This window comes from Benincasa hispida, chromosome 12 (genome assembly GCF_027475165.1).
Source record: "Benincasa hispida cultivar pf3 chromosome 12, pf3_genome.v1.1, whole genome shotgun sequence".
Lineage (NCBI taxonomy): Eukaryota > Viridiplantae > Streptophyta > Magnoliopsida > Cucurbitales > Cucurbitaceae > Benincasa > Benincasa hispida.
In genome coordinates, this window is record NC_143489.1 from 6,447,668 (window position 1) to 6,519,403 (window position 71,736).

The 71,736-nt window shown below is 32.0% G+C and overlaps 6 protein-coding genes across 13 annotated transcripts; 3 read left to right on the forward strand and 3 right to left on the reverse strand.

Annotated features, from left to right (window-relative positions):
- The first annotated feature begins 1,430 nt into the window (after positions 1–1,430).
- On the forward strand, positions 1,431–10,623 carry LOC120067187 (Peptidase M1 family protein). The gene is made up of 30 exons (XM_039018665.2): positions 1,431–1,563; positions 1,895–1,987; positions 2,450–2,533; positions 2,691–2,735; positions 2,921–3,061; positions 3,150–3,225; positions 3,407–3,483; positions 3,778–3,891; positions 4,014–4,088; positions 4,188–4,295; positions 4,384–4,596; positions 4,697–4,758; positions 4,904–4,931; positions 5,025–5,111; positions 5,221–5,246; positions 5,355–5,418; positions 5,506–5,586; positions 5,756–5,851; positions 6,288–6,344; positions 6,521–6,630; positions 6,756–6,836; positions 6,921–7,104; positions 7,381–7,529; positions 7,613–7,751; positions 7,882–8,028; positions 8,113–8,194; positions 8,288–8,463; positions 9,828–10,055; positions 10,209–10,280; positions 10,363–10,623. The coding sequence occupies exons 2-30, from the start codon at positions 1,910–1,912 to the stop codon at positions 10,441–10,443; spliced, it is 2,961 nt and encodes a 986-aa protein (XP_038874593.1). The 5' UTR covers positions 1,431–1,563; positions 1,895–1,909; the 3' UTR covers positions 10,444–10,623.
- Positions 10,624–12,385: 1,762 nt separating this feature from the next.
- On the forward strand, positions 12,386–14,159 carry LOC120068559 (BTB/POZ domain with WD40/YVTN repeat-like protein). Its single transcript, XM_039020375.2, has one exon. It carries the CDS (start codon positions 12,543–12,545, stop codon positions 13,968–13,970), a length of 1,428 nt encoding a protein of 475 aa, XP_038876303.1. The 5' UTR covers positions 12,386–12,542; the 3' UTR covers positions 13,971–14,159.
- A 17,428-nt stretch (positions 14,160–31,587) lies between these two features.
- Positions 31,588–33,514, forward strand: CYP86A7 (cytochrome P450, family 86, subfamily A, polypeptide 7). The gene has a single exon (XM_039020373.2). It carries the CDS (start codon positions 31,729–31,731, stop codon positions 33,340–33,342), a length of 1,614 nt encoding a protein of 537 aa, XP_038876301.1. The 5' UTR covers positions 31,588–31,728; the 3' UTR covers positions 33,343–33,514.
- Positions 33,515–35,520: 2,006 nt separating this feature from the next.
- LOC120068081 (aquaporin PIP1-1) lies at positions 35,521–38,279 on the reverse strand. Its single transcript, XM_039019776.2, has 4 exons — positions 37,717–38,279; positions 36,593–36,888; positions 36,342–36,482; positions 35,521–35,853 (listed from the first exon to the last, which is right to left on the reverse strand). Exons 1-4 carry the CDS (start codon positions 38,042–38,044, stop codon positions 35,758–35,760), a joined length of 861 nt encoding a protein of 286 aa, XP_038875704.1. The 5' UTR covers positions 38,045–38,279; the 3' UTR covers positions 35,521–35,757.
- Positions 38,280–48,149: 9,870 nt separating this feature from the next.
- SPPL2 (SIGNAL PEPTIDE PEPTIDASE-LIKE 2) lies at positions 48,150–59,248 on the reverse strand. Of its 2 annotated transcripts, XM_090308476.1 has the most exons (15): positions 58,533–58,975; positions 58,013–58,077; positions 57,750–57,908; positions 57,538–57,649; positions 56,758–56,877; positions 56,427–56,578; positions 56,137–56,319; positions 55,979–56,013; positions 55,008–55,164; positions 54,837–54,890; positions 49,915–50,007; positions 49,680–49,822; positions 49,032–49,102; positions 48,763–48,846; positions 48,150–48,537 (listed from the first exon to the last, which is right to left on the reverse strand). In XM_090308476.1, the coding sequence occupies exons 4-15, from the start codon at positions 57,629–57,631 to the stop codon at positions 48,413–48,415; spliced, it is 1,311 nt and encodes a 436-aa protein (XP_090164602.1). In that variant the 5' UTR covers positions 57,632–57,649; positions 57,750–57,908; positions 58,013–58,077; positions 58,533–58,975; the 3' UTR covers positions 48,150–48,412. The 2 variants fall into 2 exon arrangements, with proteins under 2 accessions (XP_090164602.1, XP_038875796.1); XM_039019868.2 differs by lacking the exon at positions 58,013–58,077 and having other exon boundaries at positions 58,533–59,248.
- A 790-nt stretch (positions 59,249–60,038) lies between these two features.
- MURE (ALBINO OR PALE-GREEN 13) lies at positions 60,039–65,902 on the reverse strand. 7 transcript variants are annotated; one of them, XM_039019866.2, is made up of 7 exons: positions 63,914–65,895; positions 63,524–63,640; positions 63,148–63,323; positions 61,897–62,042; positions 61,365–61,607; positions 60,279–60,326; positions 60,039–60,182 (listed from the first exon to the last, which is right to left on the reverse strand). In XM_039019866.2, the coding sequence occupies exons 1-5, from the start codon at positions 65,793–65,795 to the stop codon at positions 61,589–61,591; spliced, it is 2,340 nt and encodes a 779-aa protein (XP_038875794.1). In that variant the 5' UTR covers positions 65,796–65,895; the 3' UTR covers positions 60,039–60,182; positions 60,279–60,326; positions 61,365–61,588. The 7 variants fall into 7 exon arrangements, with proteins under 7 accessions (XP_038875794.1, XP_090164601.1, XP_090164599.1 ...); XM_090308475.1 differs by having other exon boundaries at positions 63,148–63,444; positions 63,914–65,894; XM_090308473.1 differs by having other exon boundaries at positions 63,159–63,323; positions 63,914–65,893.
- Between the last annotated feature and the right edge of the window lie 5,834 nt (positions 65,903–71,736).

Below are 71,736 nucleotides of genomic sequence, written 5' to 3' on the forward strand. Positions count from 1 at the left end.
AACTCTTCAAGCTCTCAGTCTTTGAAGACTGCTCCCAAGCACTAAAGATCTGAAGATCGAAGATTTGGAAAACTAAGATTCCAAACTTTTGAAGACTTCAAAACTAGAGCTTTAAGAAAAATTGGAAGACTTAAACTAATTATAGCGTTCAAGAGAAAGAATTAAATGAATATATAATATAGGTTATATCTTTACGTACTACAAATCAATATAAATACAAAGTTCGAGTTCGACAAATTAAATTTGTCTAGTTGACGAACAACAAGCCAATATGCAAAGGAGTTGCATTTTTACTTCATTTGTTGCCCAGGAAGAACGTAATCACAAAATGGATGAAAGGTTCATTGTTTCTTTGTTTACTTTTATTACAAATTAAATCTTTAAGGCTCTTATGATAATAATTTTGCCTTTAGTTTCAAAATTACCAAATTATTTACAAGAAAAAGAATTACAAATTTGGTATTTCAATTGATGAATGAAACGAGGACATAATACTAAGAATCTTTAAATGATTTTAGATTTTCTTAAAATCAATTTAAACATCAATATTTCGAAGGAGTAATTTTGGCTATCACATCCAACTATATTAAAAAATTAATTTTTTTAACTGACTTTTTTTTTTAATATGAGTAAAAAATAGATAATAAAAATATATAAATTTATGGATAAGAGTACTCTGTAAAAATAAAAAAAAATCAGATAGTTATCAAATATTTCTAAAAAAAATATTTTTATTTTTAAAATTTAACTTAAATTTTAAATGTGTATAAAAAAAACTGAAAATCATAGTTAAAAATGGCGAAAAAACAAACTTAAGTTTAAAAATTAGAAAATCAAAACAAAAGCCACTTATATTTTACCTTCTCAAGTTTTCTTTATCCAACTTACATTCTCAAACGTAATAAATTTTCTAAAAGACATAGAATCCATTTTGTAATCCTTTTATTTTTGAAAATTAATCATATAAACACTATTTCTACTTTTAAATTTTTTTCCTTTGTTATTTATTTTTCACTGATGATTTAAAAAACAAAACCAAAATTTGAAAACTTAAAAAGTAACTTTCAAATTTTTTTTTTTTTGAATTTGGCCAAGAATTCAACTATTGTACTAAAACATGGTAAAAATATGGATGATATAGACTTAATTTTTAAAAATAAAAATAAAAAACAAAATAATTAACAAATGATTGTTATTGGATAAAAAATTTTCGGAGGAAAAAAAACACCCTTTTTTGAAACTTCCTTAACACTCCCTTACACTTAAAATACCAAAATTTGCTATTTTGATAGCCCAATGACCCAATAAATAGATACGAAAAATCAGTAAAAGCTTATCCCCAAATCCCCAATTACAAATTTACAACTTCATATATATATATATTCCAACGTTTTATCTATTAAAAAGGGAAAAATATATATATTTTATTCCCCCCATTTTCTTATAAATATCTCCGGTTGTGCTGCCCTGTTGCTTGTTCATCGTAGGCTTTCGAAAGGGAAAAAGAAAGTAAAATAGTTGAGACGAAAAGATCTCTGCTTTTCTGCATTTTGATCAATTGAGGTAACTGCACAAACCTTGCTTCCTTCAATATTTTCATGTGGAGGTTTAATTTTTGAATTTTATGTTTGTATTTATATGTCATTTTTATTTTTTTCTTTAGTCATTTGTTTTTTATCCAGATTTTGGGTTATCCCTATATCCTCTATATAAGAGCGAACTGGGTCTTTCTCCTCTGCTTTCTTATTGAGGGTATTTTTTGATCTAAGAGTTTTTGGGGCCCTATTTTGGATTGGTTTTGGTTTTTGATTATCTGGGTGTTGATTATTTTCGTCAAAGGTCTTGTTTAATTTCTGGGTTTGTCAAAAGTAATTGATATTAGTAGCTCGTTCAGGATTCTTTTAGCTGAATGGCCCGGTTGGTTCTACCATGCAAGAGCGTAGGATTGGCAAGGAATAACCTCTTGGGTTTGATTTCATCTGCTCCTGTGATTACCCATTTCCCAGTTTGCTTCATTTGTTTTTCTTTATGTCTGTACTTGTATACAATTATTGCAAAGAAAATGCTGGGTTGAGAATGTAGGAAAGTTCATGTTACCATCTCTAATATTTGAACTACTTTATCTTATCTTTGATTGTTTGCCTTATCATTTGAAGTTGCAAAATAGCTTGGTCTAATTTTATGTTACAAACATTTGTAAATTGTAGTCTTAGTCTTAATAAAGGTATCTATTATTTTTACTGGGGTTTCTTAGGCTGCTTTCTATGTTCTCTGTGCAAAATAGTCTTTCTTTTGGCTGCATATTAGTTCATCAGATCCAAGTAGGATTGCATACATGAATTACTATTTATTTTGGTTGGCTGCATTCCAAAATTAAACTTCGAAGTGGGAATGTTGAACATGTACTTACACTTCATTTTCGTCTGTAAAGAAAATTACTTTTTTGCAGGTTCGAGCTGCACACCATCTTGTTAGTTCATTTGGAAGTTCAGTCAAACATAGCACTAGACAGAGGCCCTTATTTACTTCACAGGTTCTGGCAACTATCATCATTTTTTGTTTATTTATCATTGATAGACACGTTACCAAACTGAATTCATTTTGTTCGTCATATGCATTTCATACTTAGGGTTTGTAAGAAGTATAGGACATTTCTAAAGATTTCATTTATTTTGTTTTTGACTTTTCAGGTGAAATCTGGACTGAATTATCGCTTTCCATATCATTTGCCATCTGTAAGCTCTTATAACATGATAGAGAATCACTCTGCATTCCATTTTCTACACACTCTGATTATTTGATTCTACTAATTAAGTGTCTCCTTTTGAAAGTACTAGCCATTTAAGTTTCTTGCCTTTCAGAATGTATTAGTAGATTTTTCAAAATCTTAGCCAATTATGCTCACCATCCAAATTTTCAGGGGCCTAAACAAGCTAGTAGGAAGCTGATTTGTTCAGTTGCAACAGAAGCATTGCAAGAAAAAGCTGAAGAAAACAAAATGGGTACACCTAAAGAGATATTTTTGAAAGATTACAAGATGCCTGATTACTATTTTGACACGGTATGCAAACTTTAATTTAATTTTGGATTTGAATTCTATCACCATGGCAGTTTCTTATATTATTGAGTACAATAAAATTTTTCTATAGGTCGATTTGAAATTTTTGTTGGGTGAGGAGAAAACAATTGTCAATTCAAGAATAACAGTGTTCCCTAGAGTTGAAGGTACTCGGAGTGGCAACCTTTGTAATACGCTGTTAATCGTTGTTGTTATCTATGATTTTTTTTTTCAGTATTTCACCTGTAAATTTGAATGAGATATCTGATACATCAACGTTCACGTGGTTCCTCTAGTGTGAAATAACCTAGTAATCAATTCAAATTTTTTCTTTACTTTTTGGTTCAGGATCCAAATTTCCTCTGGTTTTGAATGGTGATGATGTGAAGTTGATTTCAATCAAGATTAACAATGAGGAGCTCAAGGTAGATGATTGTATATTTAATGTGTACTCAAGTGCAAAATTTCCCACTTGTGTCGGACCCCTCTCTTTTGAATTGGAGTTTGTTTTAGTATCGTGTGTCGGACCCCTCTCCTTTTTGTTGAGCTTGGTTTCTACAGTTACAATGATGTGTGTCGAGAATATTTTGAACTGCCAATGCAGATTGCTCAAATGAATTTAGTTGCCTGTATATGATATTTGATGTAAATTCAATTCCCAATTTAATATTCTTATGGACCTATTGTCTTTATTTCATCTCTACGCGGCCAAAATTTAGGAGGAAGATTACATTCTGGACTCCCGCCATTTGACAATCCTATCACCGCCAACTGGTTCTTTTACTTTGGAAATTGTCAATGAGATATGTCCTCAGAACAACACATCTTTAGAGGTTAAACATGCATTCATTGATAATTCTCTCTCTCTTTCTCAGTTTATTTTTTTTTTAAAAAAATTATTATTATTATTTTCATTACAACTCTAGAACTTACGTGAAATTGCCTTTGGATGAAGGGACTCTATAAATCAACTGGAAATTTCTGTACACAATGTGAAGCTGAAGGTTTCCGGAAGATCACATTTTACCAGGTTGGAGGAGTTTGTTGTGTTCTGTTCAATTATGTCTATAGATCTGTAATTTAGATCGTCTGGCATATAATTAACTAATGCACCGTGAATGTTGAGCAGGACCGTCCAGATATAATGGCAAAGTACACATGTCGCATAGAAGCCGATAAGTCATTGTACCCAGTGCTGCTGTCTAATGGAAATCTTGTAGATCAGGGTGATTTGGAGGTGAACCTCATTTTACACAACCCCATGGCATTTGCCATTTTGTAATGATGCCCATGTTTAATGCTTATCACAAGCACTCTTTCTGCAGGGTGGAAAACATTATGCCCTTTGGGAGGATCCCTTTAAAAAACCCTGCTACTTGTTTGCTCTAGTAGCTGGCAAGTTGGTTAGCAGAGACGATGTTTTTATTACTCGTTCAGGTAGGAAAATCTCCTTGAAGATATGGACCCCAGCTGAAGATTTACCCAAGACTGAGCACGCCATGTATTCCTTGAAGGCAGCTATGAAATGGGATGAAGATGTTAGTATTTTCATATATCAATAGATCTTTCATTGATTTACATGCAAGTAATGTACAGTATTTAATGCAATATCATTTTGTTTTCATATGCTGAAAACAGGTTTTTGGATTAGAATATGATCTGGATCTCTTCAACATTGTGGCTGTTCCAGATTTCAATATGTGTGTTCTCTATATTGTCATTCCTTTTCTTTTATTGCTTTTGTTTCTGTTCATTTTGTCACTGTTTAACTGACTCTAGATGACTTCTTAAAAAGTTTGTCTCATTGCTTATTTCATTCTGATGGTCTCATTTTTAATTAACCAGGGGAGCCATGGAAAACAAGAGTCTGAATGTATTGTCTCCTAAACTTTGTTACTTATGTGACCACGTTTATAATTCAAAATTCAAAATTTTATTCATGTCATTTTCTTTTCTTTGTTAACAGATTTTCAATTCAAAGCTTGTCTTGGCATCTCCAGAAACTGCTTCTGATGCAGATTATGCTGCCATATTAGGAGTGATTGGCCATGAGGTTTGTCATAAAAGTTGTCTCTCAAGAACTGGGAATCATATTTTCTGTAGTACTAGTGCATGGTTTTAATGATCACACGTTCACATGAATTTTTTACATTGTCTTGCAGTATTTCCACAACTGGACTGGCAACAGGTTGTTTCACGAACGAATATAATCACGAAATTTAATTGTCATTTTTGTGTATGCCTTTATTCATTTCTTATTTCCTGATGATATTCCCATTCCTTTATATTTATGCAGGGTGACATGTCGTGATTGGTTCCAGCTGAGCCTGAAGGAAGGCCTTACTGTTTTCCGTGATCAGGTATGATATTTATCCCTCGAGATATTAGCAACTTCAACAAAAACACCTAATTGATCCTTGAAACTCTTCTTGTTGCCTCAATCATAGGAGTTTTCATCTGACATGGGAAGTCGTGCTGTGAAAAGAATTGCTGATGTTTCAAGACTTAGGAACTATCAGTTTCCACAGGTTTGCCTTGTGTATCCGCATTTAAGATTTCCATAACTTTATGCGTACACGGACATATATCATACTTATATTTTCTCTGACCAACTATTTACTAAATTCCAATTGCTAATTGTTTGATGTAGAAATTAGCACTTAAAGCTCATTTTGTCCCTTCATTTTTATTCTGCAGGATGCTGGTCCCATGGCTCATCCAGTTCGACCACATTCCTATATCAAGGTTAATAGTTATTTTGATGTGAACTTCTTTTCTCTATATGCATATTTTGTTTTGATGCATGTCCTAACGTTTTAATCCCAACATTCTACAGATGGACAATTTTTACACAGGAAAGTGTCATTCTCTATGGGTTTGCACGAAATTCTAGCTATTTGTTTGTTCTTTCCTTTCCATTTTCGGCTTCTTTTGAAATTTTTACTGATATTACTTCTTTTTGAACCTTGGGTTCTCAATTTGCCTCTTCTATCAAGTTATGATCTGACACGGGTCCTGTACCAACTTGAACATGCAGTGACGGTAGGCTTTATCATCGAGTCTTCACATGCTGTTGAGTTCATTTTCTTATCTTTCTATGAAGAGACTATCTAATAACTGATTTCTCTTTGCAGGTCTATGAGAAGGTTTGTCATTTAAGCATAATGTTTCCCCTTTTTCTCTGGGTCAAGAAAGATCGATAATGAACAGTTAATGCTTGTGACCATAGGGTGCTGAAGTCGTGAGGATGTATAAGACCTTATTGGGAAGTCAAGGATTTAGAAAAGTAAGGGTTGAAAATACTTTAAATTTTTCTGAGTACATTAGATCTTTAAAATTCTTCTTTCGCATCAAGAAAATGTTCGAGATATAGTATATAATCCTTGTGCTCCAAGAATATCTTTTTTATGTGATAGCTCTTAGCTTTAAGAAGTTGGTTGATCAAAATTGTTTATATCACAGGGCATGGATCTTTACTTTAAGAGACATGATGGTCAAGCTGTTACCTGTGAAGATTTCTACGCCGCAATGCGAGATGCAAATGATGCCAATTTTGCTAACTTCTTATTATGGTACGACATTTCTTGAATAGGTTATGTTCTATAGGTTGTACAAATGTGTCCTTGAGTTCTAACTTCTTACTATGGTGTTTATAGCTATTTTGCTTCATTTTGAATTTTCTTTCATGCAAAATCAGGTACTCTCAAGCTGGGACCCCTCAAGTCAAAGTTACATCTTCTTACAATACCGATGGTCGTACGTTTACTTTGAAGTTTAGGTATATAGTCCGTTCGATGTTGTTGACCTTCTTGATCTTTTTGTAGTCATTTACAAGTTATTCTAAGTGGTTAAAATTCCGTAGGCAAGATGTCCCACCAACTCCTGGGCAGCCAGTCAAAGAGCCAATGTTTATCCCTGTTGCTCTTGGTTTGCTAGACTCATCTGGTAATAACTTGCGTCTTTCCTCCATATATCATGACGGGGTGTTGCAGTCTTTATCTGAAAATGATCAGCCAGTCTACTCCACAGTCCTCAGGCTGACTAAGGTTAGCAGAGAAATTTCATTAGTCTATAATTGTTTCATTTACAAACTGCTCAAGAGCTATAACTGTTGGTGATTAGATTTATATATGGCTATGGTAGATTCCGTTTGCCCAATTAACGTAGTTGAACATGGCGGCAAGCTTAGACTACCACTTGTTTGTTTTTGCATTTGATCAGGAAAAATAAGATTGAGTTAATTTCGTTTGCTAAGAACTGGAACATTTAGGAAGTAGGACACCACATTTTCCTATATCTATTGATTGCTATGCTTGATGCAGAAAGAAGAAGAGTTTATCTTCTCGGATATACCTGAGCGGCCAGTTCCTTCTTTGCTTAGGGGCTACAGTGCTCCTGTCCGTCTGGAAACTGATCTAAATGATGATGATCTGTTTTTCCTTCTTGCCTATGATTCGGATGAGTTCAACCGGTCTGTGTATATATAAAAAATTGAAAGTTAATTTGGTAATAATAATTATTAAAGCTCTTCTTTCCTTTCATTTTGTGATTTAGTTGGGAGGCTGGACAAGTGTTGGCGCGGAAACTGATGCTCCAACTGGTGGCTGATCACCAACAAAATAAGACATTGGTTCTTAACTCGAAATTTGTTGAGGGTCTGAGATCCATACTTTCTGACTCAAGCTTGGATAAAGTATGTTGCAACTTGGTTTTGTACTTGGGTTTCTTTGAAGTTCCTTATTTTCTGTTCTTTTCCTAAGCCGGGAAGCTGGGTAGGGAGACCCAGTACAGATGATGAAAGTTAATGACCATTGGTAATCCAGGAATTCATTGCCAAAGCGATAACTCTTCCTGGCGAAGGGGAAATAATGGACATGATGGAGGTTGCAGATCCTGATGCTGTTCATGCCGTTCGTACTTTCATTAGGAAGCAACTGGCCAATGCATTGAAAGAAGAGCTTCTCACTGCAGTATGGACTTCTCTGAACCTGCAATTTATCGAATAAATCTGAACTATTGTTCTGTATATAAAATTCTATCATTAATCTTCACAGGTAGCAAACAATAGGAGTTCAGAAGCATATGTGTTTAACCATCCTGAAATGGCCAGGCGTGCTTTGAAGAATACTGCCCTCGGTCTGCTCAGGGAAACTAATTTTATGTTTGAACTACTGGTTCTGTAAACTTTTCAAGTCAACTAATATCTTCATTTTCTTTGATGATTTTCAGCATATCTTGCATTAGTTGAGGATGCAGAGATTGTCAATCTTGTGCTTAATGAGTATAAGAATGCCTCGAATATGACTGACCAATTCGCAGCTTTGGTGGCTTTAGCTCAAAAGCCAGGTGAAACTCGTGACGAGATTCTTGCTGACTTCTATGCCAAGTGGCAGCATGACTATTTGGTGAGTCATTAATTCTTCTCTTCCCACTTGATGGTGTAGCATAATTCTTTGTTGTTTATAATTCTTAATTTATGTCTATAAAATGGAAGATTAAATCTCTTTGAAAATCAATATTAGTTGAAGGGTCCTATAAAGTAAATGTTTTTTGAAGTGTTTCTTAGAGTTTTAGACTGTTTGACGCTTGCTTGCATTTATTTTTAGTATGAGAGTTAGGAACAGTAACATCCAAGATTCCGATAGTGGAGAAAGTCGGCTTTATTTTGGTGGGTATCTTGTGACAATGCTCGATAAAAAATGCCATGTTCTTCTTTTAGAAGAATTATAAATTTAAAACGAAAATGAAGAAACAACTCATAATTGGTAAGAAAATTCTGCAAGAAAGTGAGTGAGAATGTTGTTCGAAAGAATCTGAATCAGATTCAGAGAAACAACTATTCGAACGGTTAGTTCTCTAGAAGAAAAAAATGGTAAAAGGAACAACAAAAGGAAGAACAAAGAAGTTAGATAGTGAGTCAAAATCTTCCAAGAAAGGGTCTGAATCAGATTTAGGAAAAGAGGCATTCAGACGATTTTTTTGGGAATAGGAAAAAAGAAAGGAACAGACAACATACGGAAAGAGCTTTCAATGATCTTATTTCTCCATGATTCAGAAGATACTTCTTGCAATGATTGCAAGGATGTGTAATTTTGAGGTTGACGGAAACGTGGGTCTCCAAAAATAAAAAGGAAAAGAACAAGAAAAAAAAACATAGAAATTGAAGCTGGATGGAGACTCTGAGTTAAGAAGCAATTGAGTTATTTAAGTGGGTTTTACTTGGTGATGATTTAAGGAAAACATAGAAATTGAAGGAGCTGAATGGAGATTTTCAGTTTGGATACTATGTTTTTTCAACAACCCCTAAGATCAACTTTATGGAATTATAGTTAGTTTGGACTTTGATGAGCTGTCTGGAGTTTTCGTAAGCTGAAGAGTCGAAGATAACGAATTCGGTTGGAGTTGGAGCTTTTAAAAATCATTAGAAGTAATTTTGCAGTAATAAGTCCCAACTTCTGTTTCTTTTAAACTCAAGATGAGTTATTTATCAAGAGGGAGGGAATTGATGGAAGATAATTAGTAGTAGCGACTGTTGGTAGTTTGTAATTCTTAGTTTGTGTTTATTTTTGTTTGCCATTGTTTGCTCTATCAGAATTAAATTTATTGCATTAACATGCTTTGAATATAATCAAATTGATGGATGATTTATCCACTTATTTTATAGGATTATGACTCCAAAAAAGAATTAGTTTTTAGACTCTTGGTTGCATCATTCTAAAAGGTCTATATAAATTATTGTGACAATTGTTTTTCTACAATTCTCTGTTAGGTTGTTAATAAATGGCTTGCTCTTCAAGCCATGTCAGACATTCCTGGTAATATTGAGAATGTTCAGAACCTCCTAAATCACAAGGCCTTCGACCTGCGAAATCCAAACAAGGTATACTCTTTGATCGGAGGTTTCTGCGGATCCATCGTCAACTTTCACGCAAAGGACGGATCAGGCTACAAATTCTTGGGTGAAATTGTCCTGCAACTGGACAAAATTAATCCCCAGGTGAGTTCAGGATCAGCACTCCCTTCAACCGTTGAATCGGTGTAACGATCTCTCAATTTCTGATTAAAGTTTTTCCCTCCATCATCAACCGAGTCAAGTCCTACTGTAACTATTCTCTCTCACAATATCTGACTGATGTGTCGTTGATTATAGGTTGCCTCTCGAATGGTCTCTGCCTTCTCAAGATGGAGGCGTTACGACGAACACCGACAAAATCTTGCCAAGGTAAATGTTGCTTTTAAGATTTCAAAGTGGAATTTCGTCATCAGCTGGCTAGGCATTTAATGATTTTGATGATATTTTACAGGCACAACTGGAGAAGATATTGTCTGCCAATGGACTGTCTGAAAATGTGTTTGAAATTGCATCAAAAAGCTTAGCAGCTTGAAAATATATCATAAATCTATTCAGGGATGGGAAAGTAATCTATAGGATTGATGGGTTCATAATAATAATATCACCACTTGAGCCTCCTCAATGTAGAAAAGAAATGCTTGTTTGAATCTCAAGTGCTTTTGGGTGTGGTGGATTTTAAGCTATCTATAAAGTTTTCTTTCTTTTTGATCCATTCTATTCAGCCTTACCATCACTAAATAAGAACCTCCTTTTTGCCTTGGTTTTTGGCCTTAGTTTTCAGTATATTTTTTTTCCACGACAATTGGAAAGAAGTCTCATAGCAAGCATATTTGAAAATTATATTTGCAAATTTGTCACACAAATAAATAATTTGTAAATATGTTAAAATTGTTTTATTTTTCATGTCATGTAGATGTTTATTGGTGAGTCTTTATGGTAAGTGAACATGCCATTTTTATTTGAATTGATATTCATAAAAATTCAGCATATGATTAGTAATATTAATAATGAAAAAGGTCAAATCTTAGTGATATAGCTTTTCTAGGAAAATTAAATTTTCTTGTTGATCGAATTTTTAAAATTATCATTATATTGAAATGTAGTATTTTTATCTCATCAATGAGTGTATATTAATGTTTACCTTGAAATAAAGGTATTTTTAAATTTAGAAAATTGGGTAGATTATTTACAAATATAGTAAAATATTATTATCTACCGTGTTCTATAATGTTTATCACGCTCTATTGATATATATCGTTGATAGACAATTGCTTTTTGTTATATTTGAAAATATTTTTAACAATTTATCATTTAAGACAATTATTTTTTAACAATTTATCATTTAAGACAGTTATCCTAAAACAAATTGAACAAACAATCACAAACTTTTATTGTTTTGAAATGGTAACATATATAAGTTTTAAATACTACTTTGGCTACTCTACTTTTGGCTTTGGTTCATTTTGGTTTCTATACTTTCAAAATTTTCATTTTGGTCCTTACAATTTCAGTTTAGTTCATTTTGTTCCATGTATTTTTAAAATATTTATTTTGATCATTGAACTTTCAAATAGTGACTATTATGGTCGGTGCTTTCATTTTTACTATTATGGTCAGTGTCTTCATTTTTACTTTATTTTTAAGGAATACTATTATGGTCGGTGCCTTCATTTTTACATTATTTTTAAGGAATCAAAATGACGTCAATTTTTGAAAGTTTTGTTTAGAGACCAAAATGACCAAAAGTTAAAAGTACAATAACAAAAATAAACATTTTCAAAGTAGACCAAGATGAACCAAAGTAAAAAGTATAGACATCAAAAGGTATAGGAACCAAAATGAACAAAAGTGCAAGAGAGGGTATTAACCAATAATAACAAATAATGAAGATATGATTTTATTTTTGTTTTTTAATTATTTATTTAATAAAAAAAAGTTAGAATGGCGTATATCGACATATGCGACCTTTCCCATTTATATAATATTTTTAAAATATTTTAACTGATAAAATCTTAATCAAGCACTACAAATTTTGATAAAGTGTAGTTAGAAGTGTTTAATTTAAAAAATAAGTCATTTTTGGAAGAAATTGGAGTGTTTGACAGCCACTTTTCAAGTATATTTTAATAAGTTTTTATCGTGTTAAAATAAAAATATATTATTTAAAAAAAATGTTTTTTTCAATTCAAACGGACCTTTACTCATTTACAAATACTTCTAAAATCAATGTGGAGATTGACTTTCTTGATCAAATGATGCATGAACAATTTGATAAAGTAATTATTTTATTCTATTAATAATTTAGGTAGAAAGCTAAATTTTTCTTTAAATCCAAATTGTGAAATTTATCTGAAAATCCTAACTATTTAATTAAATTTTGCAGAGAATAGTTCTTCAAGTTGGTTGATTTTTTTTAAAAAAATAAAATAAAACGAAAAACAAAATCTAGCGAAATTAAAGGAAGAATTCGAGAATTCTTTTCCGCGCAGGAAAATAACACATTTGAACCTCCATGAGTATAAATTAATATTTTCCTTTTGACTTTTGTGGAGGTAAAAAGTCAACATCTTTCCCCTTTTTATTTTCATCAAAATTTTGTCCCTCTAGCTTTCCCGATCAATTTCATCGATAATGTCGCCCCCTTTTTCTGGTTCAATTTCTTCTTCTTCTTCTTCTCCGATTCTACCGCCGCCGTTAAACCCTGAATCTAACATCGTCGCCATTAATGTCGGTGGCCACCTCTTTCAAACCACCAAGCAAACCCTAGCCCTAGCCGGTTCCAAATCTCTGTTATCAACGATCTCCGATTCATCGCAATCCCTCGTCCCGTTTATCGATCGAGATCCCGATCTCTTTTCCCTCATCCTTTCCCTTCTCAGAACAGGTTATCTTCCCTCCAAAGCCAAGGCGTTTGATCTCCAGGACCTAATTTCAGAATCCCAGTTCTATGGAATTGAATCCCTTTTGATCAATTCTCTCTCTAATCCTTCTCAATTCGAAGCTTTCAATCTCGAGAAATCCCTGATTTTGCCTCTCAATGGCCGAGATCCTCCCTCGACGATTGCCGCGACGCCGTTTGGATCACTCCACGTCGCTCACGGAGGCAAGATCACCTCCTTCGATTGGTCGCTTCAGAGGAAGACAACAATTCTGACGCATTTCTCCGCCATTGATTCTCTTTTAGCCTTGTCGCCATCACTAGCCGCTGCCGGCGCTACCGACTTCTCCGGCCTGCAAATCCTCAATCTCGAAACCAGCCGCGTGGAAACAATTCTCGATTGGGAGAATGTGACCCGATCCTGTTCCACCGTGCAAGCCATTGGAGCCTCCTCTCAACTTCTCTTCACCAGCTTCGAATCAGGTCGAAGAAACTCAAATTCCATAATGATATACGATTTACAAACCTTCAATCCAGTTACTGAAATCGGTCGCAATGAGATCTACGGCGCCGAGATCGATTCTGCGATTCCAGCCACAATGTTGAACTGGGTTTCAGGTTATAATCTGTTAATGGCTTCTGGGTCTCACAGTGGGCCTTCTGGAGTACAGGGGAACATCAAATTCTGGGACATAAGGACTGGGAACGTAGCTTGGGAGTTGAAGGAGAAGGTGGATTGTTTCTCAGACATGACTGTATCTGAGAATCTGTCTGCCATTTTCAAGATTGGTGTGAACTCTGGTGAAGTTTACAGTGCAGATTTGAGGAAGCTTGGAGATGAGAATCCATGGATTTGTCTTGGGGACAGGATGAAGGTGGTGAATGGGAAGAAAGCTGGAATTGGGGGGAAGATTGAGAGTTATGGAAATCAAGTGTTTTGCAGCAGAGAAGGAGGAAGTATAGAGTTATGGTCAGAAGTAACAGTTGGAAATGGAGGAAGTAAAGGAGGATTAGGGTTAGGGTTAGAGGAGAGAGTTTTTAGGAAGAACTTGATGGGGAGAGTGAAGGATTTGGGAGGTGGGAAAGTAACAAAATTAGCATTTGGTGGTAATAAGATGTTTGTAACAAGAAAAGATCAGCAATCAGTGGAGGTTTGGCAGAGTTCAGGTAAGGGATTTTGAAGCTTTTTTTCTCTTTTTGGTGGTTGGTTTTAGTTTGAATACTTTGTAAATGTTGATATAAATTATCAAAAGTTCAAAAGTGGGTTCTTTTTTGTAGTTTGTATAGATGAATTATTGTAATGAGAGTGTGTTTTGAGGCATCCATTGTAGTATTGATGAGCTTATAAAAGCATTTTGATATCATAGAAACTTGTAGTGGAGTATTGATGAGTGTCTTTTTGAGTTCAAAGTAGTTAGCAGAAGGGGAAATATGAAAATAAATGTCTCACACAAAGTTACAAACTAGCCAAGTGCGGATATCCCAATTTTAATTTCCCTAATGTCAGATATGACCTGAATTTTAGAAAAAAAAATGGAAACTAACTTTTTGCTAAGCTGAGGATTGTTAAATTGACCATTTGTGATCGTGGATTTCATCCGTCACGAAATGATGTAACTTTGAAAGTAATTTCATATTTGAGAAAAATCATAAGACCACATTCGTCTTAAAATTGCGATGTACCTTAAAATGGTGTTTGGGGATCTCATCAATTTTCGGTGGGTGCAAACTCGCGATCGCAAATAGATATTAAGGAGAATCTAATATTGGTCGGTGGAAATATTAATGTTCGGTAGGGACTTTGCAACCATTAGGCTTTTTAACAATAACCCTAATGCCGCACCTAGTGTCATTAAGAACCCAAAACGTGTCAACAACGACAGCCCAACTTGGAGTACCAAGTCTTGGGCGCAACAACTAAACTTGGTCTAGGCTTCAAATTCACCTGCAAAATCTTGGATGTAATCAAAGCTCCACTCACTTTTCATACGGATATTAAGGATGGATTTCTGCACAATAAAATTAGGGTTTTCTATACATATAACCTAAATGTACAGGACTAATTATACAATTATCTAAACTTTTCTATTTCTTATATGAATAACCTAATTGGCTATTATTTTACACAAAATTGGACCCAATTTACCTTTGTCCTCCTTACTATTCACTTTTTTTTTTTTTAAAGATATATATAATAATATGGATGCCAAAAGAAGAATGTATGAGAAGTTTCTTGTAATTATGAATTTTTCAAAACGGTAATCTTTTCAAAACCTATACAAGTAAAGAAAATTTCTCCAAAAAATCCAAAAATGGATGCCCTCGTGAACGAAAGCAAGAAGTTTCAAAGAAAAAAACAAGGTAAATTTAATATATACAACATTATATATTTAAATTTTCCAAGAATAAACGAGTGGTATATTTGATAATTGCTCACTTATTCAAACATCATTTGTTGAACAATATATGCGATATACATTTACATTTTTTAGTATATTTCTAAACACGCCAAAAAATAAATCATGGTATATACGATGTGTATTTATACTTTAGTATATTACTAGCATCTTCAACATATATTTGAGATTTTAAATAGAAGTGACCGATTTTCAGTTAAGAATATTGAATAAAATAACTCAAATCTCCTAAATTGAAGTAAATATTAATTTAAAATATTATATATTAAATGAATATCAACCAAAATTAATAAATAAAGAATCTTAAATTAAAAAATAATGTTAATAAAAAAAGAATTAAATATTTTAAAATTTGTATTGATGAGATAACGTAATTAAGGATATTTCAAAAAAAAAAATCTATTTTTAGAGACAATAAAATCCTTGTATGACTAATAATAAATCCGGAAATGATATTCTTTTTACTTTATACTATGAAATTAAAAGATGGATAAGAATATCAAAAGATTAAAAATTTCCTAAAGTATTACTAAAATATATAGTTATTTAATATTACTAAATTTTAGTATATTTGTGAAATATTACTTATATAGTAGGCCAATTCCTTATCTCATCATCCAAAATACTAAGTTAATTACTTGTATTAAATATATGGGCCAGTCGTAGTCCATAAAACCCAAACTATCTCATACGAATTCACAGAGCCCATCCTCTACGTTAGTGTTAGCTATTATCCCACGGGGATTTGGATCAATGACCAAAAAAAAAAAAAAAAAAAAAAGGAAAGAAATTATCTTTTAAAAAAATGGCTAAATAGATTTTTATTTGTGAAAATGACTAAACGAATAATTGTAAAACTATTTAACAATTAATAATAGATAAAAATACTCTACTATCGAATCCCTATAATTATGCTCTATTTCAAACAACTTAAAACAAGATCTAATAGACCCAACCATCCCAAATCTCATAAATTTGCATTTTGAATATAAGTAAGTAAATAAATAAAACTATTTAAATCAAGTAGCAAATCCAATCTGATTTAGTCTTTAAAAAAACAATATCTCAATTAATATCACATAAATAAAAATAACTTATAGCAAAAAATCTAACTGACATAATTAGACATTAATAGTTGAAAATCCAAACATTTAATTACAATTAATAACTCACAATTTAACATGAAATAAGTAAATACCTTTATTCAAAATAGCTATTAGATGGAGTATGTTTCATACTAAGCCCCAGAAATATCACTTAAAACTTTGTTGTTACACATACTAAAAACAACTCAAATTTTTGCTAGTGTGAACCATGCAACTACCTTGTAATAACTTAAATCTAGATAACTTAAATTATACATACATACCTTGTAATAACTAAAATAATTGATTAGATTGAAATATGCAAATGCAGATATTATGTACTAATAAACCATTGGTTGAACGGCAGAATGTCAATGGCCTTTTTTACAGTTTACACATTAGATTCGCCAATACCAAATTCACCCTTTTCTTTCACAACCTCTCATGTCGCCTACTCTCACAATTTTTCTATAAAAGTATCAATTTTCATCAAATCTCCAATTAATCTTTCATTTCAATCGCCATCGATTTAAAAATCTCACAATTTATTAGGTACAAACACCCAAAATCAATGGTACTCGAAAAAAAAATCCAAAATCAATTTGTAAATCTTAATGTAAAAGAAAAATGACATAACATACCTTAAATTGAATAGGTTATGGAAATGGCAACCCAATGATTAAATTATCAAGATCATTTGGGACATAAAGAGATATAAATTTTGTTAAAATATGATCACTGGTATTTTTCTATCCACCTAATAATTCATGAAAAATGTTTGTGATTCACTTTTTCTAGGTAATTTTGAAAAGATATCTGTAAATAAATATGGTTGGAGATTTATTTTATCTCTACAAAATCTCCACAAATTCTAGGTGAAAATTTATTTAAACAAATCTACCTAAATTAGTGGAGATGTACAATTTGCCATATTCAATTAGGGTTAAAATAGAGAAATCAAATTAGAGTGGAAGGCCCTCAACATAGCAGAATGGACATAAATAAGAATTTTTAAAAACCGGCTAAAATTCAAAATGGGTGTCCACTTTTAGTCATTCAGTACGATTTCTCTAATTCTAGTGTAGACCGCCCAAACGATCTAGGATTATTTTGGGCTACTTCGATAAATTTTAAAGTTTCATTCGAAAAAATTGTAAAAGATTTTCAAAATTATAAAAATAGCAAAACTATATAATAAAAAATATTAATTAGTAAATGACAAAACACCCTAAAACAACTCAATTAAGTACAAATGAAAATACAAATATATACCAAATACCACAAATATACCTTACTAGACATTCTAGAACCACAAATGCATAATATTTAAATATTCTAGAAGAAAAATTAAAATTTATGGAGGTATACAACAATGGACTTCCTCCAAGGTGAGAAAGAGTAAAGTTGATTTTACCTAAAGTTGTTGACAAGTGAATATGTGAAGGAATTGCAACTTCATGTCCATGTGACCATTGGAAGTATGATTGATTTTGCTCATTGGAATTCATTGTTGAAAATGATGTTCAATATAGAAACAAAGGCAGAAAACATGTGCAAGCAAAAAAAAGTCGGCAACTTGGTGAAGGCAAAGAGTTGTTGAACCAACAATTGAAGACATGAGATTGCAAATGAGAAAATGAGATTTTGGGGCGACTAAGTAAAGAAGATGAAGAAGATGAGATTTAGGGTCTTTTTGTTGGCTTCTTTTAATAAATAATAATAATTATGATGATGATCATAATAATAATAATTATTATACTAATAATAATATTATTAATAATAATAATATTAATAATAATAATAAACTGAAAAATATATATACACACTCACATGTTTCAAACATTTAACCTTTAATTCCCATTTATACTTTTTCTTGTTCAACAAGTCATTTTCACAGGTTTGTATATGAAAGATTGAAAACAACAAAAAAAAATATATATATAAAGGAAAAAAATCAAATTAATTTGATAACAATATGTATAAAATAATAAAAAAATATATTTTGATAAATTGAATTTGTAACAAACATATAAACAAATCAAAAGTTAGTTGGATAAAATTATAAATTGGAGAGCAAAAATTTTTGTTTATTCTGATTAAAAAAAAATTGATAAGTAGTTAGATAAATCTAATTTGATAATAAAATATAAATTCAAATATAATTCGGGAGAAAAATCAGAAAGAGAGTTCGTTTACTTACAATTATACTGTATTCATAATTTCATTTTCATAAGCTTCAACAATTACATTGTATTTATAACTCCATCGACCACAAAAACCTATGAAAGTGAATACTTATTCCTTTGTCAAAAAGATAAATTAATGATATAATAATATAATAAGATGATAATGAATAATTAAAAATATAAAAAATGATAAAAATTTAAATGAAATATATAGTTTATTAGATGATAATAGTATAAAATATTTCGTAAAATCCTAATTAAAATAAAAAAATTAATCCGAATTTAGAATAATAAAAAATGAATAAAATAATATAAAATCTAAAGATGTATTATAAATTAAAATCCAAATGATAATAAACAAATTAAATATTGATTAATTCTAAATTTTTTCGAAAAGTGGTTAAATCAAATTAGAATAAATAGCTAATTTGAATCAATTAGGGGAGAAAAAAAAGAAGAGATTGGTTTATTTTAAATTAATTTGTGAAGTAGTTATCAAAATCTAATTTTAATATTAAAAATAAATTTAAATTCCAAAAAAGGAAAAAATGAGGAATAGATTGGTTTATTTTAAATCAAATTCTAATTGTAAAGTTATAACAAAAACAGTAGCTTGTTAAAGAAAAGCGACCAACCATGCAATCAATGCATAGCCATTTTTTAGAAAGTGATATTTCTTTTCCCAAAACGTTAAAATAATATAAAAAATAGCATATACAACTAATTTATTAAAAATGTATGTATACAATTATGAAAAACAATATAGAGATTTGAATAAAATATATGGATAAGAGAAGTTTAATAATATATGGATATTTCAAATATAAATTTGGTAGAAAAATCTGAATATTTTATTAAGGTGATAAAATATTTCAATTAGAGGGATAAATTCGAAGAGTGGTTAAACATAATTTAAAATAATAATAAAATATAGAGATTATGTTAAATACATGAACAAAATTAGAATGGCAGTTGTTGAAGTATAGCATAAACATTCTAATTCATTAATTTTTGTTGTAAATAAATCATGCTCATACAATAATAATAAAAGAGTTTCAAGTCATACCTTTATAGAACCTCTTGAAACACGAATTCAGCTACAAATCTTCTCCAATTCTTATTGTGAACCACCTCATCCTTACTATTCTCTTCGAGCCTTAGATTGAGTTGTGGGACTCAAAATAAGCTTGAATGAAGTAAATTTGGAGAAGAAGCTCATTAATGCAACTTGAAGAACAGTTCTTCAACCTTACAAGTTTTCAACAAAACTTCAGCAAGTTCATCAGCTATTGCATGCACGATTTCCACTTCAATCTTCTTTATTATTGTAGGACATTCATGTAAAGCAGAAGGCTGCATGAGGTGCAGCTCATGCTTGAAGAATGAACCGAGTTTCTAGTGGACAAATGAGTGAGCTAAGGTGAGTGGAGAAATCTCATTTTTCTCATATTTGTGTTTTCCAAACTTTTTCAATATCAAATTGATTTCCAAAATCAATTTTAATTTGAAAATTGAAAACTTTATTAATTTTACGAAATTAATTTCATAAATTAATTTTCTAATAAAATAAATAAATAACTAAACAATTTAATTAATTCTAATTAATTTAATGTCAAATATTAAATTAATTTTACTCAAATTTCACCTTCATGAATCCCTATTCATGAATTTAAATCATATTTAAATATTAATTAATTCTCCATTTCCGTTTAATCCTAAAATTAAACGCGCAATTATAACACATATAATTATTAATTCCCTTAATTCTAATTTGAACGTTTCAAATTAACTTATCACGCTACTCTAAGATTAATCCATTTACGAGTTAGCAGAGAACCTCATTGACTTACAAATCATGTGCTCCAACGATCCGAGATTAATTGGCTAAACTCTTTACACCGAATTAATCCTCATTCGTTAACTAATGGGTCACTCCACTAAAGCTCATAGTTACACTCCCCTCATTGTAGATATATTATGTTCACATGATTTAACCATAATTATAAGTTGACCTTTCATAGGTTGTTCATAATAACGGTTGGGTAAAATGTCTGTTTTACCCTCGAGATTACGTCTTATTCCTTAAGTTCCTACTGATCCTCTGATGAATAATTGGTTTGTGATCAAGTCACTAAACCATATCCTTCTCAGCTGAGAGGGTGAGACCCCTTGTTCAAGACCTGGATTCAGTAACAACCTTTCTTCTATCCTTAAATCGGGTAGGCGTGAATTCCGTCTTGCACCTTATGTCTCCAGCTATTTACACGATCTTACCTCTGAAATGGGAGGCTTATTGAGCCGGCACTATTGAGCCAACTCTCACCTATGCAAATCTAAGGATAATTCTGAATAAACAGGAGTTCATAGTAGCTTAGGATTAAGATCGAGTTACCTAGGTCATCTAAGTGAAACAGTCAGTCTTATACAGTAAACAACGTTATAAAGTAAGAGTGACTTATTTCTTGGTCGATCTTATGCAAACTCATTCCATAGGATGCCCCCACTCCTCATGTCAATACATGAACGAATCTGGATCACTTCATTTGTAGTATCTTTACAACAACTTGTAACAGCTACGGAGTAGGCCGCATTCAATAGTGTTACCAGAATAAGGTACCTAACTTTAATCATGTACTATAGACCGTTTTGGCTTTTTACTCGAACTTGATCCATCTCTATGTCTCTATATAAAGTTTAAGTATTCATATAATAGCCATGGATCTTAGTTTATTGGATTTAGACTTTTACGTATGCAATTTATAAAACAATAATAAGTTTATTGACTATAGAATATGTTTAACTTTTAAAAACTACGAGTTTTAGGACATAAAACCCAACAATTGTCCTTGAAAAATATCAATAATTACCCTGTATATATACCGCGACCCTGTTTTCTATTATGGAATTACCTAGTATTTGTAGTTTTATCAATAACAACATTTACGAAAAAGGCAAGGGCAAATAAGAGATTTAGAAATTTGTGGCCATATGCATGTCACATGAGTTGCCACAATTCTTATCCTGGGCGGTTTTGCCATTTTTCATAATGAAACCTCAAATTCCGCCATACACTCCAATTCCCCTTTTCGATTTTTGTTTTCTATTCTGATTTCTAATATTTTGAGAAACATGTTTGTTTGATATTTTCTGTATTCAAAATTTAAGAACCATTTTTAAAATTGAATTAGGACTAAATTTCAGAAACTATGAAAATTATTTTATAAGTACATTTTGAAACCTCAATTTTTTATATTTGAATTTTGAGCTTTGTTTCAATTAGTTTAGTTTTAAATTAATTAATAAACAACTGACAAAAGGAATAACAAATTTTAAATTTTAATTTTAAAATGGCAAAAATGTTTCAAAATTTTAAAAATAGCAAAGCGAATTTAAATAATAGAAAACGTTAGTTAGTAAATGATTAAACTACCCTAAAAACAATCAAATTAAGTACAACCGAGAATGCAAAGATACCATGATTCAAAAACAACTCGAAAACCACAAATACATCTATCTAAACATTCCATAATCAAAAATTAAAAATCACCCAATATAGTCCCTGTTCGCATGAGAATTCAAAATAAATTTATTTTGTGGAACTTGAACTTTGTATTTGTATTAATTTTGTGGAAAGTGAGTACAATCTCTAATACACGGTATTTTAATACTTTCAAAATAAACTATAAACTTTAAGCTAGTTGATCTTCTTGAACAATCGGCCTTTGGGCTTGTTGATCTTCTTGGGTGATCGGCCTTTGGGCTTGTTCATCTTCTTGGGTGATCGACCTTTGAGCTTGATGATCTTCTTGGATGATCGACCTTTAGGCTTGTTGATCTTCTTGGAGGATCGGTCTTTGGACTTGTTGATTTTCTTGGAAGATCAGCCTTTGGGCTTGTTGATCCTTTTGGAGGATTAATGTTCGCACGAGGCTTCTGGAGAAACTTGCTTCGTGGAGTTGAACTTAAGTTGGTGTTGATATTGAAGTTGATTTGATGCGATGTGGTTCGATCTCTAGTACTTGATCCCTTGATTCTCTCTCAATTAAATGCGTACGCTTGATTTAAGGAAGCGAAACGCGTGATGATTGTGGAGTTGAAGTCTTGGAAGAATACTTGTATCTCCGAAGGACTTCAATCTTTAAGGGTCTCCTATCTTCTAAGAGTGCAGCTTTAGGAGTCTTGGGAGTCTTCTGCTTATTGATGAATTCTCTTTGGACTCTCTAAATGTAGAATTGCTTGTATCTTCAAAGGACTTCAGTCTTCAGGATACTTGTATCTTCGAAGAACTTCAGTCTTTAGGTGTGGTCAGCTTCAAGAGTCAATGAGTCTTCTGATTGTAAAGAATTCTCTATAAGCTCTATGGAGTATAGAATTACTGACCTCATTCAAATGAGGAGAACTTCTCTGTTTATAGAATTCACAAGTGGGCTTAGGCTTGGCCCTTGAGTTTGAGGAGATTGAATCTTCAGCTTGTAGGTTGTGAAGATACGATCAGCTTGTTGAAATCTTCTATTCTTCAAAGCTTCAAATAGTTCAGATCTTCAGTTCTTCAAAATTTTAGAACTTTAGTCTTCGAAGTTTGAGAAGCTTCAGTCTTCAGCACTTGAGAGCATAAGTCTTGAATCTTGGGAGCTTAAATCTTCAAAGCTTTAATGTCTTCTGATCTTCAGAGCTTTGATATGTTTTTTGATCTTCAAAGTTTAGTGTCTTCTGATCTTCAAAGCTTTGGAGGAGTCATGTTCTTCGAATCCTTAGAGCTTCAGACTTCAGATCTTCAGAGAGCTTTTGCCTCTCCTCCTCCCCCCCCCCCCCCCCCAAAAAAAAAAAAAAAAAAAATGAAGAGATAATGCCTCTATTTATACAGATTTCTCGTGGGCCTTACATGGGCTTGGGCCTAATTACTTTACTAGATCAAAATTGGGTTTGGGTTAAAGTTGAGCTTGGGCCCATTTGTTGTTGGGCTGAAATACTGGGCTTGAGCTTAATCTTTAATTTAGCCCAAAATTTTACCATGGGTTTGAATTGGGTCGGGCCCGAGCGACTTTAATTACTCAGCCCAATCCAACTTATAATTTTTCTAATAGGTTCAGGCTTTCATTGATGATGTGGCAACTCGTGATTCGCCGAAATTTCTAATTCAACAGTCCCTAATGATTGTGGCTACTAATAGGACGCGTGCGTGTGAAGGAAGCCAATGACCAAGTGACAGTATTCGTCAAAAGGTTATGGATGTCCATAGCAATAGATTTCTTCCAAGGTGAGAAAGAGCAAAGTTGATTGTGCAAGTGAAGTTGTTGTTGGTAAGTATTTGAAGGAATTGCCACTTCAGAACGATGTGACAGGACAAAGAGAAACCATGATGGACAAGCTTAGAGACCCTATTGGATTTAGGATTGTGTTCGATCCCAAATCAGTTGCAAGAAGTTTCATCATTTTCATTCCATGTGATCAGTTTGTTTATAGGATCTTGAAGACTAACTTTAAACACTATCAATACTAAAACGTCATAGTTGAGAACGATGTTCAAAGAAGAAACAAAAGTAAGAAACACACATGCAAATGATCAAGGCTGACGATCTGGTGAGGGTGGTCATCAGAAACTAGTTGAGACGATGGAATTCAAGAGGGGGTTGATCAATGATAGTAGGCATGAGATTGAGAAGGAGATATAGAGATTTTGGAAGATGGCTAAATGAAAAAGATGACAGACTTGAGATTGAGTGTGGGGAGAAAGAGATTGGCGGCTAACTATATATATATATATCATTGTAAGACCCTGCAAACAACTAATATTTGATCAATCTCATGCCAACGCATAAGTGAATGATGTTATCTTAAGAAATTAATAATTAGATTGCCCAATAATAATAATAATAATAATAATAATAATAATAATAATAATAATAATAATAATAATAATATTATGGTTGTCCAATTAAAATTTTATAAATTCTAAATCTTTTATCAACTTAATTCAAAATTTTAGATAAATTTAAATTAATTATCCTCTCAATTATACAAATTTTGGCTCCAAAAAAAATAAGATTAAAGGGAAACAAAATCTAGAACTTTGGATGTTTAAATCTCATAACTTTGCAGTACAACTATATTGTATGTGTCAATGTAGGTTAGTTAAATCTCGTAGTTAAATTTATATTAGTTAATTATGAGGACATACTGACATTGGTGGAAAAAATCAGCAAGATACAATATTATGTTATAATCAGTAATCAAGAAGGTTGATGATTAAAACCTCATCAATTCACACTACAATTACATTGTATGTGTATATATAGATTAGTTAAATCTTATAGCTTCATATTACTATTACATTGTATGTGTAAATGCATATTATTATTTATCAGAACATACTAACATTGGTGGAGAAAAATTAGTGAGATACAATCTATAAATTGAATACTTATGCGTCAAGAAACAAACTTTTTTTAACAATGTATTTCAAATAGTTAAAAATGATATAATAATATTAGAATATAGTATGAGATAAAATATGATCAGAATATACACAAAAAATTGAAAACAAATGAAAAATAAACAAGTCGAAAAAGGTAAATTTGAATATAAATTAGGGAGAAAAATAAGAAAGTTATTGTTTATTGGATTAATTCAAAAGTAGTTAGATAAAAACTAATTTGATAATAAAATATAAATTCAAATATAATTTGGAGGAGAAAAATCAAGAAGAGCATTCCTTTATTGTTTTTTTATTGAATCAATTAGGTCAAAATTTGATAACTGATAATAATTACACTATATTCATAACTTTATTCTTATTCCAACTTCAACAATTACATTGTATTTATAACTTCATTAACCACAAAACTAGAATCCACAAATGACAAATAAGGAATTCGAAAATTACCGATTACGTGATTCGTACATGATTTGCCAAAAATCTTATTATTTTTTTTATTTTGACATTTTTCAAATGAAACCCAAAATCTTACTACATACTCCAATTCCTCTAGCTATAATCTTAGTGTAGACCTCCTAAACGATCTACAGTCATTTTGAGCTGATTTGACAAGTTTTCGTTTCTTGTTCTCGTTTCATATTTTTAGAAACAGACTTGCTTGATAGCCCATCTCATTTCCTGTATCCAAAATCTAAGAAACATTTCTAAAATTGAATTAGGACTGAATTTCAAAAACTATGAAAATTATTTTATGACATTTTGAAACCTCGATTTTTCATCTTTGAATTTTGAGTTTTGCTTCTGTTAGTTTTGTTTTTAAATTAATCAATAAACATTAAAATTAAAGACAGAAAGTGAGTATTTAGTGAAAAATCGATATTAAAGATATAAAATTTAAATTTAGGAACCAAATTGAAGTAGAACTCAAATCTCGAAAGTAAAATTGTAACATTCTAAAACCCAGATACTAAATTGAAACCAAACTCAAAACTTAAAAAACTAAGACCCCGTTTGGTATTTTTTTTTTTTGTTTTAAGTTTTTGATAATTAAGCCTATTTTCGCTCTATTTCTTATAATGATTTATATCTTTCTTAAGTACAATGGTTGAATTCTTAACCAAATTCCAAGAACAAAAACAAGTTTTTAAAAACTACTTTTTTTAGTTTTCAAATTTTGACTTGATTTTTTAAACAATTGGCAAAAAATAGATAATAGATGAAAGAATTTTGAGGTGAAAGTAGTGTCTATAGACTTAATTTTCAAAAACAAAAAATAAAAAACTCAAATAGTTACCAAATCGGACCTAAATGTATAACATTTTAAAATGAAAACAAAATTCGGAACTTAAAGATCAAAAAGGTATTTTTTTCTAAAAAAAAAATAAATAAAAGATAAAAAAGATAAAAGATGAGTAAAGATACTCTTTCCAAAAGAAAAGAAAAATAGATATCAATCATTAAATGGACTAACATGGGATCTAGAAATGGGGATTGAAGTTGTTATCTCTCATAAATGCTTTGAGAAAAAAGGTAGGTAACGAGTGAGTAAGGAACCTTTAATTGGAGGGTGCCTCAACTATAAGTTCAGCCTTTTTAATTATAAATATTGACTTTTACTTTCCAACACATTTTTTTAATAGACGAACACCATTTTATACCTTTAAATTTTTAATCATCTTATCGACTAAAATTTTAAACTAATAATTAAATTAATTTACCTTCTAAATTTTCGTAAATATATCAATTTACACTTTCTTTCAATTTCGTTTGAAAAATATTGTGTGAAAATTATAATTGTTTGAATTATATTCTTAGATTTTTACAAGTGAACAAATTTAGACTCTCTTTGAATATTGTCTTTGAAAATCGTGAATACTTCCACTCCTATGCATTTGTAAACTTGTTCAAATGTTGGATGTATGGTGATTTTTAAGAAAAAAAAATCCAAACGGAGAGACTGAATTTACTTGCTTATGAAAACTTAAGGGTTTAATTGATAAAAGTATAAGCCTCACTTGATGTTTATCTAAATATAACATAATTGAATATTTAAATTGATACATTTACGAAAAATTTTGAGTCTACATTGATAAAATTATTAGTTTAGAATTTTTATTGATACAACTTTCAAAGTTTATGAGTATAGTTTGATATTAAAATAGAGTCAAGGATTTATTATGGTATTAAGTTTTTCAATCATCAAAATTTTATTTTAAGAAGTTATTTTGGGAGATCTATTTGATAATTCTAAAAAAAAAAAAAAAAAGCCCTTATTCAAGTAAAAGATAGAAGTATTGTTATAGTGCCCATTAAGTATGTGTTTGGAGCGTTTAATTTCGAAAGTAACTGATTTTTGAAAAAAAAATTGAAGTATTTGACAACCACTTTTTGAAACATTTTCAGAGTATATTTTAACTTTCTTTTTTTTTATCAAAAGAATTTAAATAAAAACGATTTTTTTTAAAAAAATATTTTTTCCCCTTGTCAATTCAAATCGGACCTAAAATTACTATTAACAAATTATTGATTCTCAAACCAGAAAAGAGGGAATTTGTTTTCTTTAATTTTCAATTATTGTACGATTTTTGTTGGAATAAACACAAATATGACCTATATTATATGGTATCACATTATTCTTTATGTGATGTTACTTTATTCGTAAAGTACAGTCTAAATGGACAATTAATTTCGGATATTACGTTTATTCATAAAAATAATTCAGACCAAAATGAAATAAATAAAAGTCCTCCATAATTATGTAAAGTACATGTGTACAATAGTTATATTTTTTCCTTAGAAAAAAGAAGGATGTACATAAAAAATTTAAAGATTACATCACAAACACACAAAACCAAACTCAGAATAAGGAGAAAGAATTGAAGAAGAAACTCCCTCTTCCAAAGTATTTTTCACAAGGGAGTGAACCAAAATTTTGTGAAAATGTTAACATGGAAAAATGAAATATCTCCGGACGCTATAGCCTTAGCCTCATTGATAAAGAAAGAAACTTCTGATAAAGCAACATCCTGCCCCATTTGGCAGCTTAACCACCTCCAAACAATGAGATTCGACCTGAATATGTTGTAAGTTGATTGACAAAACCTCGTCAAGACTAACATATATTGATTGAGCCTCAAGGACATTGGCCTCCCTACACCTAAGAATGTATAAGTTACCGACAAATCAAACTCGCCCCCGTATGGTCTCGAATCACACAACCTAATCCCTCATAATGATTCATAAGATTTACGGTGATACCAAAATTCAACTTCCACATAGATTTTGGAAGGGGAAACTAACCTAGATGAATATAATTATAATTTAATATGCATGTGAATATTCATCAATTAAGAACATCTAATTTTCTTCCTTTAAAATAATTCACTCCTTGTTGTACTAAAAAAAATGACGCGAGTTAGGGCCCGTTTGGATTGATTCCTTGTTTTTTTAAAAAAAAAAATATATATATATTTTTATTTAAACACTTTTGATCAAAACTGTTTAAAATACATTTCAAAAACTATTTTGAGTGATTGTCAAATATTCCAATTTTTTCTAAAATGACTTATTTTTTAGATTAAATACTTGAAAATGTATTCTAAATACAACCTTAATTAACCCATTTTGAAATTTGTTATTTAAATTGGCAAATAGTAGTGTTTATGCCTATTTCTTTAGAATAATTTTTTAAAAAAACAAAATCCCTTTATCTTTATGTAAGAGCGCCTAACTAAAAAATAATGAAAAAGACTATTGAAGAATTTTTAGAAGCTTTGACATAAATTAAGAATGGTAACATTTTATAGCACGAGCAACAAATCGAATAAATAGATATTTTATAATGTGTCTATATATACGTATATATGTGAACATTGATTTTTGTTTATTTATATATATATAAAAATGGTAGTGGTGAAAGGTTAACCTTCAACCTTTGTAACAGAGCACATATTAGTACATAAAATCAAACTCACTTTGGCATTTTCTTTCTTTTTTATCTTTCTAGTACAAGGTATATTAATTTTCTGTCACGTAATTATATTCACTAGTACTTTTTGGATTTTTTAGGTTTTAAATCCACCCATTGATTTTTAAATTTTAGTACTTTTTCGATTTTTTAGGTTTTAAATCCACCAATTGACTTTTAAATTTCAAAATATTACCCTTTCTAAGTTTTGAGTTTAATTTTTATTTACCGTCTAAATTTCTAAATTATTACATTTTTCCTTTAAATTGTAAGTTTAGTTTTTATTTGGTCTTTAGATTTCAATATTTCATACTTTTACATCTAATTTTTCATTCACAATTGATATTTGGTGCTAACTTTCAATAATTATAATGTAGTCATGAATTGAAATTTTAAATTAATTTTAATAGTGGTAAAAATTTCTTGAAAACTAATTACTTATAACTATTTAGAAAGTCAGTTATTTAAATTAATTGTTACATATTATCATGAGGATCAAACTTAGTATTTAGTGGGAAAAAAAGATTATAATTCAAAATTCTAAGATTAAAATGTAACCAAATGAAAACAAATAAAAATTACACTTGTAGATAAAGATATAATATTCTAAAATTCAATAACCAAATGAAAACTAGACCGATAGTATATTAAAAATTCTTCCTTAGGCACACCAAGGGTTTTAATTTTAAAAATTCCTCCCAATCTAAATTTAAAATACTTAGGATCATTCAAATTTAAAATGTTAGAATCACATACAAACATTATTTGGCACACACATACTATACCTACTATTATTTTATTATTTTATTATTTTTTATTATTTAAATCTAAAGAAAATCGATTACATTAATTGAGTAACTTTTTGTTAGCTGAATTATATTCCAGTAAGATAATTTCATTTTTTATGATAGACACAACCATTTTTTTTTTATCATAACAGATCTTTTCGAAACTAGGTATGCAAAAATAAAATTTATTATGAAAGAACTGAGGAAAAAGAGTATGAATATTGCTTTTTGATAAGCAAAATGAAAAAAATATATATATATATATTCTCCTAAACATTAGAGGGTGTTATCACTAAATCAATTTACACCCTTAAGTCATAATTGTGTAAGACTTTTTAAAAGGCAGGATTAATGTAATCCTAGAGACAAATACGATAATCAAATAGATAATAGTGATTTTTCATTAATACGAGTGTTTTTTTTAATCTTATTGACTTCTATTTTTTTCTACCACTTACTTAAAGATAAATTAAATGATATTTTTTGGATTATGTTTAAATATAAGAAAATGAACAAAAATATTTATAAATATAGTAAAATTTTACTGTTTATCTGCAATAGACCGCGATAGACTACTATCTGTGTCTATGTCTATCTTGACTACTATCTGTGTCTATGTCTATCTTGATCTATCACAGATAGACTGTGATATTTTGCTATTATTGGTAAATATTTTCAGTAATTTTGTCATTTCAAATAATTTTTCTATTTCTTTTTTCTTTTTGTTACTTTCGTAGGAATATGGAAGAAGAATAAGTGTTTGTTAGAATTAGCAAGAGCAAAAAAAATATTCTTTTAGATAAGTAATTTAAATTTAAATTCATTTTTATAAAAATAGTTTAAAATACGCTTTGAAAATGTTTCAAAAAATATTCTGAGTGGTTGCCAAATACTTCTTTTTAAAAAAAAAAAATTAATAATAATAACTTATTTGAAAAGTTAAATGAAACATACTCTAAATTTGTTTAGATGATTTTAAGTTTATTCTAAATGAAATTATATACAAATGGTTATAAATCACCAACAACGATATAAATTGATTTATTTGTGAAACTTTAGAGCGTAAATTGATGTTATTATTAAGATTATAAATTAAGTTTCATATGTTGTTGTTTGTTTTCCAAAGAAAAAGTTTATATTTATATTCCAATAATTTATTATAGAGAAATGAAAATAGCACATAATTGGTATATTCCATAAATATCAATAAAAAAAAATAGTTGTAATGGTTAAAAATATCTACTTCATTGACATTCCCCCTAGATAGACCATTGGTTGGAGAACATAGGGCTTAAAACTCATATATAATTTTATGTGAATAATTAAGATGAAGTTATTAGAAGAAATATTGTGTCAAACAGATAACATGGTAGCTCTATCACTAAAACCAAACAAACAACTCACAATGAAAGTTAATTAATTTGAACTTTAATGATAACTCACAAAGAGGAGAAAATTATTATAGAAAGAAAAAAGAATTGAAGCTTGTTAATTATTTCATGAATGTGTATATATCAACCCAACAAAATCTCATTAAAAAATAATAATAACAAATGGTTTAATTTTGTAAAGTAGAAATTCAATGAGACTTAACCATCCTTAATAAGTAATGACCATTAGATATGTAGTTGCAAAATACATCCACTTTATAATAATGGTTGGTTGATTTTTAGGTTAGTTTAAAGTTTTCAAAAACTTGTCACTTATTTTCTTTATACTAAAAATAAAATAAGAATAAAAAAGGAAAAACAAATTAGGAATTAGTATTATGAAGGACAGAGAGTCTTCAAGTGTCTTGAGAATTAGGTCTTCTCCTCCAACCACATATGGTGGTATTAATGGCAATGAATTCATAAGCCTTGTTAATAAGGTCGTCTTCTATAAAAACACAACGTACTTTCAAGCTTCAACTGCAATTTATGCCTCCCCATTAATGCCCTTCTTTCTTTCTCTCTCTTTATAACCTCATAATTATAACTCACTTTTTCAACAAATCCCCAAAATCTCTCTCAAAATGGTTTTTCTCAAAGAAAAAGTCTTCTTTTTCTTTTAATTGGAAGATGGATGCCACGGTGGCGGTTGCCGCAGCCGCAGCGGTGGTGACGTACTTCGTTTGGTTTTTGAATGTCAAACAGTCGTTGAGTGGACCACTTGTTTGGCCACTACTGGGCAGTCTTCCAGATCTGATTAAGAATAGTCATCGTATGCATGATTGGATCGCAGAGAATTTACGGTCGACGGGCGGTACGTACCAGACTTGTACGTTTGCCATTCCATTTTTGACAAAAAGGCAAGGTATCGTGACGGTCACATGCGACCCAAAAAATTTAGAGCATATTTTGAAGACACGATTCGATAATTACCCGAAAGGGCCCAATTGGCATGATGTGTTTCATGATTTACTTGGTGAAGGAATCTTCAATTCTGATGGTAATACATGGTTGTTCCAGCGTAAGACTGCTGCGTTGGAATTCACTACTAGGACTCTTCGCCAAGCCATGGCTCGTTGGGTTAATCGAGCCATCAAGTCTCGCTTTTGCCCGATTCTTGAGTCAGCTCAACGTCGAGCCAAGCTAGTTGATCTCCAGGACCTTCTGCTTCGACTCACATTTGATAATATTTGTGGATTGACTTTTGGTAAAGATCCACAAACTCTCGCTCCTAAATTGCCTGAGAACAGCTTCGCTATGGCCTTTGATCAAGCTACCGAAGCCACATTGTGTCGCTTTATTTTGCCTAGCTTTATATGGAAGCTAAAGAAATGGCTCCGACTCGGGATGGAGGTGATCTTAACACAAAGCCTCAAGCACACAAATCAATACCTAACCAATATCATCGAAACACGTAAGTTCGAACTGTCCAATCAGCACCAAGTCAACGACACCCAAACCCCTCACGACGACTTGCTATCAAGATTCATGAAAAAGAAGGAATCCTACTCAGACACGTTTCTCCAACACGTGGCACTCAACTTCATCCTAGCTGGACGAGACACGTCATCCGTTGCGCTGAGCTGGTTCTTTTGGCTAGTCATAAAAAATCCAAGAGTGGAGGAAAAAATCCTCAATGAAATTTGCACCGTCCTGATGGAGACACGTGGCACAGATATATCCACGTGGACGAAAGAGCCATTGGGATTTGAAGAAGTGGATCGATTAATTTACCTCAAATCCGCCTTATCGGAAACTCTCCGACTCTACCCATCAGTTCCCCAAGATTCAAAACACGTAATAAACGATGACGTTTTACCCACTGGAACTTTCGTCCCCGGCGGCTCCTCCGTCACATATTCAATATATTCCATTGGTCGAATGAAATTCATTTGGGGAGAAGATTGTTTAGAATTCAAACCAGAGAGATGGTTGGGCACAAATCAAAACAAAATTGAGCTTCAAAATGCTTATAAGTTCCTTGCCTTTAATGCCGGCCCAAGAATTTGTTTAGGAAAAGATTTGGCTTACTTACAAATGAAGTCGATCGCGGCGGCGCTCTTGCTCCGCCACCGCCTGACGTTGGTCGCCGGCCACCGTGTTGAGCAAAAGATGTCATTGACGTTGTTCATGAAGCATGGCCTCAAAGTTCACTTGCATCCCAGAGATTTGGGCCGTGTGGTGGAGAAAATTAGCAAGACCGCGGCGGAGACGGCGGCAGTGGCGTCGGATCGAGGCTGCTAGGCGGCCAAATGTAGCCTTGTAATACTATAGTTTGAATTTTTGTTGTATTTTATATATAATTGATGAAGTTGCTCAAAAGCTTAAGTAAGAGATTCAAGAAAAGAATCTCACAAAATGTTGTTTATTTTTGAAAGACTATATTAACTTAAGGGAAAATATTGCAATTTTATAACCTTTTGGTTCTTTTTTTTTCTGTTTTTTATATGTTGAAATATTAAAATGGGTTGATTTTATTTCAATTCAGTATAATATTCACTTTGGTCTGTGGGTTATAGTATTTGAATAAATACCACAAATCAAACCAAAACCCAAATACTCACTATTTTTTTCTCTCTCAATCCATTCGTGCAATCTCATGATCCACATAAATGTGTCACATATTTTCAAACGAGGGTCCAACAAAATCAATATTTGAGTATATCCTGAGTTGCACCGATTTTTTGTTCACCAGACATTTAACCACAGTTTTTTACTTAGGAGAAAGTATATTTGAGATTTTTGTACTATGTGGTTAGAGTGAATTACGAAAAGATGGATGTATACAAATATTTAGGTGTATCGCGAGTTAAACTCATTTTTTTTTCTCATGTTTAATCACTTTTTTTTTCTTTTCTAACAAAAAGTATTTTTGGCCTTTTCCTCCTATGTGGTTGGAGTGAGTTGAAAATAATAATAATAATAAATAATATATGATCTGAACATTACTCTTTTTCTTAATATTATTCTTTTTTTTCAACATAACGACTCAATAAGTTATTTGAGATTTCCACTTATTTCTTTTGCTAAACTTCGATTCAATTTTTGAATAGTCTAATGCCTATTCCGTGATTCAAAAATCAATGGATTCATTGGTTACAATAACAATGAATCCATTGATTCATTGGGCAATTCAAACGGGATATACAACAATAAGAATAAGAAAAATGATTGAATAGTGAACTCTTGAATATTTGATTATCTCAATCAACAGCTCTATCAGAATTCATCAAAAGAACATTTCCAATAAGCGGACATTTGGATTGAGGGAATTGAGACAGGAATAAAGGTGAGAATGGGTAAAGGATGTTTGTTACAAACTTTGAAGTTTAGGCATGGAAACAAGCTATTTTCATGCATTCTTTATACCCATGAATGATATCCATCCAAAAGTGAGTTTTGTTGATGTTCACTCTTTATCCCCTTTTAATACATGAATTTATTGTTTTATTTTATATTATTAAAATTAATTAATATATGAATATTAAATTTATAATTTAGAAAATTATATTAAATTTTAAATTATAATATTTGAACTTAAATTCATAAGTTAATTAATTAATTATATAAGGGAAATTTTTATAAATAGAAAAATCTAAAAAATATTTACTACTTTTGGAACTTTTGTTATAAAGGGTAAATAATTTTAAATATTTTTTTATATTTAAAAAGACGCCAGTACATTATTATTAATTCAATTATTATTATGAATTATATTTTATGAGATTATTTTTAATAATTATAATTAATTTATCATTGATTAATTATAATTTGTTATTTTTTAATCACAAAATATTATATTTACCTTTTTAAACTGATTTTCATTGTTTTATTAATTAATACATCATATTTATATAGATACAGTAATTAAGTAACTCTAATTATAAATTACTCATTTTACAAATATTTGTAATTAGTAATTCAATTAATATTATTATTTGAGAGTTAAATAATCAATTTTGCTCAAAACATTGAATTGAATTTATAATTTATCAAAATTTTATAGAGGTGTCCATCATTAATTTTATAAATAAAATACAAAACTAATTTATTATCATAAAATTTTGATAACCAAAAAGTCATTTGATTCCCAACAATCTCATGCAGAGAATCTTTAAAATCTTAAACTAAACCATCCCTACTTTTGTTTGCTCAAAAAGCAAAAAGGCCGATATAAGAAGTTAAACCTCAGCTTGAGAACAAATTTGCTCAAAAAGTCGGTATATTAAAAGTTAAGATTGGTTAGGTAGAAGAAGGAAAATAAGTGGAAATTCAAACTGTATCTTAACTAATTGGCGGCCACTTTTATTAAAGTTTTATGTGATAAAATCCAAAGTTCTAAGAATTTTTTAGTTTTTTTTGTTATATTATTCAACATTGCAAAAAAAGAAAAAAGATCAAAGATAAAGAAAAAGAAAATGATGATGCACAAAAGAATTAGTCCATTACATAACTTGAAAATTACAACATCATTAATTGACACATAGATAACTTAATTTACACACAAATCCATCTCAGTCCTCAAAGGACACCAACCAAATAAACAAAGGAAAGATTACAAAAACCAAAAAAGAGCTAAAAGAAGAACACACACATTTAAAAGAAAAAAAGAAAAAAGAGAATGATATTCCCAAAGATATGAAATTGAAGCTCTTTTCTTCAAGTTCTGGCCTTGAATGGAATGGCTCTGATGATGATTTGGTGGTAAATAGCAGCTAAGGTAGCTCCAACGAAAGGTCCCACCCAGAAGATCCACTGCCAAACAATATTTCCAAAAAAAAAATTATTCATTAAATCTCTACCATTCATCATAATCACCCCTTGATTCAACTAGATCCCTTTTATTATCTATTCATTTATTTGTGTTTTTTAGTTCTATTACTCATAGAATTGTTGTAAAGATTTGAACATATGCTAAAATTAGTTAACCATGCTCAAATTGACTAATTAAATTATTATTTTAATTAAAAACACAAAATTGGAGGTACATGCCTAGATCCATTCAATTATATTTAAATTACATTTAGGTTGCTAGTTAAATTATATTCAAATTTGTTGCCAAAATGAATACAGTTCAACAAAAGTTCAACTTCCGCCTCATATATTGTCAAGATAATTGTATTCAAATTGGCTAGTTAAATTACTATTATTTTTTTACTAATATTAAAAAAACAACAACAAATCTTATGGATATAGCGAATTCAGGGCTAAAATGGTAATTTAAAGTTAAGGTTTGCACTCACATGGTCATCCCAAGCGTGTTGCCTGTTGTAGATGATTGCAGCTCCGAGACTCCTAGCCGGATTAATGCCGGTACCGGTGATGGGAATGGTGGCCAAATGAACCAAAAACACTGCAAACCCAATGGGAAGAGGAGCCAAAATCTACACAAATTTTATAAAACAAATTATACAAAATCCATATTTATATATCACAGAATTTAATAACTAAAAAAAAAATTATTATCAAACAGTTGGTAAAAGAAAATACTTACAGGGACGTGAGAATCTCTGGCATTTCTCTTGGCGTCTGTGGCGGAGAAGACGGTGTAGACGAGAACGAAGGTACCGACGATCTCAGCACCAAGACCGCTGCCCTTGGTGTAGCCGGACGCGACGAAGTTGGCACCACCTAACTTCTGCACGTAGGTGGACCCCTCGAAGCCCTTCACGACGCCGGCGCCGCAGATGGCGCCAAGGCACTGCATTACAATGTAGAATATGGCTCTGGTGAGGGACAGTTTTCTGGCCAGGAAAAGCCCAAACGTTACCGCCGGATTAATGTGCCCACCTGAGAAGAAAACACACCCAAAGCAAACAAGCTTTATGTTATTCTTTACTTCCAGTAATGAAAATCTTATAACATTTATTAGTTTTGATCAATTATTTCCAGTTAAGTATTGTTTGATAACAACGTTTTCTCAGTCTTATTAAATAAGAGTATGGAATCGAAAAAGACAAGCTAATAGATTTAAAGTAGTGTCAATAAATTTAATTTTTAAAAATAAAACGATTTCCAACCCGATATTATTTTTTCACAAAATTGAATTTATTGAAAACAAAAAAAGAATATTACATAAAAGTTTAAAATATACCGAAAATAAATTTTAGGTTAAAATATCAATACTCTACTTTTGAATATTCAATTTTAATTTACTTACTAGTATGTTAATTTTTTTTCGATAGTAGCTAAATCATGACAAGAAAATATAATATGTTAATATGTTCTAGAAAATATTAATAAATAAAAAAAATTAAAAATCAACAAATGAATGTTTAGTAGGGACTAAATTTTAGATATCTTGAAAATATAATGATCAAAATTAAACGAGTATATGATAGTTGAACCTAAAATTTTCAAATATTTATTTTAGTCTCAAAATATTTAAAAATAACTAAATAAATATTTTGCTACAGTACGAACACTAAAAAACCACTTGATCCTCTAATTAATAATAATTTTTAAAAAAAATCAGACTAAAAGTGACTAACAATGAACAGAAAATTAGTTCACCTAACAAAATCAACTCCAAGAAAGTTAATTACCAAAGCCAAACCCTAAATAAAATTTTAAACTCCAGATCTAAGATCAAGACAGGGTTTGGGTTCTAGGGTTTACCGGAGATGCCGGCGGTGCAGTAGACGAGGGCAAAGATCATGCCGCCGAAGGCCCAAGCGATGCCCTGAATGCCGACGGTGGAGCATTTGGACGGAGCTCGGCTGACTCCCATCACCGTCAAGATGGTGATGTACAGGAACAAGAAAGTAGCCATAAACTCCGCGATTCCGGCTCTGTAAAACGACCATGACGTCAGCTCGCCGGGCTCGTACAGCGGCGCCGGTGGTGGCTCTTTGTAGTCCTTGTCCGTCTGCGCCGATGTGCCGATTGGCTGTCTTTCTGTGAACTTGTTTGCTCCTAGCTTCACGTCCTCTTCTTTCCCCTCCATTTTCTTCTTCTTTGCTGAGTTTTGCTAGGAACTGTTCTGTGCAACTATGGAGGTTTTCTCTCTCCTCTTAAGTTGTTTTTTTTTATTTTGTTTTTGGGGAAGAAGATAGAAGGAGAAGATTGGCAGATGGGGTGTTTTTATAGACTGAAAATTGGTTTACTTCCCCAAGACGAAATTATGGCTTTTTTTTCCTTTTCTTTTTTTCTTTTTTTCATTTGGATTAAATTTGAGTTATGTTTTTTTAGGTATCCGTATCCCACACTTATCACTCAAAAATAATAATAATGATAATGATAATAATTTTGTATTATGGTTGCATAATTTAGTAAGATATATACAAATAAATATTACCTAATATGTAACTAAGTATTTTTTTAAAACAATCACTGCAATAAAAAATAAAGTTATATTTAATGTCTATTTTTTAAAAGTAAGGTTTTCTTATTAGTGTAATTGTTATATAAAGCATAATGTTAGAAGGTTAAATATTCAATCCAATTCAAATTTTAATCTCAATTTAAGTAATTGCTTAATATATTATAAACTATAAAGGGAATGTTGAGGACCATGGATAGAGTTGTTTAGTATTAGAAGTTGATTTTAGATGGTATATTTTATTTTATATTTTTAAATTTATTAAATTCAGTCAACATGTATTTGACATATTGTTCGAATTTTATTTCTGAAAATTGTTTTTTTAATTATATGACTCAAACAATGCATATTCTAAAAACAACATTTTTATATTTTTACTATGTTTGAATTTCGAATTTTAAATTTTAAAAAATACATAATTATATTAAATAAAGACAGAACATTTACAAAATATAATATGTCATGTTATATACTTGATTCATTTCTAAAAAAAAATATGGAAACATATAGTATATAATATATTATAAATTATAAAATATTTTAACATAAAATATCTTCATAGATAAATTAATAGTAGTTTATTGTCAACTAATAATATAATATGTCATGTTATATACTCGATTCATTTCTAAAAAGAAATATTGAAATATATAGTATATAATGTATTATAAATTATTAAATATTTTCATAAATAAATCAACAGTAGTTTATTGTCAACTAATATTTAGTGAATAACTACAAATAATTTTATGATTTAGAAATATTGTATCAAACACATTTTAAACTATGGTTAAATTAGAATCCAACTACGAATCTTACACTAAACATTTCTCTAAAAACATGAAATATAACTCTGTTTACGTTGAATAATTTGTTTTCAAATTATCAACCAAATAGACTCTTAATCGTGAGGACCACGAACTCCTTGAACCAAACAATAAGTGCGAGTTTACAACTCCATTACTCCAACTCATACTTCTTAGACTAAACAGATACAAAATAGTTATAGTTACAACAAAAGAAAAAATGAAAATATACTTTTGGTTCCTAAATTGTGGTTTGTAATGATTTAGTTCCTCTACTTTCAATTTTGTAATAATTTAATTTAGGAACTTTAGTATGTAATTTTTTAATCCCTATACTTTAAATTTTATAGCAATTTAATCCTTATCTTAAAAAACCATCAAAATTAAATGTCAATTTTTATGATTTAAGGATGTAGATTCTATAACTTAAATATATTGGGTTTGAAATTAGTTTATTTGTCTGTGCAATAAATCTCATTAAATCTTAACACAATACGAGCCAAATCATCACAAATTATAAAGTATAGAGATTAAATTGTTATATGTTAACGTTCAAAAACCAGATTGTTATAAAATAGAAGGTTCAAGAATTAAATCGTTACAAATGAAAGTTTATGAACTAATTTGTTTTCTTTCTAACAAGTTTAAAGACTAAAAAGTCATCTTTAATTAAGTTAAATCTTAACCATTGTTAAATAATTTGCGAAAAATAATAAAAATTAATACAACCTTTTAAAATTTAAAATTTTAATTTCAACCAAAATAAGTATATGTTAATTACTAAAGTATTTATTAAAGTAGCAACAAAAATAAAAGATTACAAGAATTATTAAATGCCAAAATTTACAAAAATGACATGTCAAATGAATCTCACTTATTTGTTTATTAAAATATAAGGGTCATGATGATTTCTTTTCCTTGGAGGGACGTGATGATTATTTTATTTTATTTTATTTTATTTTTTGAAAAATGGGACATGATGAAACGCTAAAGTGAATAAAAAAATGAAATTAATAAAGTATGGAAATTAGAAGGGTTAATCAAAGGTTTAATAAGAAAAAGGTTACCAACCACTTAGGCAATTTGATGAATATTATAATGTAAGTAACCATAGAAATTAGGGAAAGGGGTATTATCGTTATTTTAAGGATCTTTCTAGAAAAAAGTAATGGGATTTGACAGGTTTCTAGTTGGTTCTGTCCTTGTTGTTCTTATCCTTAACAGTAATACTCTCCAGGGTGTCACCTTTTCTTTTTCTTTTCACTTTTTAATTTTAGCTAATTCAATATTTTGATCGTTATTAATTTTTTTTTGTTTCGATATGTCAATATTTTTTATGAACTTTATAGTGATATAAGAGTTGAATCTATTTTTCATTATATAGTAAAAAAATCAATAAAATTAGATAAAATAAGCTACAAAATATTAATAGTAAAAAAAATAATATAAATAATAAATATTTTATTGTTTATAAAAGGACTAAAATATAATTTTTATAACATCATTTTAAACTTTGGTTCAACCACCTAATTTTCATTTAATGTAAACCATTTTATGTCAAACGAAGTGAAGAAATAAAGGGAAAAAATAGTAAACTATATTTTAAAAAAATGTAAACTTTTTTCCTCCGTTAAAACATGATCTCATTTCAAATTTTTAACTTTAATTTTTAAAATATGGCTTAATTTTTTAAGAAATGCAGAAAAACAAATAAATTTATAAGTAGAATGTGTCTTTACAGATTTTATTTTTAAAAATCAAACCATTATTAAATTAAGCTTTATTAAGTTTAAATATTTGATCATGTTTATAACTCATGAAAGGTTAATAATTTGATTTTGCTAAATTAAACTCGAAAATGACCAAGAGTAAAGAGTTTATTAGTAGTTGATACTTGATAGTTTAAGCTGGTTTTCAACCAAATAATTATTTTTACCTCTCCATTCAAATTCATAAAATAAAAATGAAAATCATAATGTTTATTTAAAAAAAATTTAGAACAAATATTAATTTATACCCCTAAATTTTTGATATTGTATCAATTTAAACTCTAAACTAATAATTGTATTAATTTAAACATTGAACTTGGGTGATTGTATTAATTTAAACCTCAAACTAATAATTGCATTAATTTAAACGCCGAACTTTCATAATTGTATCAACTTAAACCTTCCATTGTGATTTATTTGGATACACTTATAAATGTCCAGAGATTAAATCGATATATTTGCGATAGTTCAGTTTAAATTGATACACCTATAAAATTTAGGGTTTAAATTGATATAATTATAAGTTTGAGGTTTAAATTGAAACAAATCCCAAAGTTCATGGTTTAAATTGATATAACTCCCAAAGTTTAATGTTTAAATAGATACAATTATCAGTTTGGAATTTAAATTAATAGAATCCCAAAATTTAGAGGTATAAATTGATATTTGCGCAAAATTTTAAATTAGGATATAAATTATTATTTGTGTACTTTTTTTAAGGAAAAAATGGAGAGAATTCATTTTTAACCCTCTGCCTTTTAATTGATGTTTGTTTTTATGTTGGGAATTTTGGTGTTAGAAAGCAATTAGAATTTTGAATAGTTGAAAATATGTTTTAAAAATATTCATACTATATCTATGATATTCATATTATTAAAATTGATTTAAAAAATATTTTGAAAATAAAAAATAGCTTTAACCATTTTAAAATTATTTTTAAATATGTATTAAATGCAACTGTTTAATTGATAATTTGATTCAAAGGAATTAGAATTTGTGTTTGAAAACGACTCATAAGAAATGATTATTTGTTTTCGAAATGTAAATGGTTGTAATGTAACGATCAGATTACCATGAACGGTGGAACAAAATTACTCCAAAATTGGGAAAGAGGAAAAAAAAAGGTGGGTTGATGGATTTGGATTATCGATTTTATCATTCTAAAAATGGAGGGGAGGGTAAAAAGGTAATTTAATCAAAAAAGACGAGGTGAAGTTATGGATTCCAGCCTTTTGTTTCCGTAGAGCAACTGAATTTTGCCTTTTAACGGTACGAAAATCAGAGCCACAGAAGCAATGCAAAGAAGAAAAAGACAAAAGCAAATCGAGCGGCTGAGATCAACTAACCGTTTTGTGACCGTTATGAGGCCCACTGTGGTCCCCACACCTACCCTGGGCCACCAAACAAATAATGAAACTTCTTGAGGGGGTATTTAGCAAGATAAAAAGAGAGGGAGGGGGGAATCTGAAATTACCCCGGAACTTGGGCGATGACAATGACGTGTACTTTGATAATAGGAAAGTTGAGGGTAAAAAGTAAAAATCAATATTTGTGTCAACACCCTCATAGTTCAACTAATAATATTTGTAGAAGCAACGAAATAACTAATAATTAGACGTTAATTATTATTTTTTTAAAGGTATTATAATTAAATTGTGGGATAGGAGAATCAAACCTCAAATCTCGAGATCGATAATACAAGTACGTTGAGCTACGTTCTTGTTGGCAAAAGGAAGAGATTTAAATTGTTAATCAAAACGTTAATTAGTATTTAGTTGTACTAAGAAAATAGTATTTAGTAGTCAAAATGATAATAACTAATAATCAATTATCATCTCAAAGTTGATATATTTTAAGTATCGTGATGTCTTTAGTGCTTGTTTAAGCATACTTTTGAAATTGTAAAATCATTTTTGCTCAAAATGAATTTGAAACACATCTTTAACCACTTAAAATCAATTTAATGATTAATTTTACACTTTTAAATATAAATTTCATATCATCAGATTTGATTTTAAATGATTAAAAGCACATTTCACAATGATTTTGAAAATGATAAAAGTTATTTTAGGCCCTATTTGGTAACCATTTTATTTTTAGTTTTTTAAAATTTGGCTTATTTTCTCTCAAACTCTTACAATGATTTGCATCTTAAGTACAAGAGTTGAATTAGTAGCCAAATTTTAAAAACAAAAGAGAACTTTTTTATAACTTTTTTTTTTTAAAAAAAAAATTCGTCTTGATTTTTGAAACATTGATAAAAAGTAGATAAAAATTCAAGAAATTTAGAAGGGAAATAAGTATTCAACTTAATTTTCAAAAAAAAGAAAAAAGAAAGAAAAAAGAAAAAAGAAAAAACGAAATAGTTACCAAGTGAAATCTTAACAATTTCAAAATCACTACAACATAACATACATCCTAAAAGATTTAACCGAGTTATTTGTACTAAAATTTTTAATCATGGAAAACAAAATTGCATTTTTTTTTTCTTTTCAGTAAAATGGAGTAGAGATCAAGAACCACATACCCTTTGGGCACTAATACATACAATATGTCGTTGAGCTATATTTGTTTGGGTAAAACAAAATTACAATCAAGCTTAAGTTATAATGATAATTTAACCTAAATTTGATTATAATTCAATTCAAGGCTTGCTTGACCATCCCCTATTAGTAGATTCTATTTTACCTTCAATTTTTTTCTATGTTGATGAAAAAAATCCAGGTAGGAGGATTCACCTGACCTTCACGTGTCTTTGACAATGAATTTATAATTTCGAGGAAGGAAAACGACCTGCAAAACAAGAAAATAAAACACCGACGTGGTACCTGCCACAAAATCTCTGATACTTAAGTCAATATTTAACAAAAGATCAGAGCAAGCTAGAAATGGGGGAGAAGAACTTGCCTTTGGGTGTGTCTATGACCTCCTATTTATAGTGTGGTGGATTTGGATTCCAAACCTAAAAAGAATTAGGAAAAGTAAAGAGATTTAGGAAAACTCGATTCCTCTTCCTTGGGCGTGGGGCAAGTTGGGCCACGGTCGAAGCCGAGGAGGGCTGGTTGGGTTGTTTGGTCCAACACCTCTCCTTTTCTTTCTCTCTCGACCTATTGGCTCATTTCTTACATCCTTCACGTCTTCCTAAGTTCAAGATTCTTGATCTGAAAATGACTCATAATAGTTTAGTTCTTAAGTTATCTTATTTTTTTTTTTACCATATTGTACTAAAGAATTAGTTTTGGAGTTCAAATTTTCAAGTAATATTTAGCTTATCATCTTTATAATCTATTTAACAATTTTAGGTCAAACCACGATTAATCAAACTTAAAGCATATGAAGGGCAACAAAGATTTTTTTTTTAATCATTATATTTATTTATTGCAGAGTTGGAACGAACCTATTTCAAATTCAATAACTAACATAGAACTTGGATTTGATTGAAACATTGATGGTTTGGTTTCACCTTATTATGTTGAAGATGGTTCTAGTGAGACCATTTCATATTTGTATGGACTATTGTTCACATCTGTATAGATTTTGTTCATTAAAGTATTAGTACCATTCTAATATAAATTGTTATGGACAAGTTAAGACTTGTCACGTGCCTCAATTATTAAGAAACTTGTGTTTGAGGTCGAAGTGAAGATTTATGCAATATTTGAGGCATCTATTAGTCAAGTGTGAGTTTAGCTAGATAATGAATTTAAGCACACAAATGTTACCATCATAAACCCTACTATGTATTAAGTACATACTATCAGAAATGGCAAAGCAATGTTTGTCATCTGCTCTTGTATCTATAAAAGTGGTTGACTATTCATTTTCAAAAGTAGTGGAAGCATAACCAACTCAGCTAGGTCTCGTTTCAAACTAAGGCCACATTTATCTCAACGAAAACATAATAAATCAATAGTAATGTAAAAAATGGGCCCCAGTTGATTACTTCTAATGTTGTTTACTAATATTGTGCATGTGTATTGATATTTGAGGTTCACTTCCAAATTTGTAATAAAAAAAACATAGACTGATTGACGAGCGAAGGGTGCTCAGATTAATTGCATCGTATCATTACCATTACCGTTATAGTTACTGCTACAGTTACCATTATTGTTACTGTTTCTAAAGAAAAAAAAAATGAATCTTAACACTTTTACTGTTATCGTTACCGCTACTATTATAATTTGACCTTTAGAGATAAAGCTAAAGGTAACGATAATATGAGAAAATTCATAATTCTAGTTAAATGTAATAAAAAGTAATCTGATTATGTTTACAATTACACCAATTTTTATTACAATTTGATAAACGTGGCTTAAGTACTCACTTAAGCTAGCTCCAAATGTATGTGTATAAAAGTGAGTTCAAACAGATTGATATTTTTAGAAAGATGTAATTTAATTCTAACATTATTTTTATGTTTACGTGGATTTGATCATTTGGACTTTTCTTACTGGAAAAGCTAGATTTGCTTATAAGATTTTGTGTTTTATTGAATCTATTCATGATCACCTGCATATGCACTCCATGAATTCTTCTTAAACAATTGCGAGTGTAACTCGATTGTTCATAAGTTAGTTTTTCATACTTGTAAGTTACTCGTAAATACGAATTCTCTCTCTATATATACTCAAAACACAACCCAAATATATTGGGTAGCTCCTCTTCTTGGAAGTTTTTTTTTTTTTTTGAATTTTTATGCTATCTTATTCTCAAATGCTATGCATATATATATATACGAAGACACAACAATAACATCAATAAAATATAGGGATGGAAATTTTGAGATGTTTGGATAATGAGATGAAATTATGAAGTTTGAAATTAATGTGTTGGAATTAGGAAGTCAATTTTAGGGTGTCGAGTTCTAAGATAGAATTTATCGATAAATGTGTAAGATAGAGAAAAAAAAAGAAAATATGAAGTTTTTTGATAAATGTGCAAACTTCACTTGTGTTTTACTATTAAAGTTAGGTTGTTTAGCGTCAATTTATGAAGTTGGTAGACCAAATATCTTAATGATTAAATTATGTTCATGTTGATGATTCTTAAATGCGATCGAAATGAACTAAATATCATTCATATACTTTTATTTTATATTTTAATTCAACGAAGACAAGTGAGTGAAGATTTAAACTCTAATTCAATCGTATTGAAATTGGGTAATAGTACCAAAAATTCCCTCCCTCCAGGCTTGAAAAGGAAACAACCCCAACCCATGTGCCCTAATCAAACAAGTTACCCACAAGAAGGGGTCATTGGGACCACCAACGTCACCAAAAAACAAAAAGAAAAAAAGAAAAAAAAAAAAGAAAAGAAAAGGCGTAGCCCTAAAATATTTGAAATGTTCCTACTTTCATTTTTTGGGGAGGAGCCATGTGGGCCCAACCTCCCTCCTTTTATTATTATCAAAACTAAAAGGAAAAAAGAGATTGTGAGAGTGGTTGACAGCTCAGACCCATTGGATGCCTCACTGCCATATGGGATTGTGCCAACATCATTCACATGCAGCCTTTAGGCCCCAAAACCCCATCCCAACGCTTATTATTATAATAAAGAGTCATTATAGTCTATAAAATTGTAATACTTCGTATGTTTTAATAGTCTCATGTAGATCATAACGAAAATGAACAAAAAGAATGAATAGAAAATAATAAATATGATAAATTAACAAAATTGTTAGACTCAATCTCGGTCAAGATTGAAGTTAGTACGTTAACTTGAACCAAGGCTACAGCCAACCTTCTTTCAGAGATGTGTTTTGGTCTTAGGATAATACATTTGACTCGAATCTTGTTATTTTCTTGACTATGTCGTTCTTACTCTTGTTTTATGTTAATTATGTTTTATCATCTAAATTATATATAATATTATAATATATACTCTTTTTATTAAATATTTAATACGTCATTTAATGATATATTATTTTATTTTATCTGTTCCACTTCATTCCCTTTTCCCCCTCACCCCTCACCCTTCCATCACATTTATACCATTCATCAACTTTACAATGTTAGTTGATGATTGTACAACATATAAAATTAAGCTTTTTTTCTTCTTCTTTTTATGTGCTTTATCTTTATGTGTATATTTGTTGATTTATCAGAAATATACATTAGTTAATTGATTAATTTTAAGATTCTCGCAAATATAAACATAATTCAACTGATATAATATTTGTATGTCGACTTTTAAGTCGATGGATTCAAATCTCCCACCCACAAATTGTCAAAAAAAATAAAAAGGTCTCATTTCATGCTCGTGTTTTAATTTGGCACTAAGGCTAAATGTGTAAAAATGTTAGAATAAATTAAAATATGATTCCGAATAGATTAATAAATAATTTGTTCTAACAAACAATCTAAACACTTGTAGAATCTCATATATTGTATCATGGGTATAGACATTAAATATATGAGATTTGAACATTTAGATTTTAAATGTTTAAGATAATTAATATTTGTGTTTAAATATGCAAAATAATTAATGTTGAAAGTTAAATATATATATTTAATTTACCAATTTTATATATACAAATCAAAATTAAATAATTACTTAATTAGATAAAAGAAACCAATTCAATTAAATTTAACATTATCTAATTTATTGTGATATTAATTAATTATTTAATCAATTAAAATTAAAATAAATGAATACATTTATATTGAATATAATTAAATTATTTAAATTAATTACTAAAATATTTAAACGAATACAAATTAATTATTATATTGATAATAATAATAATAATTTATATTAAATAATTAAGATAACATAAAATATTATCTAAAAAAGTATTAGTTGAAATTTGTTAAGTATAAATAATATATTTATATTTAATAATTAATTAAAATCAGCAGTAATGTATACATGATATTAATTTATTAATTAATTAGATTATATTTTTACTGTTCATCTACGAGGCATAAAAATCCAACCATTTTGCAAGGTATAAAAAACTCATGTCAGATGAGTTTTAAAATTCCATGGATAATAATAACTTATGAAATTGACGGGGTCTTAGATAATAAGAAGAGATTTATTATGTCAAGAATCAACTTGTCATACCCTAAACAACCTCAACCTCGACGAGTATAACGATTAGCAAACATCACAAAGAGAAAACATGGACATGCATATACACTTCAAATCAGTCAATTAAAGAATACATCATAGCAAGTTGGCATTATAGCAAGTTAATGAAGATTCAACCACACCCTAAAATACTCATATTCTTCATCCTTTAACACTATTACATTCTTATCAATGACTAAAACCTATTTTAATAAAAGTAACTGACCTTCAACACCAGCTCTTGCTTACTCTAGACAGGCTGGCTTCCTTGATCACATTCCTAATATATATAATTAGAGAATATATTTGATATCAACATTACAATATAATACACGAAATGTATTGTCTCATTTTTCTTCATTTAAATCATCATTGATGAGAAGATGGGCATGAGGGCAGACCCTTTCTGGTTCTCCTTCTGTCCACAGAATCCCCAAATCTCCTCTCTTCTTCGCCAGTGTCAAAAGGGTTCCTAGATCAAAACGTGAACAGGTCACGTGGGGCAATTGATATTTAAGATACTACCGTGTTTCGGTGTGAGTTAATCATAGGTTAAGCAAGATGAGTTTAATTTAGTTGTTGATTAGTAAGATTTGTCTGTGTGAACTCGAGTTGGTTTTGTTGTCTAGTAGTAAGTTAGTTAATAATTTAGTTCTTAACACAGTTACCAATGGTGTCGGGCATAAAAGTAATTTACCGAGAGTGAACGGGACGATGTAAAGCAGTGCGGGCTGGCCATGGCCATCCATCAGGTTCAAAGCCACATAGGTAATCAGAAGACCTGACAAAAATTCCAAAACCTTTCAGAACATGAACCGAACATCACAAACACAAAAAAGACAGAAGGAAAAGGAAAACAAATATCATTGAGAAGAGGAATAACTTTGTGGTAAACTTTTTAAGCATATATTAGAATAATATCTTTACTATAAGCATCACGAGGAAACACATTCCTTCCTCCATTACCTGACCCATAAGCAAGCATTGCTGGTAAGAAGTAACCAACCCGGAGGCTCTTATTTGCCAACCAGTCATACCTGTAAGGATATAAAAAGCAGTCTTTATGTAGAGGTTTTCGATAAAAATTACGAATTATATGGAGATAGACTGACAAACTTTAAACAGATGGTCCCTCACAAAGTGTTTGGAAACAAAACATTATCTTTTTATTGGCCAAAATGAAATTTAAGATGATGCTTTTATCTTATGATTTTTCATTAGTTACAACAGCTTTTTCCATCTCTAGCTCTATATTTAGACAGCTTGACGGATCCTTTTCGAACTTCAACTTTGAATTATGTTGTTCTAACACAACGTGTCAGCTATCCAATTGTTTGCTACATCATACCAACTTAGTCAATATTTATCTAATAGACATGTCACGTCAGCGTTCTATTAATTTTATTTACAACAAGAACCGAATAGAAATATAATCTTAAGTTCAGGGACAAAATTAAACCTACAAAGTTTAACTATTGTAATTTAACTTCTATCATCAAGCTATGTATAAGGGATTACTAATCACATCAATGAGTAGAGTTCAGGATTTTTTACGCGGAAGGCAAGATATAGAACGAGAAAGCTTGGAGAGAGGTAAGACAACAAAGCTTAAACCTGAGAGAAAATGCTACTACGAGTCCAGGCAAAAGGATGTCACCAAAACCGATAATGCTATAACCACCCCACGGATCAAACATACGAGGGATCTTTAGCAGCATTGGGATGCCATCCTCTCCACTTTTATCGCCACGAGCCACCTGTTAATGATAATAGCAATCAGTAAAGTAGATGAGAGGCGATCTTCTTCTAGTTTATGACAATGGTGAGGCGTATGGTACTTCCTACTTACCACAATCATCACACTTTCCTTGAACAACTTCTTAGAAACAAATACCCAAAAGATATCATAGAGAAAGGCACAACTGAGGAGGACTGTTCCAACCTTGCAAACACACAAATTCACTCCAGTGAGAGAAATATTAAGTAATAAGGAGCAATATTAAGTGCAAAAACATTGTTAGCTTTAGACCTGGAACTATGAGAACCAGTTAAAAGAAAAATATTGGTATTTTAAAAAATAAAGAAAAAACCAAAACCATTTTGAAACGGGCCCTTAGTGGTTAGGAAGAATTGGATGCATAGTATTGTAATGTATTGAAAAGAAGAGAAGAAAAGATACACAGATTTATGTGGAAATCCTAGATCAGGGAGAAAAACCACGATAGGAGAATTTTTATTCTTTTAATTTTTCTGATACACAGTACTCAACACAGGACAGGTATAAATAACCAAACAGAGAGAAACCCTAGACAGTACACTGAGAAAAAGATTAAAATGCTCTTAGGGCTAAAACACCATTTCAACACTCCCCCTCAAGTTGGGGCATAAATATCAATAAGGCCCAACTTGCTAATACAAGTGTCAAACATCTGTCTAGGTAAGCCCTTAGCCCTTAGTCATATCAATGAGCCTTGTACACATTTCCCGGGATAGTCACAGTGTCCAGGCTAGTGGTGAAAGCCTTGAATCCTGTTGACAAGCTACTGTAAGATAAGAAGCTTTTCCATAGAATACTTGGTGCAGGACCTTGTTCCCTTTCGCAAGGCAATTGGTAAGTCTAGGGTGGCATCAATTTCACTGGTCTTGTTACCTTTTTCCTCTGTATTCATCTGCTGCACATTTTCAGTCTCCTGAACATCATCAAGAGGAAATTCATTGCTCTCATCCTCCCTAATTTTGTCAAGAGTCGCTGCATCGTCAGTGTTCACTGCACTACTTTCAACAGAGTTATTATTATCAAGAATATGGTCAGTTGTCTCTGGTTCTGACTCTTGAATACTTTCCGGTGGAGCAGCAGGGGAAACTATTTCCTTTCGTAGATTCTTCCGATAGTAGGTTATCCAAGGAACTTGTTTTGTAGGAAGGATAGGATTGTCCGGAATGGGAGGGCTAGGATTAGTGTCAGGAATTGGTTCAAGAAACAAGTCTACAGGAATGGAATAAGTGGATGACGTGTTAGTCTCTTCTCTCGAAGTCTCCCCTTGAAGAGGACTAACAGGAAAAAAAGGTTTATCTTCTTGAAAGGTAGCATCCATGGTGATAAAGTACTTTCGAGAAGATGGCTGATAACATTTGTAGCCCCGTTGATGGAGCGGATACCCAACAAAGACACATTTTTTAGCCCTAGGAGCGAATTTACTGTGGGAACCATGATTATGAACAAACACCGTACACCCAAACACCTGAAGAGGAACATCTGGGAAAAGCCGGGTAGAAGAGAAGGATTCTTTGAAATGGGCTAAGGGAGTATGGAACTTGAGAACACGGGAAGGCATTCGATTAATGAGATGGGCTGCAGTGAGTACAGCATCGCCCCATAGGTACGAGGGTATGGATGCAGGAATCATGAGAGCCCGAGCAACCTCAATAAGGTGACAGTTTTTCCGTTCGGCCACCCCATTTTGTTGTGGGGTATAGGCACAAGAGTTCTGGTGGATGATACCTTTAGAATTTAAAAACTCACGGAGGGACTGATTAACGAACTCACGACCATTGTCACTCCGAAGGATAGTAATTTTGGTATTGAACTGGGTTTCGACCGTGGTGTAGAATTGCTGAAAGACTGTAGTCACTTCAGACTTATCCGTAAGAAGGAACACCCATGTAAACGAGTGTGATCATCTATGAAGGTGACAAACCACCGTTTACCCGACACGGTTGTGATATTTGATGGGCCCCACACATCACTATGTATCAGGTGGAAAGGTTGGGATGGTTTATAAGGCTGGGAAGTAAAAGACACCCGAGGTTGTTTTGCACGAATACATACATCGCAAGATAAAGATGAAATATTAACATTACGAAATAAATGGGGAAATAAATACTTCATATAATGAAAATTCGGATGTCCAAGACGAAAATTCCATAACAGGAAATCAGTTTTAGAAATAGTAAGGGAAGAGAGTAAACAAGTGCTAGATAAACTCCTAGATGAAGCATCCTCCGAGAGGAAGTAGAGCCCCCTACTATGCCGGGCAGTACCAATCGTCTTCCCCAAGCTTAGGTCCTGAAACAAAACATTATCCGGTGAGAAAACGACATTACAATTCAGATCTCTGGTTATTTTACTGACAAATAGCAGATTATAAGATATCTTCGGCACATGCAGGACATTCTGTAAAATCAACCCTTGAATAGGAGATAAGTGACCTTTCCCAGCAACGGAAGCAAAGGACCCATCTGCAATTCGTATTCTCTCGTTTCCCGCACTTGGATAATACGAGAGTAATTGATCAGATGATCCAGTTAGGTGGTCCATTGCTTCTGAGTCAAGGATCCACGATTCATCCCCTTCGACCAAGAAGCTAAAGGACTGAGAAACCTGATTGCGCGACATTGCTGGTTCCAACCATGCTTGACTCTACTTGGTTAGTGGCTGATGATGTACCATCCCTTGTTTCACTGACAAGGGCCCAACCGGTTTTTGATTTATCATTCATAGACCGTCGCTTGCCATTCGGTGGGCAACCGTGTAACTTCCAGCATTGATCTTTGGTGTGCCACGGTTTCTTACAATGCTCACAGATTGGTGGGGATTTTCCGTTCTGTTTGTCGCTCTCTAGTCCCGAAGACTTAGCTCCAAATGCAGCAGAATCTAAGTGGTTGTTGCTAGTGCCATTCATAGCTCTAGTTTTGTCCTTTTTTAACCTGACCTCTGAGCATACTTCCATTAGAGACGGTATTGGCCTCTGTCCCAAAATCCAACCTCGGACACCATCAAATTTAGGGTTTAAGCCAGCTAGAAAATCATACACTCGGTCCGCCTCCTCAATCTTTGAGTACTGAACTCCGTCAATAGGACAATTCCACACGACTTCGCGGCACAAGTCCATTTCTTGCCATAACAAGGACAATCTATTGAAATAAGACGTTACGTCAAGAGTCCCTTGTTTGCACTCATGAATATGTTTCCTCAAGGTATAAAGATGTGAGGCATTTTGCCTCTGTGAATAGAGCTTCTGGACAGCTTCCCAAATATCCCGAGCGGAGGCTGAGTACAGAAGTGGCTTTTCCATCTGGGGTTCCATGTTGTTTATCAGAATTGAGCGAAGAAGAGAGTCCTCTCCTTTCCATATACGTTCTTGGGGATCACCAGGGTTTGGTTTTGGTATTTTTCCAGTTAGATACCCAAACTTGTGACATCCCTCAAGGACCATTCTTACCGATTGGGACCAAGAAAAGTAATTATCACCGTTAAGTTTCTCACCAATAGACATTCCTACAGAATTTCCCACAGAACTAGACATAATATTTGCAACAGGTAAATTAGAGTAAGCATTTAAGGTGTTTCTGAGCATAAAGAGAAGTCTGAATGTGGATGAAAACCAGTTGTAGGATTTGTCGTGGATCTAAGGGCCGATATTTGCTGCTATAAGTTGGCCAACTGCTGTTCAAAACCAACGGTTCCACTAGAATTTGCCATAGGTTGGTTTTGTCCATAAATCCCTGGAAAGATAACTTCATTTTGGCTCGAGGATGGACCAAAAGAAGGGCTGGGAACTGATTGACCATACTGGTTCGGCTGGACCCGATTCGGTTGAATCGGGTTTGGTTAAACCGGTTGGTTCGGCTGAACCGGCTGAGCAGCTTGGGTCATCCACGAAAACGAGGGCTGGAGATCGGCTGTAGACCGCTAGTCACGGGCGGTGGTGTCGGCCTGAGCAAAAAATCCCGAGATGATGGTTTCTTGTGCATCGGGGGGTTCTGAGGTAGAATCTGGTGGAAGTCGGTAGGACCGTGCGTCGATCGCTGGTGTCGGACTCCATATGGGTCAATCGGATTTGAGGCAAAAAATCCAGATGGGTCGATTGCTAGTCTGGCGGGATTCGTGTAATCGGCTGGTCTGTGCGTCATGGAGGAGCTCGGATCTGTGTGCCGATCGGGTCTGAGAGCTCCGGTGGTCAGGTCTGCAACGGTAGTCCACTGGTTACAGATTTGAGGATCGGGTCGGGTCTGGCTGGAGGTTGGATCAGACATGGATTTGAGGAGTTGAGGCATAGCGGTGTGAAAATAATGCTCAACGGCTTCTCTTATGGCTGTAGCAACTTCAGCGTTCATGGATCCCTTCGTTCCAATGGAGGTTTCTGTTGGAGTCTCTGGTTTGTTCTCATCAATGACGGTCAGGGCTTCGTCGCCATGCTCTGATACCATATTGAAAAGAAGAGAAGAAAAGGAACACAGATTTATGTGGAAACCCTAGATCAGGGAGAAAAACCACGATAGGAGAATTTTTATTCTTTTAATTTTTCTGATACACAGTACTCAACACATGATAGGTATAAATAACCAAACAGAGAGAAACCCTAGACAGTAGACACTGAGAAAAAGACTAAAACGCCCTTAGGGCTAAAACACCATTTCAACACAGTGTAAGAAATTATCAAGCTAAATATTGCAGATACTGGGGATAAAATGAAATCAGTCTTGAAATATTCTCACCACTTTTATCAACAAATGTCATTCTTAAATGGTCTCTCTTAGACGTATTCGAGCAGTCCCAATCTTCTTTTTGAGACAGCATTTTGACTTTTAATTCAAATGAAATGATTAAATGTAGCACAATGGCTTGCAGTGGAGAAAAGAAGGCCTGGGACTGCCCAAATACATCTTCGAAAGAAAGCATTAATTTCAATTAAGTGCAAGAAAGAGATTAAAGAGATTATCATGTTCTTCAGATATATAAACATGGAACCCAGTTTGTTAAATTGCTACCTTAAGATTCGGTATGCGAACTATTTGGAGGACCGTAATTATCAGTGCAATTCCCTGGTTAACAAAGATTAAAATAAGAAGTTAGCTTCTTACATTACTAGGCAGTAATATTGTGATCTTCAAAATTTTCATATAATTGAAAAAAGGTTCTTGCTGACACCATTTTCTTACAAGTATGTCTTGACCGATCCAGGCAAACGACACATTCCGATAAACAGCCCAAACAACAGCAAATGCAATGCAGAATGGAGAAACAGCAACCGTGAGGTATGAAACAGCTCCAAAGAATGGCACTTTGATGTACGATTCTCCAACTTGCTTAAAGCATCTGCATGACCATATGAATGTATCAGTATTTTACTTCTTTAGTTCAGAAAAATATTGCTGAGCAATTTTTCATCAAGCTCCAACTATATATAAGAGTTATATATTGGGTATCAAACTTCAATAATTATCTTATTTTTGAAGAGGAGAAACAAACTTCCCAGGACAGTTTCCTGAGCTCTAATCAAATTAGTAATTTTGGTAAAGAGAGCACAAGAATTGATTCTAAGCTTGAGGATATAGAGGGTATGTTTGGAAGTGATTTTGAAATGGCTAAAATCACTCATGTCATGTTTAGAATTACCGTTTAGAATCACTCCCATACATGTCTTTAGTAATTTAAAATCAATTTAATGTTTGCATTTACACTTTTAAACACAGTTTTCATACAATAAAAGGTGATTTTGAATTATTAAAAACATGTTTCAAAGTAATTTTAATATATTCAGAATCAATCCAAAACATGCTCTAAATATGAAACTAAATATATGTCCAACCACAAATACAGAAGTTTTTCTAAATCATTCTTGTGTGTGTGTGTGAAAAGCAAGAAATATGGAAGTAACAGTAAAAAGAAATAATAACAAATACATAATTATTATCTCACAGCGCTTAACATAGTCATCGCTGATTTAGTATAAACTTCCAAAAATTCCTCGATATCTGCCTCTTCTCTTGTCAAGGAGAGAACTAATATTTACAAAGATATTCAATGAAAACCTACTATTTGATAGCAGTAACTAAATTGATATGTTTGCCCATAGTATCTGCAAAGAAATTATAAATGTCAAATGTAGTAAGGGCACAATCAACTTTACCTTGACAATAACGCGACCAAGCAAGTTTGTAAGCCCTATATCCAGTGAGATAAAATGTTAATGAATTGGAGGAAAGAACTCAAACACCATCGACTTTTGTGAAAGAAGAACATTATCATGTTCATCAATGTCTGATAGTTAAGGCCTTTGTGCCATACCTCTGCACCTCCTATGCAGAAAAGGACTACCAAAAGCTCGATGAACCAGTACGACATGAGTTTGTAAAGCAAAATCAAAAAGCACGAAGCAACAACGACAAATAAGACCGCTGATGCCATGTTAATATATACAACTCCAGGGCTGCCCATGTCTTCAGCATCTTGATTATCATCTGCACCATCCTGCAAGAAAATGTAATTCATCAAGTAAACCTCTTTATTAGAAGAACGACACCTAAGCAAACAACAAGAAAAAGGTTGCTAGAGTTTCCGGAGACCAGTTAGGTTACCTTTAGTAGCTTGTCCTGCTCTATAACTGCTTCCCTAGCACTCCAGGCAGACCAAAAAGATGAGCACAAGATTGTACCGACAGCCATCAACCATAAGAATACTTCAGCTATGTCTACTGGTGGTCGTAGTGGAGAATAGAGCTGAACAGACACTGCAGAGTCCAAAAACTTCTTAAGGGATGACAAGAGGTTTGTTTGCTCATTTCAAATGCCAAGTACAAATATAGAGTATATGATCGATCTTCCAAAATCAATATCAACTAATGAAACGACGATCAATTGTCAGAAAAATTAGTGTTTTGTATGAAAAAAGAAAGAAAGTACAGCTTACCTGATGAATTACTTATTAGCATCTTCTCCAAGCTTGTTCCAGCATCTTGTGGGAGCATGACAGCAGGTATATGTATATCAAGATCAGTCTCATCAGGATCACAAACCATCTTGTAAAGCTCTGAAGTCCAGAAGCATGTTTAGAGGACATGAAATATATTAGAGTGCTGAGGCTACAAAAAGTATATTCTTTTGCAATCTATTTATCCCGCCTATATAGTACTTTTGCACCATCAGTATAATTGTATATCTCTTTATCCATATGATTCTCATTTATTGTACAATTCAAGCCATCATTCCTCTAAGGGATAATAACAAATAGCACTCTATTAGTTTGCCCGATTTGCAAATTACACCCTTACTTTATGTTTTAAATTTGATTTCAAAATCCAAGAATCATTTACCATTACTGTCAGCATAAATGGTACGAGTGACACATAAAATCAGCCACAAAATATGATATTATTCACAGATTCACAAACTATAGTGTCTGAAACCACTTCTATAACACGAGTAACACCAGTAGTGTAATTTACCATTTTCTCTTTTGTAAGATGAGATAAATACTGATGTAAACAAGAGTCATATTACTCGGAGTAAATTTCACAATAACTACACAATTTTTTTTTTAAGTTCAACGATATATAAGGGTTGGGAGATTTGAACTTCTGACCTCTTGGTCGAGGGCATATGTCTTAACCATACAAGTTATATTGTCAAACACGATGCACTAGATCTTCACATTAGGTACATCTATGCACAAATAACTATCATCACTTACCTTTTTGGTTATTTACTATGAGTATAGCTGAAGCACCTGCAGCTTCTGCAATATTTGCTTTCGTAGTAAATTTGCAGTGACCTCGATCAACCATGATTATATCTCCAAGAAGCTAACAAATGAAAAGTTGATACATGATTAAATTAATGTGCATAAAGCTCCAACCTTCATGCCACTAGAGAAAGTACGTTATAATTTCAAAACAAGAGAACCTTGTTCTTTGGCACGCTGCAACAATCACGGGGATTTGCAAGAACTAGGCGTGTTTGGTTTGCATTTTTCTCCTTTGACACGATGGTAGCGCCAAATCTAGCACCAACGCCGACAAATTCACTAGCTTCTTTGCCATCAATCCAAGTTTGAACTTTAACCTAACAAATGCAAACACATAACAAGCCACATTAATCGATAACAGTTAGGACCATTCAAATAAATTAGCATACTTTCTGATAAATAAGTTATATACAACATCAACCTGCAACCCAGCATTGAGTTCTGCACTGGCAACAAGCAGCAAGAACTAACCATAGATTAATGACACTATGTGCACATAGAAATAGAAGTCAGAAGAAAAATAAGCACACATTACAATGACAATCTTCTTCAAAACATCCTTTGCATCTTTTCCAGGAAGAGTATCACCCATTATAAAGTGCACAAACTAAAACAAGTATTCATATGAACAAAATAGAAATAACAATAAAAAACTATCGCTCATAAAACTAAATACAGACTAATTCATTTGAAGCAATACAAGCTTACTAGAACGAATGATGAAAGAACCCTAGAAATGATCATATGAAATGTCTAAACAGAACATAAACAAATCCCCATCAATGCATTTGGAAAATCAAGGAAATTACACTTTTGCCAAAAGGGAGAACAAATGGGGAAACACAATCAAAATGCAAATGATAGTTAACGCAAAACCCAATACAGTATGTAGATCAAATAAATGAAAACAAATTTCTGAAGCAAAAAATTGGATATATTACCAGAATGAAGTCATTCTCACAGCCAGGCTTTTTGGGAGTCAAATCGTCATGGTGAACAATATCCCCAGCAGTCACGTGAGAAGGAAAAATGAGCAGCAAAACTACAGTGGATATGATGAACCCATCAAGAAAATGCCTCTGCAAATCCATAGATTCTGACTTTTCTCAGCAAAAAAGCTTCAAAAAACAGTGATGGGTCTTTTTCTTCCTCTACATCACAAATCTCGAAACCCCAGAAAGGGAAAATGAGAAATAATGGCTTTGCTCTGTTTAGAGTAAACCCAAAACAGGAAACAGAGCTCAGAATGGGATATAAACAAAATGGGGAAAACGTAGAAATAAAAAACAACTATAAATTAATGATTTGAAGAAGACTTTATATCATAAAATAAAGAGAATCACGGATCCAATGGATTAAAGAAAAGGGAGAAATTGTGGAAATTGACATGTTTATGTGAAAATGAGGACAAAATTGATGTCGTGTATGAATCTTTGCTTGTGCTTCTGTTTACAGACTATACTGATCCTTTCGAGTAAACGGGGTTTCCGTACGAACCACCGTTGGAAACGGCGGGAACCTTTTTAACGACATAATTAGACAATAATCATCATCGTTCTTTCAGATTCCTTATCAACGTTTTCATTGCAGAGAAGGACCTCCTCGTTGCAGAGAAGAACCTCCACTCTCTAGTAATTGCACTTTACTCCCCATCTGTAGTTTTCATTAATACTCCTCAACTACAAAAGAATTTGCTTTGGGAATTTTTTTTTCACTTCAAGTCCAACTCAACAGTCAATATAGGAAGCTTAAAATTTTGACCTTTGAATTGTTGATGTATGTCTCCTCCACTGCTCAATTTAAAATTAATGCAAGGAATATCTACTTTATTGTTTCATTTGCCATAAATAAAACGTAGACAAATTTCTATTATACTAATTTCATAACAAATCTGTCTAAGCATAGTTTGAATAGAGATATGAAATAATAATAATTGTATGAGATTCCATTTTGTTTAGATAATGTGCTAAACTTAAAAAATAATCATAATGTATGTACGATTTCATTTTTTAAACAATAGTTTTCATAAACAATAGTTGTCAACATCTATCATTGATAGTTCTAAAATTTTGCTATATCTTGCAAATATTTCAAACAATTTTACTATTTGAAATAATTTTCCAATTCAGAATCTATCAATAATAGATACTGATAAACTTCTATAAGTGTCTATCATTATCTATTATTATAAATTCTGAAATTCTATTATATTTTGTAAATATTTTCAATAGTTTTGCTTCATTATAATTATCAAATTCTAACTCTATATTATTGGGCTAAAATTTTAAATATATACATATACACACACCACTATTTATTTAAAAGAAAAAATGTCTCCCCCTTATTTTAAAAAGGACAATAAATTGAAGGACCAACCTGCAAAATAACGTTAGTAGTTATATGTGAGTGTAGTGAAATTAAGTGGAAAAAGGGGCCATTATGGCAAATAGTGAAAACTAAGTGGATATTTAAGGAAATTGATTAACGGAAACTTGCTCAAAATTCCTCGACATGAAGGGCAGGGTGTGTTCTCTGCCGTCAGACCAGCCATGTGGTTAGGGCAAACGTCGGTGCAAGTACCCATCATCTTCCTAAAATTACATTAGTACCCTCGATCATACATTCAATTTTCAAAATCATGCCCCTATATGCAAAGAACAAACCAACCATTTAACAAAGGGATTTACAAGCAATGATTCGGATTCTTCACTTCCATCTCCAACTTGAGCAGCCATCTGAGAATGGAAGAATTGAAGAAGTTAATTGAGAAACATGTATGAAATGATTCAGTTAAACACAGCTGCAAGGATTTAAAAATGTTTTCTTTTACGCTTAAAACACTTAAAGAGTCATTCCAAATGAGTTAAGTTTTGTTAACCTTGTGAACGCTAGCTTTGAGGAGGACAAAGCCCCACAGGGATCATAATGCAAAGGATGAACCCGATCAATACAATACAGTTGTAAGATAATAATAAGTCGAAAGCGATCAAATCACAACTATCACATCTCCCATGTCATTTTTGTTCAAGCTCATTTTCTGTAGCTATATCTGCTACCCAGTAAACAGAGTTTCAAAGATCCAGAGGTTATTATTAAAGCCAATAATTAGGCCCGGTTGGTAACAATATAATTATAGATTTTTTGTTTTTCAAAATTAAGCCTATAAATACAACTTTCATTCACTTTCATTTATTGGTTTTTATGTTCTGTTCTCTACATTTTAGGAATATTTTCAAAATTAAAACAAAATTTTAAAAACTAAGGAAAGTAGTTTTCAAAGATTTGTTTTTTATTGTGAAAATTGGCTAAGAATTTAAATGTTTACATAGGAAATATGACACTTTGAGTAAGAAGTTATGAGAAAATAAGTCTAATTTTAAAAAACTAAAAACCGAATTGTTTTCAAACGGGCCTAAATTAGTTTGCTTCTTGTATTTAAAAATTATGCTTTTTTCTCGTAACTTTTTACTGAATTTTTCACCATTCTTTAGAAACACGTTTGAATAAGTTAAATTTTAAAAATAAAAGCAAGTTTTTAAAAATATATATATCCATACCCTAATTTTCAAAATTTGGCTTTGAAAATGTTTTCAGAAAGTAAGAAAACTACAAATTAGGCTTCAAACAAAATAGTTTCCAACAGACCTGAATAATTACCTTACAGACCGAGACCTATATAAATTTGGAAGATGCTATTCTGTTATTTATCATTGAAGATGATATTTGGTTTCTCACAGCCATGACAAATTTGATTCAATAGAATAATTAATTACCTTTGTTGCGTATCCAACCAAGGCGGCCAGAGCAACTTCGAAGACATTTGGAGTACATTATTCCCCCCAATCTGACCAATCAAATCCAACGGTCCTTAAAGTGCCTCTTGTAGATAAATCACTGGAATCTACTATTTGTAATAGCAATTCAATAGTGCACCAGTAGTATATTTTATCCGAGGACAGTTTCCAGAATATCCATTCCTTTCTTCAATCCTCCTATATCAATGACTCTCTGGTAACCTGTATCCCAATAGAAAACAAACAAAAGAACATAATTAGAAACAAAATGACTAGTATCCGCCTTAATTGTGTGCATTTTATAGTTCCTGAACCATTGCATTGGACAACGACAGAGAGACGAAAGGCTCAAAACAGCTTAGGATGGCTGCTTGTTAGTACTTTTAGCAAGCAGTTTATGAGCCCAGGAAACTCAACTCATTATTAGTCAGTAATGAAGCCTAGCTAACCATTAAATGAGGAGTTCCTGAATATATTCTGCCAACAAAAGTTTAAAATTCACTTGACCTACCGCCATGGAAATTCACTTGTGTCAATTCCAGCTTGGTGAAGTTCATCAACATATTGTAGTGCTTCTCTGCATTCTTCTCTATCATCAAAGAAATCTGTTTTATCACCTTCAATTTGATATGTTTCATGGCCCTTGCCAGCAACCACCTACAATAAACAGTAAATGATAAAAATTAAATAACATGATGCTCGAACGGTGTTAACTATTAGGCCACAAACACATTATAGCTCATAAATAAAAGAATTACAAAAAGCGACTAAAATTTTAAGTAATCAATTCTTTCTTCTATGAATACGATAATTCAGATAGAATTTTAGATAGATAACCAAAAATAATATGTTCATGTCACGGCCTTTATCCATAAATTGCTTATGGAAGTAATGCATCATCGTGCACACCGTTGCTCGAATGGTGTTAACTATTAGGCCACAAACACATTATAGCTCATAAATAGAAGAATTACAAATAAAACTAAAATTTTAAGTAATCAACTCTTTCTTCTATTAATACGATAATTCAGATAGAATTTTAGATAGATAACCAATAATAATATGTTCATCCCACAGCCTTTATCGATAAATTGCTTATGGAAGTGACGAGTCATCGTGTACACTGTGCAACCCCCCTTTAAATATAAAGGAAAGAATCTTCCAGTGAAGAATTATGTAATTCTCAAGTTTCCTACACCTTTTATCCACAAGTTAAAGCACCAACAAAGAATCTTTCACTACTGCACAAAAGACTTGAATCTTTCACTACTACACAAGAGACTTGAAACTTTCACTACTGCACAAGAGACTTGAAACTTTCACTACTGCACAAGAGACTTGAATCTTTCACTACTGCACAAGAGACTTGAATCTTTCACTACTGCACAAGAGACTTCCAATAAAGGCAAGTTAGGTATGATAATCTTTTTAAATCTTTTTGTAATGATTATATGTTTAATATACAAATCAATTCAAGAGATTATTGTAACCCTATTGACTAGTTGGGAGGTTACCTCTTCAACCCTCTTTACTCTCATCTTTTGGGTTAACAATACAGTTCTTTATATTCAAATCTGTCTGAAGTTTATGATTTGTCTATCTGCTTTATATTGTGAAATTCCATCAGAAGTCTGCAACTATCTTTTGTCTCAACTAAGAACGCTATCTGAATGTTATTCAGTCACCAGACTCACCACTAAAGTTCGTGTTGCTATTCAGACATAAGACCTTCATACAAAAGGGAGGGGACACAGTAACTTACAACCACGTCACCTTCCTCGCCCATTGCAACAGCAGCACGTACAGCCACACGCCTGATATCATGCAGGAAAATCCTATGACCATTCGAGAGAGGCGGGTAGTAATCATTTTCTCCATGTTTCAAGTAATCCTGCATAGTCCAGCCTATACCGGCCAACATATCATCCAAGATGTCCACTGATCAATGAAATATTCTGTGTCAGCATTGGATCACCAAACATTCGGTATGGATGCAGATATATCAGAGAGGCCATTCACAAGCAGTAATGATGTTATTCATACAATAACGTATGCACCTCTGCAAGCATTATGTAGGTAAAACTTAAAAGTGATTCTTGCTAACTAGTAACTACTAGTGGTCTAGAAAGTTCACATACATGGATCTTCATTCCTTGGATTATCAGATGTCAGAATTGTAACATCGCTTTTATCAGATGCAATCTTTGTCATCATGGGTCTTTTCCCCCTGTCATGCTCGCCACAGCATCCAAAGACTTCACAAACAGAATACGAGAATTTTAGTTAAATAAGAAACAAAGACCCCAAATAAATCCCGAGGCTATAACAATTCAGAAATCAGAGCTAAATTAATAGAAAAGAATGTGAATCAGGTAAATAAGAAGTCCAATATACCAAGCTGCTTTTATGACAGATGCAATAAAACAGAAGGCAGTGACTTATGGTTAATTGTATGTTGAGAAATCTAGCACTGCTAGATACAATTCCTCACAAGATATCTGAAGCAAAATTAGGACTGGAAAATGTACCAGTGATAATCCTCCTCGGTCCAAGCTCCCTTACAGAATCGAGCAGCCGGGATAGACCGTCTGGAGTATGAGCATGATCAACAATTACACCAAATGCCTGCTCCTCATCAATCAGCTCGAATCTCCCAGGAACAGCATCAACCTCTTCAACACCTCTGACAATATCCTCTAATGGTGCTCCAACTGCAATCCCTACTGCCACTGCTGCAAGAATGTTGTATATGTTGTGCTTTCCAAGCAACCCCGATGATATCTCCAGTATGCCCTGGGGAGTGTGAACCAAAACCTGTGTCTCAAATAGTGACAATTCATATTTCAAGGGATGGACATCAGCATTTTTGTTTTCCATTGCAAAGGTGACAACAGGCACATCTGGGTTTCCTTGACTTATGAAGAATGGTGCATTGGGATCATCGATGTTAATAACTTTTCGGTGTCGGTCTGGATCCACCATCCTTTTAAATAGCTTGGCTTTGGCATCCCTATACTCCTCTTCAGACCCTTGAAAATCCAAATGGTCCCTAGTCAAATTTGTGAAAACCGCTATATCAAAATCAACTTCATCACACCTGCCACGAGCAAGTCCATCGGACGAAACCTCCATGACAACCGCTTCAGTTCCATTATGAAGCATCCTCGCCATTAAGTTTTGGACCAAAATAGCATCCAGGGTTGTACTTTGCGACTCCAACTTATTGCCCCCGTGTAAATAATAGGCCACTGTACCTAGCAACCCAGTTCTCAACCCCATTGCCTCATACATCCCCTTTATCAAGTAGGAAGTGCTCGTTTTACCGTCTGCCCCAGTAATTCCTATCACGGCCATATTCTTTGAGGGGTTCCTATAAAAAGAAGCAGCCAATGCAGGAAGAATAGAATTAGTATCCTCCACCATTACCAAAGCTTTACAACCCAAAGTTTCTTCTATGTCTATCTCCTTGCTAGCAACCACAGCCACTGCACCCCTCTTATCCGCCTCCGTTAAATACGAGTGCCCATCAGTTTCCCTCCCAACACAGCACACAAACAAGTCGCCCGCGCTAACCAACCTGGAATCATGTTGAATGCCAGTAATTTCTATCTCTAAATTGCCAAAAACAGAAACTGGAACGACCTTACTTTCATCCAAGAGCTCGGCTAAAGTCATTTTGAACTTAGGTTCCACTATCCTAGCCTTAACTTTTCCATAGCTATCAAAATCCACATCAAAAGAATTAAAAGAAGATAGTTCATCCTGACCACCTAATTCACTTACATTGTCATCTAAATTCCTAGGCCCATCTTCAACCTCGTCCTCGTCCTCATCCTCGTCCTCCGAAATCACTGTAAGCCCCCGAAGCTCGTTAATCTCCTCCAAGTCCGCGACCTCCTCAGTTTCCAACTCATCAATGCCCTCAATATCATCTTTCTCAACCGCCTTTTCTTTCTTCGGATTAGCCTTGAGAAGCCCCTGCTTCACGAACTCCTTCCGCTTCAGAGCAATAGCTTTGTCAATTTCACCGAATAAATCATCACCCGAGCTCTCCGAATTCAAATACTCCGCATTCTCAGGAGCATCCTCAACGTCAGCAATGGCCGAAAGATAAGTAGACTGATGCTTCTTAAAATCTTCCTCTTGAAGCTTCCTCGCACGAGCCGCCTGGCGGTATATCTGCTGAAACTTTGAAACTCCATGGCCAGAATCTTCCGGAGCTTCCGGCGGTTCGTCGTCGGCCGGGTCCGGATAGAATTTGCCGTCCGGCCCGATGGCGGAAGGAACTGAAGGTCGGAGAATTCGAAGGGTGGGAAGATATTGGCGGTGAAATTGAGATCTTAGGGATGGAATATTGGGGCGAGGAGAGATAATGAGAGGAAATGGACAGAAAGTGAAAGTTGAAGCCATGGAAATGGAGATTTTCAGACCGAAGTCTCAGCAGTAACTCGGTGGTTCCGACGGAGAGGGAGGATGATTCAAGCGGATAACGATTTGAATTTTGGAAACAATGCCGTATGTTAAAGTGGGCCGGTTGTTGGAATTGGCCTTTCTTGTGATCCATTTGCTACTAAGCAAAATATGGGCCCTTGATCTTCATACTTGGCCTTTTAGAAATTATTAGGGGTTTCTATAAAAATAAGGGATATCTTATATTAAGGTTTTGAATATTTCATTTTTTTTTAACCAAAAAAGACCTATTGAACTTTATTTTTCCACTAATGTCAGCGATTATTTACAATTTAGATTTTAACTTCACACCATTTCTTCCTCCTTACCTTCTCCTCTCATTCCCTTTTCCTCTTATTTCTTCTTCCAGCAGCCTGAGTTACAGGCAGGAGACGGATGTCATGGAATGAGTAGATCCGATAGTTAGAGACAACCAATGTGGGGTGAACTGACAGTACAACATGAGATGACATGAACATTGTGGGACGAATCAACGGTGCAGACGACATGTGGCGAATTGACGATAACGAGACAAGCAGATTCAGTCAACGGCACAACGGGTGAGCAAACTTGATCGATGACGACGAGGTGAGTAGATCCGGTCGACAGCATGGGGAGAGAGATCTGTGGCGACCATGACTAAAAAAGAAGAATAAATGAAGATTGTGGGTTATGTGTTATAAAACCCCCTATGAAGATGGAGAGATGAAAATGAACTTTGTTCGTGATGTCTATACAGATCCGTCGCACCAAGATTGATGATAAATTTTCTTCTCTTTTTTTTAAACCCTAAATATATATGTCATAAATCCCCAAGTCAATATGCATTTCTTTATTCGATATATATGAATCATATACTATAGTACATAACTTTGTTTATTTGACATATACGGTGATTTATGTCAATATTTAATCAATATGTGGTTTATATATCATGGGATAAATGATAAAGAATTTCGATTAAACAATATATACCCTTAATTTTGTATATTGTAATATCTAGTCTTAACTTTGAATATTATAAAATCTACTCTTAATTTTATATATGCTCCAAGGTATATTGACAATGTTTCAAGGTGTATTAACATACATATCAAAACATCGGAGGAATGTATTACCGTCAAAAGTGATACCTAAGTATATACATAAATATCTAGTATATAAACTAAATAAATAATGGAATATATTGCATTAAAATATATAATACTCAAAACAAACAAGGATATATATCATATAACATTAAAAACCAAACATGAAAAACTAAAAGATGCTAGAAACCGTGAAATGGAAAATAAAATAATGCATTTTCTCTCTCCAATCGAAAATAGAAAAAAAAATATTAAATCGTTTTTCTCTCTTCAAATAAAAACGGAAAAAAATCATTTTAAATTCATTTTATCCTTTCATAATAAATATATTTCTCTCCCCATTATTAAAGGAACTTTGAAAATAGGAAAATAAAGGTGGCTCATTAGTAAAAAAAACATAATTACACACTTGATGAAAATCAAAATTAGAAAAGAAAAAAAATGGCAAATTTGTCCAAAAATAACACTAAAAGCCTTTATTGAAAAAAAATTGAAATTAAAGACATTTTGAAAACATATGTCCAAATATGATTTTTTTTATGTAAAAATTACAAATTATTATTATTATTCTAAAAAAATTATCATTTTAGTCCATATATATGGGGTTTATTAAATTTTAGTCGTTATCCTTTTAAATGTCTAATTTTAGTTCCTATAATTTTAGAAAATCTTAAGTTTAGTTCCTATTACAATTTATTGTTGATTTTTTCAAAAACTTTTTATTATCTAATAACACTAAAAGTGAAAAAAAATCAAAATTAAAGACATTTTTTTAAAACATATGACCAAATATGATTTTTTTATGTAAAAATCACAAATTATTATTATTATTCTCAAAAAATTATCATTTTAGTCCATATATATGAAGTTTGTTAAATTTTAGTCGTTATCCTTTTAAATGTCTAATTTCAGTTCTTATGATTTTAGAAAATCTTAAGCTTAGTTCCTATTACATGTTTATTGTTGACTTTTTCAAAAAAAATTTACTATAAATTTTGAAAATGTATTCATGTATTATATTTTCTTGTTTGAAAATAATAATAATAATAATTTAGCTAATTTTGATTAAAAAATTAAGTTTGGGAGATTAAATTTAAGATGAAAATGTAGAGACTAAAATTTGATATATGATGGTATAGAGACCAAAATAGTTTCTCAATCTTATTTTTTTATAATTGTCTTTTAACTGATGTTGTAAAAAAAAATTCATAGGATAAATCCAAATGTAGCTCCATAGTTAAGACTGAAATTTATCATCCATTTGATTCTAAGCTTAGTAGATCATGTGATCTAATTAACTAGGGTCCTAGGTTCCTAATTGAGTATGAACTTAATTGATAGATGCTCATTTATAGTTAAAAAGGGTTTAATGGGAACCATAATTGAACTAGTATATAAAGAGAGCTTAGGGCTATGGTCCCCAATATATCAAAACAATAAGCACTTAAGTCTTTCTTGAATCCTATCTAAAGAGAGATCTCACTTAGGGAATTAAAAATTATTGCCATCAATTTTGTAATGAAATTTGGTATGTTATTCTTGACAATTTGGCATGAATGATCTTAAGGTTTATCTATTCAATATAGATCTAAAGTAATTATGCTAACAGGTAAAATACCAATTGTGTAATCCTTGTCCAATAATTATTTAACTGAAAAAGAATGGATTATTTTAATGCGTAGATATGTATATATGTTAAAAGTTAATAATAATAAATCCTTTTTAAAAAAAATAGTAAGTTAGAATTGTTGAGCAACAAATGTCTGAAAGTAAGACACAGGTGAAAATCTTTGGAAGAAAAAACAAAGATAAGAATGTTAAAATATTATTTTGTATATTAATCTTGAAAGCTTTCCTAGAATTCTAAGTTGGTTAAAGACCAAGCTTTATCGTTCTATTATAATTAAAGGTGAATTGAACAAATCATGCATCCATAAATAATACTGATGGTTATAATTGCATCCACAAATTTTTAACCGTAGAAACCAAATTCTCAAATATTGTTAACTGATATTGTTATGGGTGATTTTGGACCGAAGAATATAATTGACGTTTAAGAATACTAATGCCAAGAAGAAGCATGATATAGGTTAGAAGTATCAACTAAAGATCGAAATGGGCCTATGAAAAGGGGGCAAACTTGGCCCTGGTCTAAGTTAGCAGCCTCGACCTCGATCCCTGGCCGAGGTCGACCCTCTCTAAATATCTAACGGGACATGTTTTACGCATGTTCCAGCCCAACGTAGCATCTTAGACCCAAGATATAACCTAATGGAGACACTTGGCCTCGAGCCCAAGTCAAATATGAAACCGAGTGCACTACTTGGCCTGATCGATTATCTAATTATCCTAATGTAATTTGGAAACTCTAGAGAACACCCTAGGTCACCTTCTTTATAAATACATCATTATAACTTCATATGAGGTAAATTGAGTCTGACTTTCAAACTCTCTATCTTCCACATTCTTTCACTTTTTGACTTAAGCATCGGAGTGTGTGTGGCAAGCACCACACCGATGTGCAGACTTTCTCTTTTGTAGACCACATTCTTCTCCCTTTCAAACAAATTCACTATTAGTGTTACATGAAGGTCAGGTGTGTTCACCTCTGTCCAAAATTTGACATTAATAGTTGGCGCCGTCTGTGGGGAAGACAGTGTTCTACTAATAATCTACATACCTTACAGAGCACGAGTAAGAAGGACGAGAACAAAACTCAGATGAAGATAACTGAGACCAAGACCAAGGCAACCAATTTTGAGGCCGACGGCCAAGTTGAAGCGAATAGCAAAGGGAAAGGCCAAGAAGACCAAGCTATAGCAAAGAGCAAAGGTCAAGGCTACCAAGGCCGAGGAAGAGGAGACCAAGCTGAAGTGAAGAGCAAAAGCCGAAGCTACGGAGACTGAGGCCGATGAGACCAAGTTGAAACGAAGAGCAAAGGTCGAGGCTACAGAGGCTGAGGCCGAAGCCGAGGAGACCAAGTTGAAGTGAAGAGCAAAGGTTGAGACAACCAATATGAAGGCCGAAAAGACCAATTTGAAGTGAAGAGCAAAGGTTAAGACAACCAATATGAAGGCCAAGGAGACCAAGTTAGAGAAAAGAGTAGATACCGAGACTACTAAGGCCGAGGACGAGGCCGAGGAGACCAAATTGAAGGAAAAAGTCAAGGTCGAAGCTTAGGCTTGAAATTATTGATGGAACGTAAATTTGCGATCAAAATTTCATAGGGGGATGACCGAGGGCAACCCTAAGTGATATAAATTGCCCAGACATCAAATTATTAATTAAATTTGATTTAATAATCTTAATCTAAGTTTAGTTCTTTCCAATTTTATCCTTTACATGACATTTAAGTAGGGGTAATTTTATCTTTTTACTATGATACATTAGGGTATTTATTGGGAGGCTATTTAAGTCTTGCTATTAGGTTGTTTGAGTGGACAAGTTTTCGATGAGTTGAACTTAGCATTTGAGCTTTTTCTTTCAAGATTAGTCGAGAGCTTCTTAAATTTTGTAATTCATGTGTTGAGTTGCATGCCAAGAACATTCAAGTGGGATTGATCATCTTATTTGTAGATATTTGATCTAAATGCAATCCACATCTAACCCAATCCTTCGGGTTGAAATCCAGACGATTTAGGGTTTTAGTGATTGAGAATTAGAGATTATCATTCCAAAAGGGTCTCTAATTCGAATTGCTAGGATTTTCGTATCATTTGGTATAAGAGCATAGATGCTCTAAATCGAATATATCCTATGAATATTACCTTTTATTGATGAGTCTGAAACTTGCATTTTTATTTATTTTTCTTTATTTGCTTGATTTATTTAATCCATTAATTAGGAGTTTGTGTTCAGTTCTTCTGAATGTCTTGGATGAAAAAAGATCACATTGATTCTTTGAAGTTTTGATTTTGTCTGTAAAAAGAAAGTAGGGAAGAGAAGTGGCAATTTGAAAATCGAGAATGGAAAAAAATTGAAAGAAAAAAGAAAGGAAGTGATGAAATTGGAATCAAAGAATGGAAAATAAAACATTGAAGGAAGAAAAAAAGAGAGAGAGAAATGGAGTTTTCAAAAATAAAAAAATAAGAGAAACTATTTATATAAAATAGGAAATTTTTAATCTTCTTTCATAGAGGTTTATCAAAGTGTATTAGACGTTGATAGAAGTCTATCAATGTGCTTTTTTTTTTTTTGTTATTTTTTATAAATGTTTTTGATTCGCTGACTTTCTGAGGTATAACCTTCGCCAAGACATTAGTGGCTTAGCTCTTCGCGCTTCCCGCAGGGTAAATCAAGGTCAGAAAAGAGATTTCACTCAGCACAAGAGCTCATGACCGTGGAAACCGCCTTTGGAATGAAGATGGATGAGCAGGCACTTTCACCTGTAGCGATAGCTCTACTGATAGATGTTGAGAGAGTCCCCCGTAGTGCTTTTCGATCCACCCAACAGCTAGGCCACCAAGCCCACTTCGGTTAGTTACTTAGGATTCAACTTGACATTTTTTTTATCCGTAAAAATTTTCCAAGAAAGAATCAAAAGATTAGGGTTGTGTGATTGGAAGGGAAATTAAAAAAATAAAATAAAAATAAAAAATAAAAAATTGAAGTGAGTTGGTGGGTGAGAATCGGCGGTGGAGTCTGAAATTTCTCTTTTTTAAAAAAAATATCAAGCAAGTAGGTCAAGATGAACAACAAAATTCTCATGAGCTACAAGCTTTTGAATTTCCTAAAGAAGATTTAGATATTTTAAAAGTTGTTCTTTTCTTTTCAAGATTAAACCCTTAAAATGATCTAAGTTTCAGTTTGGGGTT

Excerpts from the sequence above, each read along its gene's own strand:
- CYP86A7 (XM_039020373.2), top strand. The coding sequence starts at position 31,729 with ATGGATGCCACGGTGGCGGTTGCCGCAGCCGCAGCGGTGGTGACGTAC.
- MURE (XM_039019865.2), bottom strand. The coding sequence starts at position 65,795 with ATGGCTTCAACTTTCACTTTCTGTCCATTTCCTCTCATTATCTCTCCT. Across the intron at positions 63,641-63,913 it reads ACCGAGGAGGATTATCACTG|TCTTTGGATGCTGTGGCGAG; the intron begins GTACATTTTCCA and ends CTGTTTGTGAAG. Across the intron at positions 62,043-63,147 it reads GCGAGGAAGGTGACGTGGTT|GTGGTTGCTGGCAAGGGCCA; the intron begins GTAAGTTACTGT and ends TGTTTATTGTAG.
- LOC120068559 (XM_039020375.2), top strand. The coding sequence starts at position 12,543 with ATGTCGCCCCCTTTTTCTGGTTCAATTTCTTCTTCTTCTTCTTCTCCG.
- LOC120068081 (XM_039019776.2), bottom strand. The coding sequence starts at position 38,044 with ATGGAGGGGAAAGAAGAGGACGTGAAGCTAGGAGCAAACAAGTTCACA. Across the intron at positions 36,889-37,716 it reads CTGCACCGCCGGCATCTCCG|GTGGGCACATTAATCCGGCG; the intron begins GTAAACCCTAGA and ends TTTTCTTCTCAG. Across the intron at positions 36,483-36,592 it reads CCAGAGATTCTCACGTCCCT|ATTTTGGCTCCTCTTCCCAT; the intron begins GTAAGTATTTTC and ends AAATTTGTGTAG.
- SPPL2 (XM_039019868.2), bottom strand. The coding sequence starts at position 58,682 with ATGGATTTGCAGAGGCATTTTCTTGATGGGTTCATCATATCCACTGTA. Across the intron at positions 54,891-55,007 it reads GGATCGGTCAAGACATACTT|GGAATTGCACTGATAATTAC; the intron begins GTAAGAAAATGG and ends TTTGTTAACCAG. Across the intron at positions 48,847-49,031 it reads AATGCTTGCTTATGGGTCAG|GTCTTCTGATTACCTATGTG; the intron begins GTAATGGAGGAA and ends AATTTTTGTCAG.
- LOC120067187 (XM_039018665.2), top strand. The coding sequence starts at position 1,910 with ATGGCCCGGTTGGTTCTACCATGCAAGAGCGTAGGATTGGCAAGGAAT. Across the intron at positions 5,419-5,505 it reads TTACTGTTTTCCGTGATCAG|GAGTTTTCATCTGACATGGG; the intron begins GTATGATATTTA and ends CCTCAATCATAG. Across the intron at positions 7,752-7,881 it reads CTGACTCAAGCTTGGATAAA|GAATTCATTGCCAAAGCGAT; the intron begins GTATGTTGCAAC and ends TTGGTAATCCAG.